This window comes from Orussus abietinus, unplaced genomic scaffold (genome assembly GCF_000612105.2).
Source record: "Orussus abietinus isolate OABI.00-Male unplaced genomic scaffold, Oabi_2.0 scaffold400, whole genome shotgun sequence".
NCBI lineage: Eukaryota > Metazoa > Arthropoda > Insecta > Hymenoptera > Orussidae > Orussus > Orussus abietinus.
In genome coordinates this window covers 2909-73911 of record NW_019394546.1, presented here as the reverse complement: position 1 = coordinate 73911, position 71003 = coordinate 2909, and the positions used below count along the sequence as shown (strand labels likewise).

Below are 71003 nucleotides of genomic sequence, written 5' to 3'. Positions count from 1 at the left end.
AACTAAGTATACAATGAACCTGCAAGCAGAAGGGTTTATTTTGGTCAAACTCAATAAGTAGCATAGGTTTGTGATAATGGCGATTCATAGCCATAACCTGAGTATATAATCTTCCAGATTGCAGGGAGCCAATCAAATCACTAATACTTTTACGCTCGATACATATATCCGGTGATAATATGTAATCGCCAATCTAGTAAATGAAAGAATGAGTACATGTATTATTTACGATATCTAAGTATTTAGCTAACTGATTGTAACGGTATTATTATAAATTCATATTAATAGTGCATTGTGTACCTGTATAACTACTAACCAAACATTGGAAATGGAACGCAACGACCTAACGCGGACAACATTCGATAATCATGCATCGACAGTTTTTTAATTATTCCCAAACTTACTAGAAGAGTAACTGGATCGATTTCTATACCACGATTGTGCAAGATGGTTGGCAATTCACATCCAAATTCTCTCATGTCCACAACCACTTTTTCTATAACTTTTCCATCAGTTTGTAATCCCCCTTGGCGGGTATTTTCTTCGTTAAATGGATTATTAACTTTTGTCGACAAGGCCGCACAATCTTCTGTTTTGCCATCTTGATCGGCTGGTACAACCATAGACTGCAAGTGAACAATTTTTCAAAACATTAATATGATTTCCTTAATCGTGAAGGACATTAATGATTCCGGCTTCATACCCGCTACAAATAATTAAAATATTTGAAGTTATATTATATAAAACATTATTTGGAATTGATCAATATAACGTTGAACTTACTGATTTATCTCGAATTAACCGTTCGAAGGCGTCTTTTTCTCTGCGTAGTGAAGACAGATATGCTTGTTCTTCAACGGAACCACCATAAATCAAGAAATAAACGCAAAGGTTTATAGCTGGATTATAATTTTGATAGACCTGTTGAATTTAACAAGTAAAAATGTCATTTTTACCTCTTTGGATAGACAGAACATAACAAAACAAACGGAAATGAAAAAGATTGTTTCAAGCCTAAAACCTTCCTAGATATTTTGTCTAAATGTTCTCGAAAACTACTGAAAAATAGGTTAAGTATTTTTCGAGATTATCGCGTACAGACGGACTGACATTACACCTTTTATATACATTAGAAATAGAATAGTGATTTGCTCATATTCACTTCCACTTGTCGTACTGCGGATATATCAGCTGCATACATAATTACATAACTCGGCATCATTTCTAATAAGGTACGTTGCAAAGCCATGGGATCAGAGGCTTTCTTGAGAGATTGTATAACGATGAGCGGTACTGAAGTTGAGAATGTTGTCAAATCCAATTCTGCTATCTAGATTCAAATATAAATTATAATGAGTTGTATTAGTAGCATTTCATAATCTGCAATCATCGTTATCACTATTACTCTGTTTACATCAACGAGATAGATATTTACCTGAGAGTATTCCTCAAAGAATTGTTCCGAGTCTCCTGGAGATTTTAATTCAATGTGTGTAGATGGTTTTTGCGATAAAGTCAAAACATAACTGTCTTGCTCTGTATCTTCTTCCACATTTTCATTTTTCTCAGTATTGCTGCTCGTTTCAGGATCACATTCGAAACTGTAATAGAAAACATTAAAATGAATACTATCGTAGGATGATGATCATATTGAGTTAGCGAAACTTGACTTTCAATATTTTCATATTAACATAATGTATAATAGGTTGCACTAATAAATCTAAAAAATTACAGGCTTTAAAAAATGAAAACACTTTAATTACACCATAATCGAATTTATGATGTTCTTTTAACTAAGACATAAATATTTATCTAATTGACGAAAAAACTTGGTTAGTGGTGGTGAAAGTGTGCAGTTGGTATGAAAGAGAGTAGCGATAACTGAGCGAGAAAATGACGAACATAGAGCGAGAATAAGCGAAATTCAGGTTTTAAATGAAAATGGAGGTGTTAAATGGCAAAATAGGACAATAGGATAAGAAGGGAAGTGAAAAGGTTTAAAGGAGGAAATAAAGGAATTAAGGAGTTTCCTTGAAGAAATAAAGAGTGCAACGGAGCAAAAGGAGATGGAGTGGAAAGAAGACAAGAAATTATTAGAAAAGAGAGTAGCGGGGGAGTAGCGAGATAAGCGGGGAAGGCAACATATGAGAGCAAATAGAGGAAGATTTCGAGAGGCCGAAGAGAAGTCTAGAACTCCACGAGAGAAGAGAAAGAAAAAATAACCTGGTGATTAAAGGCATGGAGAAAGGCGAAGTAAAAACGAAAGAACAAGTGAACCAACTGTTCAACGGAAAATTACGAGGTTTGTCCGGAAAGTAATGCAATTTTTTTTTAACCAATAGATTTATTGTAAATGTTGCAAAAGTTTAATATTCTTCGAAGTAGTTCCCTTGGGCATCTAAACACTTTTTCCAGTGGCTCTGCCACGCACGGTATGTGCTCTGGAAGGCTTCAACTGGGACCTCGGCAATGGCCCTCGTCACGGCGCCTTGGACGGCTTCAATCGACCTAAAATGGATTCCTTTCATGGCGGTCTTGATCCTCGGGAAGAGAAAGAAGTCGGCCAGAGCCATGTCCGGACTGTAGGGGGGTTGCGGCAGCGTTGCCAAGTTCTGCTTCGCCAGGTACTCACGAACGCGCAGAGCGGTATGGCTTGGAGCGTTGCCATGGTGGAGCTTCCAGGTAGTGGCGATCTTCTTTATGACTCGGACGACCCTTTTTCGCAGTTTTTCCAGCACATCAACGTAGTAGGCAGCGTTCACGGTTTGACCTTGAAGAATGAACTCTTTGTGGACCACACATTTGGCGTCGAAAGACAATCAACATCGCTTTCACTTTCGACTTACTCATTCTTGCTTTTCTTGATTTTGGGGATCCCGAGGTGTGCCACTCGCAGCTTTGACGTTATGTTTCTGGGTCGTACTCGAAACACCATGTTTCATCCCCGGTAATGATATTGTCCAAGAAAGAAGGTTCAATTTCCACGCGTTCGAGAACATCAGTCGCGACAGTCACCCGGTGATTCTTCTGATCGTCCGTTAAAAGCTTGGGAACCAGCTTGGCACACACCTTCCTCATGTGCAATTTATCGGTCACCAGTTCGTGTACAATTATTTGGGGAATGTTGAGAATTTCTGCAATCATCCGGACTCTCAACCAACGATCAGAATTTAACAGATCGCGCACACGAGTCAAGTTGTCGTCGATTGTGCTGGTTGACGACCGTCCAGCGCAGGGTTCGTCGACCACCTCTTCCCGGCCTTCCTTAAACGCTTTCAACCACCGCGAAACTTGCGAATACGATAGAGCACTATCCCCGAAAGCTTGAACGATCAATTGGTGGGTCTCTGCAAGAGATTTGTTCAATTTTGAACAAAACTTGATCGCGTAATGTTGCTCGAGTGACGATTCCATCGCGTTTCGTGACACAGGCACTAAACAGGGGTGCGCGGAGATAGCGATCTTCACGCCCCAACTGCTCGGAGCAGATTGGCGAAGGCATCGCTTTGAAGCTGAGAGTCCCCTCTCACCTAATCCAACCGGTTGGAACTCTCTGTGGCTACTTTAAGTACCAGCACAAAAGAAATTGCATTACTTTCCGGACACGCCTCGTAGATACAGGCATGTTAGAACGGTAGGAAGGCCGGAGTTTTTAGAGAAGCTAGGGAAAAGAGGAAGTCAGAAGTTACAGGCGAGAACTAGATGAGGATGTGTAGAAGAATGGAATATGTATTGGATGAATGAAGAAAGCAGGGAATGCATGTTGTGTGAGGATATGTATGGTACTTTAAAACATTGGCTAAAAGAATACCAAACAATAGAAAGAGCTGACTGTAGGTTAAAAGAGATATTAGAAGGAAGCATAAATGAAAAAGCAATAGAATGGTTAAGAGAAATAGAAAAAAAAAAAAAAGAAGCGACAAGCGAAGAATGAAGGTATGAATGTGGAGTGAGTGATGGCGGTATATATGTATATATGTGTGTTAAGGAAAGATTGTAAACCAAGTCCATTTCATGGCCGAGAAGGCCGAAATTAATAAATCTATCTATCTATCTAATTGACGAAGTTTAGAGTTAAGTACTCGGTGCCATTCACGCATGCTAATTATATATATTTGATGCGAAACCGAGTATTATAATTTAACTAGATAGAAATCTGAGCACGTAAATTGTCGTGCACAGCTTAATCTTTCGGACTTAACATGTCCGGTTAAGGATAAGTGTAGGAGAATTTGATAAAAGTAACAGCTTGAAAACTATTTAAGTAACATATAAACATACAAATCCCGGAAAGGGTAGGTCAGTTTAGAATGTAAAGTATCTTTCGTACTATACCTTTGCTTGTTCGTTTCCTTGAACTGAATCTTCTTCGTTGCTTGATATAGTAAGTATTCACTGGGACCCTTGATTAATACGTTTTTCAGCTGATAACACGTAACCGTGTCCTGCACTAAAATTAATACTTTCTGTGTTTGTCCAGACAAGTCACTACGTTTCTTATTGTGGTTTTGAATTTCCAGAATGATTTCCGATAAGATTGTCCACTTTGGATTTGCTTCCGGCTTCAGTTCTACGCGAACATAAAACATAGAAACAGCATGTATACATGTACATGAATACAGGTAAAATATGGAAATTGTTTACGCAATTAAAATACAGCGACACGCATCAGATTCAATAGCTTCTTAACGTTATAAAAGTGAGTCGCATTTTTAAGTGGAGCTTCTAGGGTACCCAAACAAGAAACTACAACCCCTCGTATTAATTAAAAGCAATATGAACATTTGTAGAAATCTCAGAAGTACTTACCATTTTTGTCAGTATATACTCTTTCCTTTGTACATTTAAATAACTCTTCAACGATGTCTAATAATAACCACCCGCTACTATTTATTACGTATTCCTTCGATCGTAAGCGATTCAGCAATTCATAGAAGGATACCGAATCATCATATGCTAATGACCTGTGTGGTAAATAACATAAGAAATTACTGTACCGATTGTAAACAATTCTTAGCAGCATATTGTAGATCGAATTGTCATATTACATTCGCAGAGCTAAGCATGAAATAGGGATGAATTTATACATTTCTAATCGTTACATCGAAAAGTACAAAAATAACAATATTAAGAAGCATTATATCACGTTTCATACAAATCTTTGTTTCAATAGCTTCAAAAACTTGGTTTCATTTTTGGTAACGAAATCACGTATTTCTTATGGCTTTATTCGCCTTGGTATTTCAACTTTTATTTAATTTTTGTGGTTTGAAGTAGGATGTATTATGTAACCAATGCACTAGGTGCGCTACTATGACTAAACAAACATTTCTGAATCTTCAAGTCAAAGTATGGCAAACCCATCTTTCAGAACTCGGTGATGAAAACCCTGAGTCCGTATTCTGCAATTCAGCAACTTTATAGAATTAAGGTGAAGTGAAACCTTCCTCAAATCTGTCGATTCGAATACCCCCCCCTAAGGGTATTGGATAGAACTGTCTGAAACGTTGACAGATGACTCGTGAGCACCTGAGAATTATCCCGAGACTTTCAAAATTTGGATTTTTAAAACGTAACAACGCCCTGCATATTTTTAATTCAAGTGATTCAATAAAATGATATATTTGAAAAACTTACATCAGTAAGGACCGTAAGGTTTTGATTTCAGAAATCAGTTGTTTTGTTTTTTTACTGAGTTGATGCCACATTGGATCCAATTGTTGTTGCAGCTGCTTATGAAATTTTTTTGCTATTGCATTTTCAACGGTTAATTCATCCAAATCTATCTGAAAGTAATTATATATGAGTGTTACTTGCAATAAGTTGATTTTTCCACATAATACTTGTCAATTATTTTATTTTTAACATAATATAATTTTGTCTGAAATATGAATAGGAAACGTTTAACTTACAAATAATACATACATATTTGTTAATCCTTTTTAATTCCTTTATGAGATAATTCATTACATCAAGCAAGAGTGACTGGATTTTCAACATTTTCGGCGTTAATTTAACATGAAGTTCTATAACTTGTGGCTGTAAAAAACATTAAATGAACTTTATAGCGAGGGACTGACATTTATTACCGTTTTTGCACCCGAGTCCAAATAACGTAATATTTTTAATTACCTTGTAAGTTGATAAACTGTTGGTCACTACTGAATGAAAACGTGGCCAGAGGTATAACTGTTTTATAAATAATGTTCTCATTACCCGCTCAACTTGAGCAAACCCAGCATTGAATGCCAAAGCAGAATTAGAAAACGCTTTAATGAATCCAGTCTGAAAATGAATATTGTAAAATATAATTACATTTCTATAAATACAATCTACAAGAAGAATTTTCAGATTTTGTATGAAACTACAATTTAGGCACTCCAACTATTGTTCCATTATAAAATATTACAAACCTTATTCGTTTGTCGATAAAGACGAATTGCGAATACCTCTTGGTGGGAGTTTAATATTTTATGTGCTCTATAGACGAGTATTCCGCTAACTAAATGTAAGGGTACACGGCTCTTTAGCAGATCCACAACTAAAATTCGCCCAGACATAAACAATACTCCTCCATCCAAATAAGTAATTTCCCTATGACGGTATATCATATATAATTAAACATACACACACAGAGGGTATTCTAATCGATCATATGATCATAGAGAAAGTCAGAGGTGATGAAATTTAAGATTGATAATTCCTCTTTATTGTTTTGTGCATTATTTAACGAAATGTGAAGGTGATATGAAAGGCGCCCAGAAATTTAATCGACGTCAAATAAAATTCTTCTATCTCCGGTCACCACCTTTTCCGACAGTAATGTCATTTCGTATACTTGAATGGTAACAAACTGGCGCATTGAAAATTATACAAAATGACATACTTAGTACGTCATTTTAGTAGAATGTTTACAAAGAGATCGAGATAAAACCCAACATATCCTTTGGATCTTTAATTTTTGATATTCGGTATAGACTACGCACAATCCTATTATGATGAGCTAATCGATGGCACAGCCATCCATTGCCTACTGTAGGAACTAAATTTTTGCTTTAAGAGCATTTACAGTGCACGTGTTTACCGCACCATGCATCTCAAACGATACCCTTTGTTTCCCTTTTCGAGACTGAAAGTATGTTTTAAGTGAAACTTCTTTAACGACCGCAAAGTAAATCCAAGTTGTGGGAACGACTCGTAAGATGAAAAAATGTAACGTTTGGGAAGAGGAGCATGTGGTTTGAATAGAGATGGGGCAACTTTGTCTTCCTGAGCGACTGAACGAGGCGCACTACCGCCGACAAAAGGGAAGGTAGAACGGAAAAATGTTTTATTTTACTATTTTAATGTAATATTGAAGAGAATTGAAGCGAGCCGTCATACCTTTCACTGGATGTAACCTCTGCTGTTATAACACGAGGAAGATGTTTTTCATTTTGACTACGAAGCTTTTCAATAAAATACTGTTCATCTTTATTTGTTGTACCTAAAACTATGACTAAGTGTCCTGGGTCTGAATAAGCTTTCAATAAATTTATAAATACCGTGTCCAAACCAAGACCTCTGAAAACATGGCAGTAAATTAGTATAATTACATAAACTATGGCGATAAAACTGGGATTTTGAGGACCCAACTCTGATAATCTTGACCTTGACATATGCTGTCAAGGTCCCCCCTTGAGTCACCTTCCTAAGTGACTTCCACAAGGTTCTAGCCGTTGCTCGTTGTTTATTTGTTTCTCGTTGTTGGATATACATCTAACGACTCGTATATTGCTGTTGCTAACTGCTGACCGGCCGCCTCACGACGGCCGGATTCGAACTGTTGACCTTGCAACCGGTGACAGATCCCAAGGACCAAAGTCAAAAGGATTAAAAGGAAAGATTAGTTGGGAAATTGCTCACGGGCAGGTTCATGCGATCCTCGGTGGAGGATGCGGACGGTTAACGTACTTGCCACCTGATACCACTCAGCGGCAGCGCAATTCATTTCTAGTGGGGGTTGCAGCAACTACGATGGCGGTGCCATATAACAGTCGCCGTTAGCGTCTCACGGACTCGCGATGGTCATACCATGTGGCAGTTGATGCAGGAAGACGCAGGAAGGGGTAGACAGACATCTAAAACCTTCCAAAATCGTTTAAAATCAACTAAAACCGTCAAAAACTGCTTAAAACCATTTAAAGTCGCCCAAAAACGCCTTAAAACGCCTTAAAACGCCTAGAAACGCCTAGAAACGCCTAGAAACGCCTAGAAACGCCTAAAAATGTCTAGAAACGTCTAGAAACGTCTAAAAAAAAACCTCAAGACGCCTCGAAATGCCAAAAACGCCTTAAAACGCGTATCTCTCATGGAAAGAATCGCAGCCCCTAACTAGAGAGATCAATTTAAAGAGACCAACCTTCCCCGTCGAGCTACCGTGGTCGCAGGTGCGAAAAAAAAAATTCACCTGGGGCTAGGCAGTCCGAAAACTGGCTAAAAAAGGCATGGACCCCTCACAATAACTTCAAACCCTGTATCTTGCATCGCGATTGCGCGAGCCCCCACCAAGAATATGTTGTGCCACCACTGAGAGATAACACGTGGCAAGCGCGTTAGCCGTCCGCATTCTCTACCGGGGGGGCAGCACAGGACGCGATCACGCGGTCCTGTCCGTGAGCAATCTAGTAACTCATCTCTGGTTATAAATCTAGCTAGTAACTGGCAAATTTGACTGGTCAGCACCTAGGGAGAATTGGGGAAAACTAGCTAGTAACTGTTTAAAAACTTAACAAACTTTCTATCTGGCTATGGATACTCAATTTTTACGAATTGGTAAATCTCCATTGTTAGATATGCAGCGTGATTTCAATATGTGTAGTAAATTTAAAAAATTATAACAAAACTGTATGTTACTCCTCTATTTTGTGAACAAGGAACTGAAAAAAAAACTGTTCAAGCAAACAATACTAACTTGCCATTCAAAATCATTTATAGTTATATATCCATAAGATAACTGCTAAACCTATTTTATCTGCGTTGGGCTTAATGTTTCTTTATTAAAAATAAGTATTTTGCTAAATGCTTTATTTTATCTCAATATAAAAAAACAAGAGAAAGAATTGTATTCTAACATACAATATATGCTTGCACCTAAAACCATTCTATAGTAAAACATGATTAGCATTAAACCTCAAATTCCTTAAAATCAATTTTGACAATAATTTGAAGGTTTTCAAAGTAATATTTCATGAGGCTCGACAAGCGAAGGCAGAAGGTTATAAAGCATCTACTTATTATGAGCGGCGGCTGGACCTTCATATACTTTAATGTACTTTTATTATATAATTGTCTAGATCTTATAAAACCGCTTTAACTAATTTGATAACTTAACAATACATGTGAAAATGATAAACATACTTTGCAGTTATGATTAATCCATCTTCATGAAGTATTTCCAAGAACATCTGGTTCTCGTATTCCAGCATGTCTGAATTTTTGTACAGTTCCTTTGAATCCTGTTTCACTTGTTTTCATTGCACAAGTTTTAAAATAGTTTCAAAAAACTTTTTAATTACTGCTGACAATAAAGTTAGTATGATGTTTTCTCACTCTGTAATAATGACAAATCATTATTATTAAAATGTTTCATTATTGATTGACACATTATACCAAAAAGTAAAATTATTATTTTTAGACTCGAACAAATAGTATTAGAAGCTACATGGATAAAATGGTTCTGGTATGTTAAAGAGACAATTAATTAAAACGATGTAAATCTGTTATATTGATCCATCGATTCAAATCGGTTTTGTGCATCTGTGTCAAGTATTCATGCTTTCATTTGGTTGTTATAACTTATTGTTAAGTCTTTGCTTTCCTCTTCTGCATTTCGTTAGTTACATTAAAGTATAGTAACATGTGGATTTTCGATTACTCAGTAATTTTATAAAACATGTTAAATGAAATATTCATGTTAAAGTCAATTCTGATATACCTGGTCGTTACAAAAGTGACTCCATGCGATTGAACTTTACCAAGACCGCACCTGCTCTTTGAACTAAATGACTAAATACAAAATTCGTCACAATCTTTTACTTAATATTCTCCAAGCAGGTGGGCCTCAGGTATTCCTGGCTGCAAACAAACTTTAGGAAACAATAAGAACAGAGCCGACTAACTCAGTTATTCAGGTGACAATGGAGGGTAAGGCTGTATAAAAAAACTTACGCTAAATAAAAAAAATGTATTGCCTCTAGGTATGAGATTAACTAATAAAAGTGTGAAATAGGCTGAGAGGCTTTGAACATAAATACAGTGGGCGATATTTCTAATAACTTACTATGCAAGACTTATACTAATTGTCTTATGAATCTCTCTTTCCGTGGCAGCTCCTCTTATCCCTACCTGTACTCTCCAGCACTTTCACAATATTACAGACATATATCCACAGCTTTCACCTTCACCAACAAAAAAAGGGAAGAAAAAAAACATGCCGTTATCCTTTAGATATTATGTTTACCAGAAAGTTCTGTCCGTTTGTGTTGACACTTGAGACAGCATTATTGAACAGAACTTTCCAGTAGACCTAATATTATACAGATGTAGGGAAGCAAATCTTATAATGAATTAAATTACTAATTAATAACTTACATTTTAATCGTACTTTTTCCTCATTTCGGACAGTGAAAAATAGCCTAAGGAAGAGGTTGCAAGGAGCTCGAAGACAAAGTATCCCTTTATGCTTTCAATTTGTATCCCACATGGTTTTCTTATTTATATATAAAGTACCAGACTAATGTATTGATGTAAAAATAATTTCGTACTAAGAAAAAATTAACAATTATCAACATAACCTAATAATCATAAAACCAAAGTATCAGTTTGAAAGGATCAATACTAGTAAAGGAGCAAAGTAAAAAATGTTGATCAACGTTAGAACTATAAAAGTACGATACCAGTACATTACTAAACTATAAGGGTCAATGTTATAACTATAAAAGAGTGATACCGAAACTATAAAAACGCAATACTAATAAATTACAAAACAACTGATCAATGTTAACCCTTTTAGTGCCAAACAACGATATATCGTCGTTTTACAAGTGCTAACAACTTCGGCCGGCACTAAAAGGGTTAAATCTATTTAAGATCGGAAGAAACCTATGATCATAGTTTTATCAAATATTGGTAATGTCCTTAATCGGAACGCATTTGATAGTGATAATTGACTTGGAAATGCCAACAATAAATGAAAATGTTTGAATACTTAATCTAAAAGTGTCATGAATATTCCACTTGAACATGTGATTCACTTGTCGCAATACAGAGAAACAATTCTTATGTGGGCCCAGAAATATCAACGTTACTAACCTGAGAAACATCTATGTGTCGTTCTGATCACTGAAATATATAGACTACGTCTCCGTCATACTCCACAATCCTCGTTTTATCGGGACCGACATGGACGTATGAATGCGTATGAATCAGTATGAATAGATGGTGATGGAGCCCAAAGTCCCATCATGGACCAGGGGGGAAGCCAACGCGTAGGAAAGGGAGGGGTATGTTAGTCCTGATTTTTCAGTCTCCTGATTGGCTCAGCTGGCTCATTGGCTCGTAAGAATACTGACATCCATGGATTGGTCTAAAAAGCGGCGCGTAATTTCAGAACCACTCTACTACCATACTGTATGTACTATTGCGTTTGCTGTTTATCGGTGTAACCAAATTTCAGCCAATCAGGAGACTAAGATTTCGGACCCACTCACAATACCTTACGCAATACGCCACCCCGCCGGAATGTGTTGCGCCGCCACAGAGTAACATAGAGATGAGTTGGGAGATTGCTCACGGGCAGGGTCGCGCAATCGCATCGTGTGCTGCCCTCTGGTTTCGTACGTTAGCTTTCACCGTTTTTTGCCCCAAGGACGGCGCAACGAATTTCTGGTAGGGGCCAACTCATCTCTGCCAAATCAGAGATGAGTCGAGAGATTCACGGAAAGGATCGAGCGACCACGTCCTGTGCGACCTCCGGTGGAGGATGCAGACGGCTAATGCACTTGCCACCTGTTACAACTCTGGGCAGCCGGAAAACCGGCTGAAAAAGTGAAGAACTCCTCACAAAAACTCCGAAACCCTGTATCTCCTCCGAAAAAAATTGCAGCCACTAGCTCGAGAGATCAATTTAAACCGAACAACCTTCCCCATCAAGCTACCGTGGACGCAATTCGCATCGCGAAAAAAATTCACAAACATCCTTTAACATATTTTAACATCTTCTACCAACAAGTGCTGCAAGCTCGATTTCGATTAACTGCCCATGATGATTTTACCAAAAATGGCTGCTTCCAAGTGATCCACCTAAACCTGCAAAGGGGCACAAAAGTACAGGTAAAACGGAACATTGAAGAAACACCTGGAAGTCGCCAGATTCTCTGAAGTGGCCAACCTAAAGCTGAAAGGGAACACAAAGGCACAAACGAAACCATTGGGAAAGCGAGAAAGAGATGGTGATACAAGAGCTAATAACTTACTAAAGTTACCATTAAAGTCAAGAATATTTCGCAGGGCATCGATCTCGTATAATTGACCCAGTAAAAATGTATTCAATAATACATTACTTGGCGTGACAATAATCTAATATATTTATCTTACTTAAATGCAGACTCGAGAAAATTTCGTGAAAAAGATAGTTCACCGTCTCTCCCCGTCAATCCAGATAAAATACGTATAAAAATATAGGAGGGACAACGTGGCCAAATAAATGATGATTGTCCGTTCTTTCGAACGGAAGACCATCGTAGTTGCCCTCTTCTTAAGGGGTCGCTTCGGCATATAGCCTCTTCAACTCTTGAAGCCTCTTCGGGCAGAGCCCCCTACGTCTCGAACGCTTGGCAATCTGCTGATTTGTTGGATTAATAAAAAAAAAAAAAATGACTCCGCGAGATGATCTAAAAGCTAGCAAAACGACGACCTGCGATCCGAGGATGCGCAGTCCGAGCGTATTGCACATTTATTCGATTCCCAAGCGCGGTCTAATTAATTTTATTGCTGAAAGAAAATTGATACAATCGCGGATATATCACAGGATGGTATTGTATTATTGAATACATTTTTACTGGGTCAATTATACGAGATCGATGCCCTGCGAAATATTCTTGACTTTAATGGTAACTTTAGTAAGTTATTAGCTCTTGTATCACCATCTCTTTCTCGCTTTCCCAATGGTTTCGTTTGTGCCTTTGTGTTCCCTTTCAGCTTTAGGTTGGCCACTTCAGAGAATCTGGCGACTTCCTGGTGTTTCTTCAATGTTCCGTTTTACCTGTACTTTTGTTCCCCTTTGCAGGTTTAGGTGGATCACCTGGAAGCAGCCATTTTTGGTAAAATCATCATGGGCAGTGCGATTGCGCGACCCTGCCCGTGAGCAATCTCCCAACTCATCTCTGGGTAACAAGTAGCAAGTGCATTAGCCGTCCGTATCCTCCACCGGGGGCAGCACAGGACGATTGCGCGACCCTGGCCGTGAGCAATCTCCCAACCTCATCTCTGTTATACACCGGCACCGGGCGCACTGAATTGTCCAATCGAACGTGTAAGCGGTGCTATTCTACGCCAGTGCAGCTGAGTGCAGCTTAGTGTAGCCCTGAGAACGCTGTCAGCAGCTGTTAGTGCGCTCCGTCCATGTCGGTCGACCCGTGTTTTGTGTTGGTCGAGTATGGTAGGATATATTCGGAAAATGTTAATTGCAGTTCCAATGCGAACCCTAACGGCATATTCTTTCTGGCATTATTTTAGTATTTAGGCGCTTCCGGTTTGGTTTATCGGAAATATTTGAATCAGACGAGTTAGAGATGTCAGGAAAACCGTAGTGGAGCATAATTTGTGAGAATCGTAAATATGAGCAATGGTATACGCTGTCAGTGGGCCGAATGTTTCTCTAAGTAAAAAGTATCGGCTGGTTTGTTTACTGTCTTGTTATTCACTCCAGTTAAGTAATAATTCTTACTATACTTCATTGCGTGAAGCGATTCAACGTTTCGAAGAAGTAATCCTCCCACCGATCCCTTTCTGAGTTTCTGATCTGTGTGTCAGGATTGCTACAGAGATCCACCTCGGATGTAATGCAACAAATGGTACATATTACTTTAAGCTTCCATGTCTCGCCATTGAGGAATGTATTTCAAGAATGAACTCGACCTGTTTCTTGTTATCATTAACAAGAGCACAGAATTGCAGTTTTTCATTTGTGTTATGGAAAAATAAAGTAAGATATACAATTATTAGGGATTTTAATCTCTTGAAATATTTTTATGTATTTGTTAACATGATATTTAAATAATTTTAATCACCTAAGCAAAACACAATATTAATCATAAACATATTAATAATTCTTTTCTTTGGTGATTAATACATTAATTATGTGTGTGCACGTGTTTAAATTTCTAATGCGTTATACCGTTCTATTCTGCCTTTCTTCTTATTTATTATATAATCTTAATGTTTATTTTTATTAATAAAGTTAGAATTAGTTTACATATTGCTTCTTTATTAATCCTAATGTGGAGTAATTACCTTATTTACTCTGCAGCTCGCACACAATGTTATATTACATTGGGTTAAAAACCAATATTTTGAAATATAATCTTAGGTTAATTTATATACATCGTTTAAACAATAGTTATTTTTATAATGATAATGAAAACTATTAGTATTGATTTTAAATAAGTCATACAACCAAATATAATCTTTAATTGCATTGAAACTAAAAACTTCGAGTAATTGATTACTAATAATCTCTTTTTTCATGAATAATTGAATTATTTGTTGATTAGTGTTTGCAGTGTTAACTGTATGTCATTTACCATTGTTGAATTGACATAACTTTATATAATTTCTTTACAAAATCCTTATGAAACAAAAATGTGAGTTTTTTACATGAATATAAATAAACTAGCAAAAGATGTTTGTAGTGTTTTTGATAGTGAAATGATTTTCTGTACATTCAGGATCACACCGGAATGGAGGTTGGTGCCGTCAAAATTGCAGAAGATAAAGATTTCGAAAAGTTAAAGCAGCTGTACGATAATAACAATGACTGGAGGTTGGATTACAACAAGCCTGATATGTCGGTGTGGACTAAATCTGTCCCTGGAATTAGTTTCAGAATGGTGAAAGTCAGTTCAGCTCGTTACTCTTATCCTTCCACATCTCCAATTATTTATTACTATACAACTTTCTATGGATTAATAGGAAAAATTGATTATCCTTAATTAATCCTGTAATGTTTTAGATTGCCAAGAGCAATTGTTTCTTTTTCTAATGAGACGTTTGTCAATTTAAACAAAATAACAAAGATTAAAAAAATATGCAAATTAAGACAATATTCATATGACTCAATAGAATTTCAGTAGAAATTCAAGTCTTAAGGGGGTTTGAAGTTGATTCGTTGCCATACAAGTTTATCAATAAAATTTGTTATTACCTAATTTATAAAATCAGTCCAAGCAATTTGTGAAATTTTGATTGATGTATGTCTGGACCAGAAGCATCATTTTTTTTACTAAAGGGATAATTAATCGACAGTGGGCTTTTTTATAAGTACCTAGACATACTTCATGCAACCAGTCTCATTCTACATTCTTTTCGGATGTAAAGTAAGTGAAAGTAAGAAAGATTATTTACTTGCCAAATTTTGTTAGACCGAATGCAGTCTTGCCATTCTTTGACTGGTCTATCAGATGTAGAAAGTTCAGCATCAAAGGTACATCTGCGAAGGACACATATGGCATGCTATCTTAATTGAGCAATATTTATTGAATTAGCCTTAGAAATGAGTGAAAAAGTGCAACATATCGATAAACTCGTTCACAAAAAAGTGAATTTTGAACCCCCTTGATTCTGAAAATATTCGATCAATAATTCTTACTTAGAAAAGACTTCGACTTTAGTTGGGATCTTCGCATTAGGTAAAGCCACTAACATTTGTTAAACTAATTAAATAATATGTAAACATCTTAGATAAGAACGAGGTTTCCGGATGTATCGCCCGAGACTTTGTACGACGTTCTGCACGACCCTGAGTATAGAAGGGTTTGGGATACGCACATGATCGAATCAAAGGATATAGGTTTTTTCAACCCCAATAACGACATCGGCTACTACTCGGGTAAGTACGAGATTATGTGAAAAATAAAAATCATCTAGTCTCCTATATTCCTAGAAACCCTCTTTGTTCGATAAACTCCAGATTTGATACCTCCAGCTTAAAATAAAATAAAATCAATTTAATGAAATGACTTTCCGTGAGCTGCACGAGTACACTTATGATTTGGATTCATTCATATTTTGGAGTAGATGATCATTAACGATATTAGTAAATTATGAACACTACTACTTTCGTGGTTGCTTCGTTAAGCCCGTTTCTAATTTTGGTAACAGTTAAACCAGCCTTCGAAAACTATCTTTCAGTGGGTACGGAAGTAATAAGTGTACTAAAATAATCCTTTGCCATCTGTGACAAGTTGGAATAAATATATAAACGTTTCTGCCACTCATTTTTCTATAAGATAATCAGCAATCTCTCTTCTCCAAACAGCAGGCCCATTTCATTTGTGAAATAGCCCACTAAAATCTAGATCATATTCATCTACATCCGATGTGTTTAAAATGTCTATAACATCCAAACTGTTAGTTTTCGGGAAACTTAAAATACTTTGTTTCAAATATTTTTTCAAACTGTGCAACTGCTGCTTTTTTTTAAGTTTTCTCCTTGTGAAGTTGCGCTGAAAGTTTTGACTTTATGCCTGAGATCTAAAATCATAATGACCCAATATATCCAATTTGTCTTATTATAATCCCCTCAAAATAAACCCTCGGTATACAAAAACTTAATCAAATACATTTATTTTTATTCAATTAATTGCAAAAATAGCTCCAGTTGCTCCCTTCCCATAAAAAGCTTAAATCATTAAATATTTTTGCCAAATATAGTAGAACATTCACTCCATTAAAATCCCAGCTAAAATCTGTTTGCCAAATGGCACAGTACATTTGGTTTCACATATGTTGCATATACAAGATTTTCTGCTTCCTCAAACCGAAGACAAATATTAAAAACTATATCGAAACCGATACAAAAATTAGAGACTAAATTTGAAAATAATATTTTATTTGACGAGCACCAAAACAATCATATGCTAGGAGTATACCTCGGGTATACCCATAACCTAATATGTAAGGTATTAGGTTATGTCAGGGAAAAGTCGATGGATTTTTGGATAATGAATTTTTTCCGACTCAATATTTTGTTTTAATTTTCTGTGTTTTATGATATAGCAATACTAAATTAAAAATAAGTAGGGGAAATAAAAGATTAGTCATATACAACAGGAAAGAATTAAATTTAAAATTATTGAAACAATTATTTGTGCTTTAAACTGAAATGTCATTGAATTTTATTTCATCCAGAGACTTGAACGCTTGTCGCTTCGAGCACACATCGAACATGTGCCAAATATGTTTAAATCTTGCGTTCATTGCACGATAAGAAGCGGTAAAACAGGTTGGCAAAATTGGGCAAAAACAACGTCACTAGTATCGCCATCTATAGGAATCGTAAAAATCTATTAAGCTTCACATATTTCACGTAGCGTGACGATCATTCACGACTTTCTGGCTACGGTTACTAGGGCCAGGGTTGGGTAATTTCACGATTTTTGAGATTTTTGACGTATATTACGTAAATCGAGTAGTTTACCGTAGAAAACGTAGAGAACCAGGAGAAAACATATCAAATATGGCGGACAAGACAGACGTAGGGCATGCGGTATTCGCTGGGTTATAAACATTTATGTTGTCGATTTGTTTCATCCCATAATTTACTTTTTCATCTTCCACCTTCATACATTTTGATATAAATATTGGTTACGAATCTTACGACTTCAAATAGCCGTTATCAGCCGTTATAAACAAACGTTAAATGCACGTATATGCATATATTTGAAATTTCTAAGGCTGATTTCGAATGTGCGCGGATTTGTGGAAGCGAAAAGCGCAATCCTCTTAATAGCCAATGAGAATATCACTTAGAGGTAAATAGGTGGACTCTCATTGGCTATTGCCGATATCGCGCATGCGCTTTGCACGTTTAGTTTGGGGTAATATACTTTGTGCCTGCGTAGAAAACTAGGGACGTATTATACGTTGTAATATACGTGTAGAAAACCACGTATGTTACTTGACGTATTATACTTACCCAACCCTGACTTAGGGCCATAAATAAACCGCTGAAACTCGTAATGATAAATCTATATAATTAAATGTAAACTATTCCAGTGGCTTGTCCGTCGCCGTTGAAGAACAGAGACTTCGTCCTGCAGCGATCCTGGCTAGACACGGGACTGGAGCAACTCATTATTAATCATTCCATTTACCACAAAAATTATCCCCCGCGAAAGCATTTCGTCAGAGCTACTTCGTATCTTACAGGTAAATCATCGATTGAGAAAATCGCCGATTTTCTTTGCTAGTCCTTCTGAAACATCTATGTCTTCTCTATACAACGTTGAGACAAAATATTCCATTGCAATTAGTCGGTTATCTCGGTGGAACTTCGAAATTATCCTTTGCCAGAACGTTATTTTTTCATTTTCGTACAAAAGTTCATATCTCGGATCGCGTAATTGGAAGACAATGTAAATACACTCGAATCTACCGTTTTAATTGAATTATTGAAACGCACCTTGTAGAGTGTAGTTAAAAGTGACATAACTACGATTTGCGAGTAACTTACTTACGAGAAATTATTTTTCCTTGTTTTGGAATGTAAATCAATTTTTAAGTGCTATGTACACGATGGAATTTGTATATGATGATTTGTACGGCCATGAGAAATGATATCTCAAAAAGAACCATCGATAGTGCATTTCCTAAATCTTTCTTTCCTCTTTTTCTTGCTTTCTGATATAGAATTCGTGGTTTAATTGACTGTTTCTCCGAAACCCGAAAAATATTGTAGTAACGGTCGCAAATCGCATTACTACCAATATGACGGTGATGCAACAATATATGAAAACATATATAATGACGATATGCATCTATTAAACGCAGATAGTAGAGGACATGTCTAGATATCTGATAAAACTGGGGTTTTTAGGGGATCCACCTCCAATGACCTTGACTTTGACCTGGCATGGACAGAGTCTCAGGTGTTTACCTGGGTGATATGAAAGAGTTAGCCTACATAAATCGGAGAGGTCAAATGGTTGATTAAAGTATTCTCCGAATTGGGTGTTCCGATTTGTTTCAAATTTCACCACGTGAATACGGTGGCCCTCTGGTAGATCCTGAAACTCATGAAATTTCATTTTTCATCCAAAATTTGTTTATTTATCATGGACTGGAATCAAAACGGCGTGGCCCGTGCAGGTTTTCGATGTTTTACGCTTTTTGAAGGTTTAGATTCGAAAATGAAGAGTTTTAGGACATAGCTCGAACAATTTAGAATACCATGGAAATGAAATATTATAGAGTCAGATAGGAAAATGTAGAAACAACGTCAACATATGCTAATGTACTACATGCTAAGTCTTTAAATGTATATCCGGTGGTGAAAAGGTACGTTCCACTTATAAAAGTTATTTTGTTACTAACTTGTTAACAAGTGACGGCTAAAACTTTGTAGAGGTCAGTTAGGAAAGTGACCTTAACAAGAATATTTCAAGTTCAAGATCATCGGACGTGGGTTCCCTAAATACCATATTTACCTGTAAATAAATCGAAATATAATAATAAGTTGTTGATCGAATGCAAGGATACATCGTAAGGCCATCTAGAAATGGCGACGGCTCGGAACTCGGTTATGTTTCCCACACGGATCCCCATGGAAAATTGCCCGTATGGTTGGTCAACAAAGTCACGCAAATCTACGCACCAAAGGTACGATCGTCGGATGATTATTTGTTATCTCCCTTGTAAGTAGGCGGTAAGTTGCCCGCCGTTTTTACCAATCCAGCTTACTCATATCTTGCTACTTATTGTTAGTACACTGATGGACATAAACGTCTTCCCATCACGCACTTGCGACACCATATCTGCGGGAAGACATTCATGTCCACTGCTAACACCTTCAAGTAACTAATTCAGTTTTTAGTCGGCAAGCCTATGAAGTTAATTAAAACAATTCTAGCGTACTATGTTATTTAATAGTAATTCGCGATATATTGCAACGTCTCTGTGATAAACAATTTCTATTGCAGGGTACGCGTTGGAAATAAATGAAAAAAGTGTAACGCATTTCGTGCTATCGTCATTCTTCGGATAAGACATTGTACTACTATCTACATGTATAAGAATAAGAACAATTCATTCATCATAAATATAAACCGAATGAAGTAGAAACAAAGGCAATCAATGACGCGTCTCATATAATCGTCATCTTCCGTGAAGCAACCTACATTATTATGCATTCTAAACATAATTTACATTCGTTTATAAGAATGAATTGCTTCATATCTGATCAACAATGTTAAATATGTGACAGGGTAATTAGCTATTTACGCATGCAGCGTATACCTCAGGAGGTATTTAACACTAGAACTACCGGCGGAATTTTTTTTCTATAGGATAGACCATTTGAAACTAGTCATTTTGACTGGTCTTGGTAGTTCTAGTGTTACCCCATTCTTCGTATGTTGAACATTGGACTATTTCAGAGGTTGTTTAGGCTACACGGAAAAAAATTATTTGGATACAAATTATTATAGCAACATGCCTAAATTATTGTTGTATTACGAGCCACACAATGATGAGACTGATTATATCGAATAGTAAATGAAACATTTTCAATAGTTGCTGTATTCGCGACGCTGCTCTAAAAAGTTGCAGTAGTGATTACCATTTTTGTAATTGGAACGGTAATATTAGCTATTACGAATATTAGTTGTTACGATAAGCATAATATTGCAATAACTAGTACTTTGGAGTTACCTCGACTAAACGGTGAAGTAAACCGTTACTCTGTTCTTTTACCGTGTTGCTATGATTGTCACAATCTCCTGGCAAGGCTATCCCATATATTGCCTTGCAACATGGTTACGGTTATCCCAATTGTGGTTTTCCTGGCCATTCTTTCTTTCCGTGTACATGAGGTAAACATTTTCGACTTGGACCATTTCTGCAGATCGTAGCAGCTCGATTAAATGAAATTTGACGAGAAAAGAATTTCTAAAATGAAACTTTTTATCGCGGCAATGCATGTATAAGTTCGAATGTCAAAAGGAAAATATAATGGAAAGTGAAACGCTTTTGTTTTCTTTCTGTAAATGACTAATTTCCAACCAATCCTAATGTGTTAGCATTGGCCCAATTTGCGTAAACGTTTCCGTTATGAATGTTAGACTTCCGTGGTCTGAGTTGTTCCTTAAATTTGTGGTTGCTTTCGGGAACGATGGCATTTCATGAAGCGAACTACAACGTTTGCGAAACATCGGCCCACTGATGACAACGGACGCGGGTCATTCCCGTTAGCCACCAGAAATTTAATCTTTCCGTTATTTTTCGTAGTTAATTAATATTTATATTTACTTTCGGATGTTAGCAGTGTTATGCTTAAAACAACTATTACCGAACGCGTAAGAGCATTTCGAGAAATAATGATTAAGAACAATTAATAAGAATTCCCATTAACTTATAAGTCTCACTTCCAACGCGCGTGGCGGCCACGCATCCGTTTCTTGTTCCTATCTACATACGAATCGACGCGTAAATACGTTCGAATCATCTTTAAGCACCTATTACGTCTTTCTCCCTTCCTTTGTCCGACCTGAGAAAATGGAATATCGGAAATTCACGAATGAAAGATTCCTCGAAAAGTAGTAGGACCTAAAGACTCCGGTAACTCTGGGGCAAAAACATGACATAGCACGGATCTCTTTCTAAATACCTTTTCAGATGGTGAAGAAGTTGCACAAAGCCTCCGTGGGCTACCTGAGCTGGAAGTCGCGCAATAATCCGAATTTGAAGCCGTGGCATTTTCCGGAGCAAATCGCGGCGCCGCGAATGAAGGTCGAGGAGGTAAGAAAAATAATCTTCGTGACCGATTTTTCACCGATTACCTTGAATTACCTTGGACACGCAATTTGAAGGTTTTTTCACGACAATTACGTCGGCCAGACATAATTAATTTATAATTATTAGAACGTTGCTAGGTAATTGGAAATTCGTAAAATTCGATTGATACGAAATGCGGGGTTTGCAGTGTGTCAAGTCGCAGGAGGAAAAAAATTTGAAGAACTTCGTCGACGAGTCGAGCTTGAAGGACGCGTCCGAGAAAGACAGTATTTTCATGGACAGCGACTAGTCGCGAAAAGATTATCACTGTGGTGAGCACCGGTAATATTTTTCGCTTCTTCTAACGATTATTTCTTTTTTTATCTCTCTTCTTCTTATCCGTTGTAGTCATCGTTCTGACATCAAATTGCGGTACTCCTCGTATGGGTGAATCTGGGAGAGGTGGCCACCTATTGATAACTTTGGATCCTTCTCCATCTGACCATCTGACGTGATATTCGTCGATACATTTCATTGTTAGTCAAGGAACAACGCTTATATTTTGGTTAATACAATGACAATGTCATCGAACGCGACATTGAACAGTGTTAATTAGATCTAATAAGTTTTACGCGTTATATTTAAACACTGCGAGTTCATTGATATGCAATAAATGTTTGTTGTTTTAATATAATATTTATAATACCATTCTAACTTGTAGATACATACTTTAACCCTTTTAGTGCTGGCCGAAGTCGTTAGCACTTGTAAAACGACGATATATCGTTGTTCGGCACTAAAAGGGTTAACGCTACCTAAATTTATCATGGTCGGTCAAATGACCACTTTTAAGTTGTATTCAAAATAGAGGTATAAGTTCTCGATAGGTTTAGTGTTAAGATCACGGGAAGTAAAATAAGAATTCTTCTTTTCAAACTTGTTATTTAATATGAAATTTGGAAGTATTTTCAATCATTTTGATATGTATTTTTTCGAACTAGGAGAGAGACATTTTCGAATGTATTAGAAATAAGAGAAGAAAATTTAGAGGGATCCAAAGTTCCTATACACTCCATGTACCCCCGTGCTCCATATCCTCAGGAGGTTAAGAATAATCGTGGTATTAAATCTCTACTTATTTTTTAATTGCAGATACAATTACCTTACCATAGATTCACAGAAAGAAAAGTAACGTAACTAGAGATTCACTGTTAATAATATCTGTTCGAAATATAGTATGACTATGGTCGATATTTTTTCAAGACATTTCATTTCCAAATTACGGAATAGCCTTTCAGGTGAAGTGAAATCCCCCTCAAATCAGTCGATTTGAATAAGACACTTTTTTTTTTTTAAAGATATCAGATCGAATTGACCGAAACTTTGGCACATGACGTGTGATCACCTACGAATTGTCCTGGCACTTGGAAAATTTGGATTTTCGATATTTTCGAACAAAAATGTTTTAACTTAGCCTAGACCAGACCAAAATGGCGTCGTGCACTCATATTTCGATCGGTATACGAGTATTGAAGGCTCTAATATGAGAGACAAAGATGTCAGGGTAGTTTTCAACTGTATCTCGAACAAAAATTTTCAACAAATAGAAGACTTGGAAGAACGAGACGCCTATCAAATTTAATTTAAAAGAAAAAATGTAAAGTAATTTCAATGTCTGGATGATCTCGAAGGATCTTGGGATCGTTTTTAAAGAATTCAAAGATCTAGTAGAAGTTCGTTATCGATGACATGGAATTTCGTAAATTTCAGTGTGATCTCGGAAGCCTTCCCAGGTCAAGACCTTGGATTTCTCGGGTCTCGCTCCTTCCTAAACAACAGGCCTGACGAAAACATCACTGACAATTCGCTTGAGAGGATACAACGAAATTTCACGTTTTTCCCGTCAAAGAATGAAAATGGATGTCCAGTGACGAAGAGTTACGGGAAGGGTTTCAAAGATAAGGACGCTCGATCGGCGAGGGTGGAAGGCATCTATCACCAAGTCTGCTAATTATGCCAAATGTATCGAAATGAACGCGACGATTGTTTAATCCATTTAATAAAAATGATTCCATTCATGCTGCACCCGAGAAGACATTTTTTAGACTCTATGCGACGATTTTCTTTACGCAAGATCGAAAATATTATAATTGCGATTCTACTCCTTCGAGAATCCTAATCCTCCTTATTAAGATGATGTGAATCTGGCCTCTGAAGCGTCAAAGTATTTATGAAACTTTTCTCTAGCACATGATTATTGAGACCTTAACCCTTTGAACACGGAGCCATTTCAACGTAAGGGCGAAATTCGTCTGACGAGCAGGCAATATTGGACCAAACGTCGGGCGCCTTTAGGCGCTCTTAGTAGTCAAAGGGTTAAGGTGAAGTGAAACCCTTCTCCAATCAGTCGACTCGAATAAGACACTATTTTTGAGGGGTATTGGATTGAATTGCCTGAAACATTGACACATGACTCGTGATCACATAAGAATTGTCCTGAAGCTTTCAAAATATGGATTTTCGACAAAAAATTGTTTGACTTAGCCTAGACCAGAACCAAAATGGCGTTGAGCTCTCATATTTCGATCGATATACAAGTGTCGAAGGCTGCGATATGAGAAACGAAGGTGTCAGGACAATTGTGCAACAATTTAGAACACTCTAGTAATCGAGAAACTCGCACTTGAACGGGATGAAGGCAAAAAAAATGGCATGCGCTTCTGTGGTAAAACGGAGGTAACGCGAGATCTTTGGGAGAAAATTTAGTTGACACTAAAATCACAGATGGCGCAGGGTGGCACTCTGCAGTCAATCGGGGCATCAAAAACCATGAATTTAGGAGATTTCTGAAATTTTGCTTCGATTTCTTTATAATTATTATACGGAAACGACATATAGATGTAGGGCTGCATTCGGCTGTCCGCAATGTAGCAGCCTTCCCGACGTCCTCTCCGCTATGCCTTCTGTTCGGGAACACGATTTTGCGGCTGTGCTTCACTCAATTATTATTGGAAATTTATGCACTGTCGGAAAAAATAGTACAGGAACTTGCGACTACTTTTTCAACAAGGATAGCGCAATATAAACCATCGCTACGAGTTCTGTTACACCCTCTATATTACTTGCAGATACTTATACATATATGAGGAAACCGTCGCGGCCAAAATGATGTCTCGTGATATCATTTTGATTTTGTATAAGCTTTAATCTCAGTCTTCAGTAGTCAGGTTGCACGTCAAATGCGCATATTAGAAACACGCAGCAAAAGAAAAATAAAGTTTAGAAGAAAATGCGAAATGAGTGTCTAATATTTGATTCAGAATGAGAACTTGTGCACTTCCGCTGTCGTAATCGTCGCCACCAATGCTGCTGCTGCTGCTGTGGACGGTGAGTACCTGTATTTATGTATGTACGTGGGCGAATGAGGGTGCGCGCGCGGGAGAAGCGGGCGGGAGTGGATGGTGCTACGTGGCTGGCGAGGCCGGGGAATCTTGCAGATTTCTCCGAGCGGTTTAGTGATTATACCCTGAAAAAAAAAAAGAAAAACTATGAAAATTTACATACATTTTTACACATCACATAACTGAAGTTTTACATTAAAAAAAAAACAAAATGGAAGAATTACATATCAGGAAATGTACGAGTGTCCGTGACATTGTACATTTACAGCATCAGTGTACTTTTACTTGAATTAAACGTAATATTACATTGTAATTTTTCTCATGGCATGTAAGGCTTTTACCATGTATGTAAATTTACATATTGATACATATAAATACACGCGGTTGGGTAAATATATATTAGTACGTAAACTTAGCCAATCAAATCGTCTATATTAAACCACGTGATCCTCAAATATACTTCCTTTTCGCGTCAGAACAAAGCCAAACGCGTCGAAACGTGTTCAGCATAGGCAGCGCGGCGTGGTGCATTACTATTTGTTGCGGGTGTTTGGTCCTTGAAGTTGCAGGCAATCTACGGAGTTGACTTATCCTTTGACTATATAGGTATGGACTGCTAACCGATCGTATTTTATCATGCATTGACAGCTCGAAAAGCGAGACCAGCATGAATCGTAAGGCAGGCTCGAGTCATAGACCAAACGGAAAGAAAATTCAAATATAATTATTTCGATCGAGATAACGTAATCCACGGGGCCGGCTCTTTAAGTCAAGGAGATACTAAAAAATAAGCTAGATTTGGAGTCACTTTACCTCTAGCATTTCTACTCGAGTTCAGAGCGGGAAGATGTTCCGATATTCATATCGAAAATCATTTTATTCAGTACCTATGGAATTTTATTTCCAAATGCCGTTCCACGTATATCTAAATCTCGATATGTTTGGAAATTCACTTCAAAGCTTTGCATTGCTCGGAGAAAGAAAGTTAGTTGTTTATAAATAAGGTATCACTTAATCTGATACCTTGAAATGGGATGTTTGCGCCTTTCTTTTTATTTTTCCTCTGATGTTTTGTGCTTTGACAGCTTTTAACCAAACAGTAGCGGTCCATTTCCCTTAATTAAACGCGAATCTACATCGTTGAGAATTTAAGTTACAACTCCGGGGTATACGAAATCATTAGTTTTTGGTCCACGATGGCGTTGGTATCCTGGCAACCTGCCTGGGTCAAGTTAGCAACTAGCAGTCCGTACTTTTATAGTCAAAGGACTTGTCACGATCTAGTGCTATCGAGCTGACGTGAAAGGAGTAAGTACCTACACGGGCTAGTATCTCATAATTATGGTTATGTTTTGGGTTAACATATGAGGCCCATCGATATTATCACCGATTGGGAGATTACACCTCAAATTTACACTTATAATGTAGACCAATTATATATAATATAATGTCGCAATAGTTGGCATTAGACTTAATCTATTTAGTTATTGGAACAATATTTTAGCATGTGAAAATAACAATAAGTTTATGTTGGGGTTGTTTCTTCCCCATATTTTGAGGAACGATAACTATAAATCTCTCTCAGTGAATAAATAAGTCTGTGCCGTATTGCAGGTAATTAATTATATTTTACATTTTAATGTCATCAAATTTACAGAAACTGTATAATAGTATATTATTCATCCATACTCAAGTCGAAAACTTTTACTTCATATAAACCTCATGCAGGGAAAACCGAGGTCGAATGTAACACGGGACAATTGTAACAAATGTTACATATATATTTTTAACTTGAAAAAAACGTGCCGAGACAATGGGAGCTTTACGTTAACGTTATGAATGTCTCATAATAATTTCATGTTTGTTAGACCTTGCGTTCCGATGTTATTGACATTTATCTTAAAATGGCGTAGGTGAGTAATATTTTTGGTTAGTACTCAATTGGGGGCAAAGGAAAAAGGTAATTTACTCGTGTCACTGCATTGCGATTAAGTAGTTCGTAATATGTTTAATGCATTTACATTAAAATAACTCCAAGTGGTTATAATTGTATGAATCATTTGACAAAATACATCGGGGACGGTTGTAACAAGTCAAGTTGACTCCAATCATTTACATTGTCATAAAAATATTCGGTAAACTTTACTTGCGGCAGACCTTTTGAACATGAGAACATGCCCTGGACACATAAGGAATTCATAAACAGAATGGATAATAAAACAGATCGGTTTAACATTTATCGTTTAACTTGCATGTTGGTTACGAGTCTGTCAGATGTTATATTTATTTCCATACGAATCCCAAATAAATATAGTCCGTTGTGTTTTAACGTAGTTGTCAAATTATACTTTTCATTTGCAAAAATTGATTTAATTTTTCAAATTAATAAGTATCGTTACATTTGTCCCGACAAGTGTTACAATTGCACTCTATATACCAGCAGGACCGCGCTGAGGCAGGTGGTCACCGTTGTGCCCTTTACTTTCCATTCAAAATACAAGAATTCTAAGTAAATTTACGTAATAATAATTTATTTGCGCTGCGCGGGCGCCGAAATTTGTGAATTTGAAACGTAATATTTTTCCGCCCCTTAGCTCGGCCGCCCTTGTGCCTTGTACACCTTGCGCACCTGCTTAGCGCGGTCTTGTATACCGGCAGCAATTGTAATAAAGGCGTTTAGTACGGAAAATAATGTTAACAATTTTTCTTCAACTTTCAAAGCGGTAAAACCTAAACGTTCGTTTAGTGGAAGTTTCGGTTAGCATGTGTATGCAGTTTCAATCGTGAAAACTCATTACAGTCAATAATAAAATGAGAAACGTCAAAGTTGTTAGAATTAACCCCGGCTTCCCCTATTCACGCGACGATTTGGAATTTTATACAAGAATTGAAGACCGTTATGAAGAATGTTATGAAGAATTGAAGATTTCTTATGCTTCGGTTCAATTGAAACGTTCCGAGAACTTGCATATAGGTTCTAATGAGGAAAACGAATAGCGAGATTCTTGGTGAACTAAATGAGATTGAAATTTCTGCCGGTAAAGTTAATAAGCAAAAGGAATAGAAGATTTAATTTCGACTCGAGTAAGAAGTCCAATTGGTTGACTCCGACTCTAAGTTTCCGAAAGCTGATGTCAGTTGGTCAATGACCACATATTTAAAAGCCGATTGGCTCGGGCAGGCTTGCGTGGTTCCTTAGCGACGGCAGGTGGCTTTTTCGAGCAGTTAGGTCGTGTCCTCGGGAAGATATAAATTCGTGATTGGACGGGACTCTCCCTCTGGAGAGTCGCGTCCCGCTATGATCCCGCTCCGGGTCGTTAGGGGCGGCGGTGGGCGGCTCCCGGGGAGCTTCGCGGAAACCCCGCGGAACCCGCAGGGGGCGCGCTTCCGTTCTTACCACCTTCTCTTTTTCTTTTCCCTCCTTTTCCCTCCTTTTCCCTCCTTTTCCCTCCTTTTCCCTCCTTTTCCCTCCTTTTCCCTCCGTATGATTACCCGTTGTTTATTAAAAAATTACTAACAAAATAATTTTGATGAGTTGCACGTATGTTTTTGATATTAAGTATTCATTTAAAGACATACAACATTAGACAGTAAACCATGTACGTAATTTTGTGGATCCTGAAAGTGGAGTTCATACGGAAAATGTACAAAGATTGTGGGGAGATGTGCGAGGAAATATTCATCGTAATAGTATCCGTGATTATCATTTTACGCATTATCTTGTTGAATACTTATTTAAACGACGGTACCATTCTATTTTGAACATTATGAGTTCAATATATCCATTATAATATATTATTTGATGTATTGTTGTAGCTAATGGATAGCCGGTTGCTTCACGGCTGCCGAATTCCAACTATTAACCTACCCTAACCCAGATTAACTCAAATCGTTCTAAAACAGTTGACAATATTAACATATGCTTAACTTTATATATCGTATTTCTAATGTTTGGAACGATTTAATTTAAGTTAATTAGGGTTAGGTCAAATTAAGGCGATATGAAAAATGCTGAGAAATTTAATCGACGTTGATAAAATAAAATTCATCTATACTCTTTTTGATGGTAACGCCGCTTTGGATACTAAAGTGGCGTTGCCAATTGTAGTACAGACAACATCACACCAAAAATTGGGTGAAATACGTCAAGAAAAACGAAATCTGACATCCGAAAGCAGATCGAGAATTGGTACTGTAGCCTTTGCCAAGTAAATAGGGTGACCGATTTGCGACAATGTACCCTATACAAGAAATGACTTTACGTGCCTGGGGATAACCAAAGAGGATATGGGTGACATAACATGCCCTAACCGTGCAAACTAATGTGCAAAGTCAGTTGGATCATAGTATTGGCGTCCATGGACTCTATTAACCACACGTGCGAGAAACAAGGCCCAGTTGCGTCATACTACAATTTTTTAATTACGTTTTTACTTACAATTGTATTTCATTTCTATGGATTGTGATTGAAATGAACATTGTTCACGCATATATTGCTCATTTTTCCTTCTCAAAATACTTAATATTTCAGCATTTTACAAGCCTTTAAGGGTTATGGTGGTCTACTTTACCCTGAAGTACGTTACATGCTTTGACTGTACAGGGTGTAACAAATCGTAGTCATGGTTTATACAGCGCTATCTGTTGAAAAAGGAGTCGAAAAGGCCTGTACTATTTTTTTTTTTCGGCAATGCATAAATTGCTTGCAATAACTAATTGAAGCACAGCCGCACAATCGCGATCCTCAACGGAAGGCATAGCGGAGAGAACGTCGGTACGGCTGCTACGCCGCAGTTAAGAAAGGTGATATGAAATCGCAGATACATCTATTTGGAATAACCTAGGTTACGTATTAGAATTTGCTTATATTTAAAAATACTTGTAAATTCATACACATTTAGTACACAATTCTGCAATGAAATTGTAAATTTGATGTTTTAAAAGTGAATTAAGATACGTACATTATAAATTTTTAAATAAATTTATAATTTTATAACATGTGGTAATTTTGTAAAATTGTGTCGGAAAATTAAAATACATTTAATCATATGTCATAAAGATAGTACATAAATGTATCAATCATTCTTTTTTAATTGAAAATTTGGCCATGCTACAAATGTATAACACATATTTCTAGAAAATGTGATTAAAGCGTTACATCGTTTAACGGTGTAGTCAATGTTCGTAACGGGACGTGAATCCAAAAAAGAACCATTTTCGTCTATATTTGGCTACTCGATCCCTTGTGGGACGTGGAGTAGCAGGAGCAGAGACCGCCGATCCCGCCACGTGAGACGCGCCCCGCGAGGGTCGCGTCGTTTTTCGCGAAACGGCACGAGTGGGCCGGGCGGGGAGGAGGCGGAAATAGTCCATCGGGGGAGAAGCGCTGGCCCCTCCGAAACGGGGTGGGCGTCCAGCAGCCCCTGCGTACGCCCCTGCGTCCCGAACACTGGCCGAGCGGCCGCGCTAACGGGTGTCGACCAATCGGGGACCGGCCGTTTCCCTTCGCCCCTTGCGAGCCGGGCCAGGAGAAACGAGCTCGCCGCCTCGCTCACCGCCCCGCATCCCTGCCCCCTCGCGACGCGACGGTGGGCGCTCGCTCGACGGCGCGTCAGTCTGCGTCAGTCTGCGTCAGTCCGTCCCAGTCCGTCCCAGTCTGTCCCGCGTCGGTCGGCTGCAAGGTTCGCGATCGCCTTCGCGAGTGCTTCCGACAGCCGCGGCTAGGCGCAGCCGTCGCCGCTCCGAAACATTCCGAACTGTTCCGGACGCGAGTCCGACGAGGCGGGCGCGCGCCGCGCAGTGCGGCTCGACCGGCCACAGTGGCCTCGAGCGGGTTCAGCTGACGCCGGACCAATAGGTGGCGTCCGGTGGCCGGAACGCGCCGGTATCAGCGATGCAATCGGTGGGTATCGATCGCGTCGGCTGCGCTTTCGGAGTCACCTTGGCGCGCTCCGGGCTCTGCCGGAGGTGAGAACCTCGGGGAAGAGCACGTGACGACCTCGTGCGTTGCACCCGTTAGGTGGAGTCCTCCGGCCAAGTGGGTGGAGGCGAGCTCGGGTCGGGCCACGGCAGAGGGCGCTGCGCGCGCCAGACGCCCAAGAGCTCGGCCGCGGGGGGAAGGATGGGCGGGTGCGACGGCACCTGGAACGCGGAACCGACCCGACGCGACCGAGGAGAGAGAGAGAGCTCCCCCTCTGGGTCGCCTCGTGCCCTTTGTTCCCTGGCAACGCGGCGGTCGAGTGCCGCTCTCCACGGTGTTGCCGAATCGCCGACTCCAATCGAATCGTCGCTTGGCGCCGAAATTGAATCGTCCGTAGACGTTTGTGACGCTCTGGGTTTCGCTCTGGGAGCCGCAAACGTGATTTTTCAAGTGAAAGCTCTCGTGTCACGGTAGCGCGTGTTTACGCGTTCAAAAATTAGGAGGGTATTGCAAAGCGAAACCCTTATTTATTTTTCTCAAGTGAAAGTTATGGGCCGAAAGCCGGGTAAAACTGTGGCTACATTCGGTCGATCGGATCGAACCAGGCCGTCCCAGGGCAGTTCCAACGGAAACAAACGTATTACTTTTTATGCCCTACTACCACCCTACCCTAGATCAGTTGAATCAAATCGGGTCAAATTTGGGTGCAAGATAGATACGTTCACAAGAAGTAATACGGTTGTTTCTGTCGGAACTGATCCGATCGGTTGTAGCGTTGCCACTGCCACATTCGCATGATGGAAATGGGCCCGTTTTAGAATACTTTTCTTTTTCTTTCTACATTTCATTACCATTTATGTTTGTTTTTTAGTATTTACACAATTTGTGTACATTTTATTTTTGCAGTAAATTAGTATTTATATTCAATATTGTGTGTTAATATTGAGATAATTTGCGTAAATGTTTTCATTGGTGGTTAGCGCGTTATTTTCTGTTAATTATTGACATTTAAAGTGAAAAAAAAGTTTCACTTTCAGCGCAAGTGATAGCTAGGCAATCCTTTGTTATCAAGTTCTCAACGTTTTAATTTTGTGCTGGTTGTCCAAATTAAGTGAGAGATTTCGCGTTGTAATGTCGGGTCCGGGTCTCAACGCATGTAAATATGCTATCCTGTTCTTGTTTTCAATAATGTGTAAGATGCACTTCGGCATAAAGCTAATTCGAAGAAAGACTTGGGTTATTGTAAAAAATAACAGTAATTGTTGTGCTAGTTACTAATTAATAACATACATTTTCTACCTACCATTAGCCCTAAAGTTCTAAACTCCGTTCCTGGAAGTTCAATATTTACCCTATCCGAACATTAATTTAAAGAATTGTTTAAATGTTTAAAACCTCTGTTGGAAACAGACGATCAAGAACAAATTGATAAGTAAAATTCCATTTAAACGAGCGATATCTGGTTAAAAAATGTCTGTTTAATTCTCCATTACCTTCCTAAAGCTAATAAGATATTAAAATTCGTTTCAAGGCATGCAGCGATGGAATACCAGATTTTTATCTAAATCTAGAATTTTGTTAACTAATAATTTAAAATTGAACGCTAATGATTCGAGCACTTTCTCATGCCGAATACCAATAATCTTTAATTTCTTCTTTTGAAATTTTAACGGGTATTTCATATAGATTTAATGTTCATTTTCTAATATTAGGAGCAAATTAATTTCGAACTTATCAGAAAAAAAAAAAGATTTTGGGGGTCCAAAGTTCCTCGCTTCGTCCTCCAAAGTATAAAGTGGAAGTGAAAATTAGCGCGCACACGTAACATTTGAAACTCGTAAAAGAAATTGAATTTAACATAAAAAGACTTGTCTGATTTTCAGTCATTCATAAGAAACATAATACCCGGTTATAATAGCCTGGAATCTCACCACCCCCCTTAATTTCTTCAAGATACGCGCCTACGATCCTTGCACTTGAGAGATCGGCGAATGAAAATGTAAAATTCAGGCCGGCACTGGTCTCGCGGATCGGTAGCGAGAGGCGGCAAGAGGCGGCAAGAGGCGGCAAGAGGCGGCAAGAGGCGGCAAGAGGCGGCAAGAGGCGGCAAGAGGCGGCAAGAGGCGGCAAGAGGCGGCAAGAGGCGGCAAGAGGCGGCAAGAGGCGGCAAGAGGCGGCAAGAGGCGGCAAGAGGCGGCAAGAGGCGCCAGAGCGACGCAGGAAGAACGGCGCGTCAGGGGAAGCGTCCGGCACGCGATCCGGCAACGCCGCTCTCCCCCAGGCAAGCGCTCGGCCCCTCTGGCCTCGTCGCCTTTCGTTGCGCCGCTCTCTCGCGACGGGTGGAGCGCAGGGGCGTAGAGAGGCGGTCCTGAAACGGGACCCCGAGGAGGACCCTAAGGCCTTCTTTGTCTTCAGAGTGGTCGTGTTGCACGTGCCGATATCGAACAAGCCGTGCCCGTTTCCCACCCATTCGCGCCTGTTCGCGCCCCGGCTTCGTCTCGTCGGTCCCTCGTCTTTGACGGGCGCCAGCCGAGAAACATAACCTCTCGGGAAAGGTAGGGCGGAGCGGCAGTGCTACTTTTCGCGTCCCGAGACCGATGGCTCTCGCGTGCCGACGAGTGCGCAAATAAGTACGGGAACGCGTAATAACGGCTCGGCTTAGTGGAAGAAGGCGGCAAGAGGAAAGGTGAGAAGAACGGCGAGGCATCTTCGGAAAGTGAGGGAAATGTGGGAAACTGGGCGGTTTCTGGGACGCGAGACATCCGCCCTTCCGTGGGCTCTCCTCGCGCGCGCAGTCTTGTTGATTCCTCTCGACCCAACTTCCGCCGTAGAACATAACCTATGCTCGCGAGTCTTTTTTCCGGGGGGCAATGGGGGGGACGGGGGTAGGCGGCGAATTTCCACGGACTCGGATTTCTTTGCCTCCGAGGTGGGAATTCCCAGGTCGAAGCAGAAGCAGGAGAGCGACCGTGCCAGGGCCAGATTCGCTCCGCCCTCTCGCCGTCTCTCTCGCCGTCTCTCTCGCGACCGTGTGCCCGGCAGTCGAGCCAACTCGCTCGCTCGCGTGGGTCGTGACTGATATTCTCGATTGTACGGTGAAGGACAGATGGAACTGCACGGTTTTCGGAGCCTCGATTTGTCTTCGAGTTCTCCCCAGCGAGAACGTCGCTAGTTTTGGTCGATGTTAACCTAAAAGCAAAAATAAAGCTAGGTTAAGGGTTTTTTTTTCAGTGAAAACGTTGGTGTTAACCTGATTAACTTGAAACTTAACTTGAAAAAACAATATGTAAATTCTATGAGTTTCTCTGTTTCAAATATTCGGCCGAAAACAATGTCGATGATTCAATAATAATTAACCTAAAATAAAAAAATTTGTGATCGTTCGATTTTTTGGAGCTTTTAATTGTTGGGATTAACTATGTTAATGGTATCCAGAAAAGGAAAGAAGAGGTTTTGGTTTCTGCTTTCTCTTAATTTTATGGGAACACATAGAGTTAACGGTGACTGAAAATACATTGAAAGAAACGGAGGGATTTTAATGCGTACCTGCGAACTAAAAGTGTAGCTATTGGTTATATTTAGCGGACAATACTTCATTTTAAGAGAAGCATCTCGCAAGGTTTACTATAAAGTCATTCGATGCAGTATTTGCAAACTGCCCTTATTAATCATATAGAATAGAAATGTTTCTGACGGAAACTTTGGCCCCTTTTGGCACTGAATTCAATACACCCGTTAAAGTTCCACGGTATGTGACAGAAAAATAATTCAAATTATTTAATAAAATCCTGTTATTCGTAAACTGTAAAAACCGATTAATAAGAATTATAAACCTACATATTATTTTTATTTTCTGCTATAGAATGTGGTTATTATATATATAGCATTATGTAGCATATATAGCACTAGGTATATATGTTTCGTTAAGAGGCATGCAATTAATTTTTTTTTTATACGCTAAGTATCCATTTGTTATATATTCATTACAGCGTAGAGAAAACTGATTCCAATAAGAAATAATTAATCGTCGTGTATCTTTTACAAATTTTTGTACAACTTTTCTCAGTAGTAACTGATATGAATCAAATATGAGATAATAAGTAAAACAAGAGACTATTTTTATTGGAAAAACGATGCTAGAATGCTTTGAGTCAAATTATAAATATAAGTAAAAGAAATATATGAGGTGTTGTCCAGACTATTTTGTCACAAACTACAAAGTGTAATTTGATTTTATGAATTACCAAGTATTGCTTTTCCTTTTCAATTTACTTATATCGGATTAACTTTTTATCTGCTTTTATTTTTCAGGGTTTCAATATGTGGCTATGTTTCCAAGATGAGAATCTCAAAACCGAGATGCAGTAGTGAAATTTGACCTCTGATGGACCACTGGGACTTAGTTACTATGTTACTTGGCAACGAAAGTGGAGAAAAGTCCAAAGAACCGAACTACGGAGATTTTTTCCCGTAGAAACTTATTGAATGTTTATCGTACCGATATAGGCACAGCTTCCTTTAAGAAATGCACTTAACAACAAATATTTGATCAAATAAAATTAAATCACATTAATACAAGGCCGCAGTATTTGGCAAAATGAACGAAGTATGTTAATTGTTTATTAACAGTAGTACATTAAAGTACACTCTATCGATTTATGCATAATGAAACGAAGCGTAGACGGCAGAAACGAGATGAAGGTAACTTTACATTTATACTTACTTTTAGATGCAAAAATATAACATAGTTTATGTTCTAGTAATATAACAGTCATGTTTGTCTGAGAAATATGTCATACATTTTTAAATATCTTTACCTTAATTAACTATTAACAAAATAAAAGTGTTATAATTAATGCATAGGAAGAGATTGACGAGCAGCAGGATCTGTTGCAACCCCAACAACCGCAACAAGAAACAGCAGACCAACAACTAGATCAGCAACAGCAGGCAAACCAGTCTCAAATGCGTTTCTTAAATGCTAATGTCGTACAGCAATTACAACAGCAGCATCAGGTGGTCCAACAGCAGCAGCAGCAGCAGCAAGATATTCAGCAGCAGCAGCAGCAGCAGCAGCAACATCAGCAACAGCAGCAGCAGCAGCAGCAGCAGCAGCATATTCAGCAGCAGCAGCAGCAGCAGCAGCAACATCAGCAACAGCAGCAGCAGCAGCAGCAGCAGCAGCAGCAGCAGCAAGCTCAACAACAGCAGCCACAAGTCATTACTTTGCAACAGTTGCAAAATTTTGTGCCTTTACAAACCCAACAACAACATGACCAACAGAGAGCACAGACTATTTCGGTGCAAGCTTTGCCCCAACAATTTTTACAAGTGAGTTTTTAACAAATTTGCAAAGCGTTTTCAATCGAGTAACAGTTTTCATACGGTACGAAATAAGGGACAAATTTCAACTGTGCTCGTGTTGTGTACATTTACTTTATGTCTTTATGGCTTTTCAGTATTCAAGAAACATTTTTATCATACGATGTGATACTTAATAAGTATCGTTGAACATTGTTTTTTGTCGCCCAGAGTGCACAGCTGGTTGGTGCAAGCCAAGCGCAAGCAGCGCTTCAGCAACATCAACAGCAACAATCGCAGCAGCAACAGACTCAGCACCAGCAGCAGCCACAGCAACAACACGTGGGCTACAGCATAATTCCGCAGATGCAAACGGTGAACATCGACGGCCAGGAGGCCCTTTTTATACCTTCTTCGGCGATGTCCAGTGGCCATCACCAGGGTCAACCGACAATGCAATTTGCTACTGCGGGCGGTCAACAAGTGCAACTCGCAAGCCAGCAAGTGCAACTGCCTAATGGTCAGACCGTTCTCACCCCACAGCCCGTTAGTCTGATTCGTGCACCGAGTGTCTTCCCAACGTCGATTATTCAGAATCTTGGAGGACAGACCGTTCAGCTTCCATCAGGTATGTTAATGCACCTTAATTAAAGAGATATTGTTTTGCAAAATTATCTGCATTATAATGTGGACACATGGTTCATTATATAATTATATGGAATCATTATCGTATGAACGGTATGAAATTATACCTTACTTTTATTATAATAATCGTTAAGTACCTTTGGTAAAATGTTACGTGGGTTTTAATTGAAAGGACGTTTCAGGGCAGAGTGTTCAAGTTCGACCACTTCAGTTCCCGGTGCAACACGTACAGCAAACTGTCCCTGTACAAGTTCCAGTAACTGCTGGAAATGGACAGACGGTGTACCAGACGGTGCATTTTCCTGTCCAAGCACTCTCCGGTGTCTTCAACATGTCTACTACTCAAATGATACCTCAGATTACGCAGGTACGTTGTTTGTGAAGGGGTTACTCGCACTTGTGAGTAGGAAAAATGCTGATATTTTCAACATTTTCAATTCAAAAGTATGTGTATTCTTTTGTTTAACCTCTTCTGTATTTAATAATGTACGCATCCATAGATTTTGACAAAAACGTTCGCACATTTTTCCAATAAAACGTTACCGCTCAAATCTTCATATATAGGCCTAATTGCTGCTAAAACTTCTTGTCGGCAAGAACTTACGTTCATGTGTGAATTCCTGCAGATCTTCGTTTGTTACATCGTTTATATAGTTTACACAATCGCATGGATTATACTTCTGTATCTTCATTGGTTGATCACATTGTGAATGGGGCGCCCAAGAAGTCATTTTCAAGATAATATACTCAAAGAGAATGTAATTTTGCAAAATTTATTTTTTCACTCATTATAAGTGCGGGTAACCGCTTAATCTGAAGTTATATCGATCCAATATTGTTTCGCTGAAGGTGAAAGAAAAAAGTGGTAATATATTGATTATATACTTTAATATCTTTATTTCAGCAAATACCACAAATGGCGCAGATCATCACCCCCAACGGTCAGATTCAACAGGTACAAATTGCCAATCTTCCACAACTTCAGGGTTTACAGGTAAACAATGAGCAATATGTTTATTAAGTAGATGTTTATCATACTTCTAGCATACTTCAATATGTACATTTCCATATTTAGGTTTCTCATAATAATCTTTAACCTTTATTCACAATTAATTTAGCTCAGCTCGGTTCGGCTCAGACTAAGATTCCCCCCTATTTATGTCAAAATTATAATGGTCCTTGAAATTGTTTTAATTAGTAGTTTTGTAATTAAGAACATTTCACTGCATATAAATTCCAACTAGATCATCACTCTTTAAGGTGACATGAAATGGTTAGCCTATTTATCTCTGAGAGGTCACATCGTTTATGAATAATATTCTCCGAATTGGGTGTACCGATTCATTTCAAATTTTACCACGTAAATATGGACGCCCTAAGATAAGTCTTGAAATTCATGAAATTTCATTTTTTATAAACAAAATTTATTCGTCATGGACTAAAACCAACATGATATCGTCCGTGTACGTATTTTATATTTTACGATTTTTGAAGGCTTAAACTCGAAAATGAAGAGTTCTAGGACCTTGCTCGAATAATTTAGAATACAAGAAAAATAGAATATTACAGATCAGAAGGGAAAAAATGGGAATTACTTCCACAAACGATTGTAAGAGAATGCTGGCTTGTCCCATGGATAGCACGTGTTTTTGGAGGACAAATTGAATTGCAGGTAACGTCACGGATAGCGCCATTGTTCCATTAGAGTATCAAAGATCACGAATCCACGGGATTTTAAATTTCACTTCAATTTCTGTATAATTATTCTACTAAAATGACATATGAAACACCTGGTCTCCTATAATTTTCAACGTAGAGTGTAACAAGCGTCAACATAAATACAAATGTTGGTAACGTGGCGCGCCGCCAGTTTATGTGCCACTTGAGAATTCCAAATGGCTTTATCACCAAAAAGGGTATAGATGAATGTTAATTTATCCACGTTGATGAAATTTTTCAGCGCTTTTCATACCGCCTTAAATCGTCGAAATTCTCGAGACACGACCTAATTGCAGGGTCAACAAGTGGCGCAACAACAGGCGCACCAGCAAGTAGTGCAACAAGTTGCTCAACAGCAGCCGCAGCAGCAGGTCCTGCAATCGGTGCAGCAGCAACAACAGCAAGTGGTGCAGACTCAAACGCAGCAGCAGCAGCAGCAGCAGCAGCAGCAGCAGCAGCAGCAGCAGCAGCAGCAACAGCAACAGCAACAGCAGCAACAGCAGCAGCAGCAGCAGGCTGTGCAACAAGTGATGCAACAACAGCAGCAACAAGTTCCACAAGTTCAACAGAGTCAACAGCCCTCGTCCTCCACTCCGGCACCAACCGTGTCAACTTGGAGTACAACAGTTTCAGCTCCGAGCAACGTTCAGGTAAAACCGAGAGTAGTATGCTCAAAATCGAGATATCGAAGGACCTGTACAAAGTATTCGGTCATTTAAAATCGTGGGACGAGAAATTCACCAGAAATATCCGAAGGATTTTTTTATAAGATAAAAGATATTTGCCGATGAAATTGTGATACGTCTAACAATTCACAAATTAGATCAACTAATTAACACTTAAATGATCGCATATTATTTCCCGTATACTTACTCTAAGATCGGTGACAAGAGATAAAAACGAGAAATCTCGTTGCCAGTCTTTTACGTCTCAGCATTGAAACATGAGAAATCACGTGAGCGGTCGTTTAAATGTTAATTTATAAACGAAATCAAACGCAGTGTGTACGCGCGATGTGTACGCGGCTTTAATCGTAATCGATTCGTACTTGTAGCGCAGTATTCGCGATTTGAGTATTCGCACAGCTAAATCAACCTGGTGGAAGGCACAGACATATCGAAAGGGTTAATTGTGAGAGTCTAGTAATGAATAGAACGAATCCAAAAACGTAGGGTTTTATAGAGTTAAGAAATGTTATAAATGAAATATGAAAGCAACTACGTAAAAGTAGTTTTAAGAATTTCTTAACAAATCATTAATCCGATGATTATGTTCAACAGGTTGTCGGAATCGGATCTCTGAGTAGATCGGTAGGAGGGAGCGCGAGTGTGTTAACAACGAAGGATGGCCAAAAAATAGATGTACAAACGTTATCGGCTTTAACGAGGCCGCCCGAAGCAGTGGAAGGTGATATTAAACTGACCAGCATAGACGCCAGTCAATTGACTAGCGGTCAAGTTATTCATATTGCTCCCCAACCGACCCAGTCCGCTATGCAGCCTATCACGATTACCGGTATGTTTTCTTCTTTACCAATATCTTAACTTCTCTACACTTTCTCAAGTATGTACAAAAAAACTGTCTCAAACTTTGACACACTCGGATCTGGACCAGGGACCACATGTCGAGTGAGGAAATAATCATTTAACAGAGAAGAAAGACGACAATTTACAGTAAACGTACCCATCAATTTCCTTTCTTACGAGAAATAATATGGAAAACAAAATTTAATTGTATATTTCATAATTTGTTAAAAAAAAAAGTGTTCAGAGATCAATTTTGCATACATGAAAATTGACAATATCACTGTTGGCCTAACAATTTGTAAAGTGGGCAAACACAGTAATTAAAACTTCAAAAAACATCTCCGTATAAAATAACATGTTAATGCTAAGTGATTCCTTATCGAAGACTGCTTGGCGGGTCGACAAAAAGATGTGAAATCACCACAAAAACGCCGTCGGTGTAAAAGAAAAACTTGCGTCAAATACATCCAATTGGAAAAGTATATTTTGCAAAGTCATATCCATATAGTGGCGATTAATCGCATAAAAACACTGAAATCAGTTACTTTTGCCAGATACGCGTATTGGGTGTTACGTGCAAACTAAAATTTTCACGATAACACACCCATAAAGTAATAATTGAGCTTATAAGAGGAGTTAAGTTCGTATGCCTAAAATGTTTTGCGGATAGAGTGCCAGACCAGTACTGGAAGGACGCGAGTTCAGTCCATCTACCGACTTGGAATTTTTTCCGACAAAAAGATCGATGTATTGTCACCAATAATGAGTATCAAATAGTAATTGTAAAAAAAGAAGTAAAAAGTGATTTTAAATTGGATGAATGAAAAATTGTTGCTTGGGCAACGGTATGACTAGTTCCAATTTAAAATACCCAGTACAGGCTCAAGCTTGACATCCTCTATCGGACCAATCTAGACTATCCTAGCTGGATCCTCTGGAACAAAGGGTGACATTCCGATATAGACCCTGTACTGGTGTCCTGACTAGCGCCTAGCTATCGTGGAGGCATTTTCTGGACGGGTTAGTCCGATCATTTCCATTTGAAAAAATGATATTTGCACTTTTACGATGTCATCGTCTCCCAGAAATGATGGCCGCTTATCACCGCGCTGCCGTCTCTCTGTTCCCCAGGAGCTCAGGGCCAGCAGCTCACCCTGATCCCCGCCTCGGCTTTGCCGAACCTGGCCACCCAGCAGGGTGGCATGGTGCGGGGAGTGAACGTCGGGGGCGGAGGTGGGATCGTGCAGTTCCAACCGGGAATGGGCACGGCCAACGGTTTCCTGCACTCGATTCCGGTGCAGAACATCCCGGGTCTGGGTAACGTCCAAGTGATCCCGGCGAGCGCGCTGCAGCCCGCCACCGTCCAGACGCTGCCCACCGGGGCGGGTGCGTCCATCGTGGCCGGTCCGGCCGTCCACCTGGACTCGGCCGACCCGACCAAGTGGCAGATCCTCCAGACCGTGCAGTCGAACGGGCCGATGCCGGCCGCGGCGGCGACGGCGCCCTCCACCATGCAGCACCAGGCCAACGCCCAGGCCAACTCGACCGAGATGGACTCCAGCAAGCAGCATCGCAGGCGAGTCGCCTGCACCTGCCCGAACTGCGGGGACGGAGACAGGTTAGTTGGCCCCGGACTCCTGCGTTGTTCTCGGAGATCGTTGCCGGGATTTGCCGCGAGGCGAGACGAGTGATTTTAACGAGAGGAATGATCACTGGCGATCGTCGATGAGAATCGAGACCGGCCGAGACCGGCCGAGACCGGCCGAGAGCGAAGGGTGGGTCTGGAATGTACATTGATCGTTGAAATTGCGGACTTTGAGAAAAGAGGAGGGTCCTGCGTGATAGAAACGCGCCGTTGGTGGGTGCTTTCGATTTACTGATGCATCTCTGCGCACGGTCGTACATCCGGACGGTGTCGCATACGAGCATACGCGTTTCCCACGTGGCGTTACGTCATCGTGGCGCATCTCGACGCGAAAGTAGCACATTTGCTTCCGAGAGAAACAATTTGACGCGTGAACGGGGTGGGTCGGTGCCTGATTTTATAATCCACTTGGATATTTTTCGGGTGAATCCTGAAAATCCTGGAAAATGATAAACAAATTACAGCAAACATAGTCTTAACCCTTCAACTCTACGCCTCGGTTACGTACCTTTCAAATCCACAAGAAGGTTTTAAGTGAATTTGAAAATATATGAAGAATTAGGTATAACATTTGGAAATAAGATTCCACAGTTACTACATAAAATTATTTTCAATCAAAATCAAAATCAAAATTATACATTTTTAGACATCTTCTTACTCTGAACTCGAGTGAATATGCTAGAGGTAAAGTTATTCCAATTGTCGTTAATCTCGTAGTATCTCGATGGACATAATTATATTTGAATTTCCCTCCTTTTTGGCCCACGACTCGGGCCTGCATTATGGTTCATGTTGGACTCGCTTTTCGAGCTGTCAATGCATGATAAAATACGAGCTGCTAACAGTCCATACATATACAGGGTATAACAGCACTGGTAGTCACGGTTTATGTAGCGCTATCCTGGCTGCAAAAGGAGTCGATAAGTCTGTTCCGTTTTACCTAGAGTGCATAAATTTCCTGCAATAGCTAATTGAAGCACAGCCGACGGAAGGCATAGCGGAGAGGACGCCGGAAGGGCTGCGTTCGATTGTCCGTGGCATAGACAGTCGAATTAGGCACTTGACTTACAGTCAAAAGGGCATTACCCCCCAAAAAGGGTGTACATGAATTTTATTTTATCGACGTCGATTCAATTTCTTAGCGTCTTTCATATCATCTTAACCGATATTAAATTCTGTCTGGGTACCGTACAGCGGTTTGTCTCGGTGGTTCCATTCTCTTTTTTTATCCTTTCTACTTGGTTGTATGGGTTTTTTCATTCTCCGGTCAGGTTAGCAATGTAGGAATATTACGCGTGAAGACACTCTTAAGAGTTTAGCATCAAATGCTCATCGTCCCACGACTCCAATCGAGGTCGTACTCTTATTCAAGTATAGCAGTCGACGGTCGTACCGGAAGAATTAATACTCAAACATTTTCTCATTATAAGAGTATAATAAACCATATATTGCAGAATTGTCATCTTTCATTTATCGTTTCATCCATTTCAGTGGATTTCTCGGTTTCCTTCTCTTAAATACATAATTTCCGTGAAAAAAAAAAGTCTAGTGGGTTAGTCAAGTCAGGTGAAATTACGGCCACCCTGTAGTACAATTAAACAAATGACGATATATTCCCGGGAGTCGTAATAGCGGGTCCACACAGCCCTGACTTTGGTCTGCGCAGCGGCGCTGCATCTGTTCTGCATCTGTCCGATTGGTACGTGTAGACGTTAAGTATGAGGTTAGTGCAAATGTTTGTACATTTGTCGGAACTATCCGTGATTGTCTGTCCACCGCTCAAGTTTGCGCAGCATATTTTTTGGCGTGGACCATCAAGTAGTATAAGAAGACATAACACCTGTGGTCGTTTCCACAAAAAGTGGCCCCAGAATCGGAATCCAGGATCTCGGATTTTCGCTGATCTAACGATGCGGGCGCTACTTGCGGAAAATGAGGGAACTCCAGTCCTACGTGTCCAAAACGTTTCCTATCGACATAAATGACCTAAAATGCTTTTAAGTCTGCAAAGTAAAACGATAATCCGCGTACGATATACAGAATGTGATGTTTTTAATGCTATAAAAACTAGCAGACCTGCTAGCGGATGATAATTTGGAATTGCAAAATTTCATCTCGGAGGCGCTGGATCGGAAAAAATCTGGAGATCTTGGACCCCCAAAGGGGGGACGATTCGATACATGGCGTTGCCATCTCCTTATACTACCTCGTGGTGTGGACATGTTCTCAGCTCAAGGTTGACCTTGAAACGTAGTTTTTGTTTTTTTTTGTTTTTCTTTTAATGTAAATAGTAATGGAAATAACGTGGCGCTGTGCAGATCAAAGCTGTAAGATAAAGAAAATAAAAGTGCACGCTATAACGCGTAAAACGCTTACGTTACCGTTGTGTGGAAATAGTTGATGAAATGATCAGGTTCAACGGGTCGAGGTACGTCAGATGGTACATGTAATACGTTTAGATCCTCCAGTATGTAACGTTTCTCTTGTTGTCTCTCTCAAGTAGGGCTAGGGAGCATGGTCTGAAAGGAGGAAGCAGATGAGCCGTAAGAAAGTTGAAAGATGGCTCCTTCCGTTTGTACCGACGTCGATCTCTCTTAGTTTTGCACCAGGGATGGGCGGACTCCGGGACACCTCCCTTACGTCATTTAATTACAAGTACGTTATGTAGTTCTAGAAGAGCCCACATAAGAAATAATTAATTACATTTAATTAACTGTTTGTAACGTTTTGCACCGCTCACCGTTGATTTTTTAGTCATTGTACAAGCTTCAAATGTACTCGTTGTTTGTCCTCAGGATTAACGATAAACTATACGAATATTAGAATAATAGACCAGATAATTCCAAACTCATTTTTTTGCTGACTGAGTAGTTTGTCCATCCCTGCTGTACAACTAAGAAGTAAGTAAGATATCTTAAAAGAGTTCTCGGTGAATTTTTACCAAGTGAGCTTACCGACGTAATTAATTTCGTCGTATTTGTCGGACTAGGGCACCGAATGGTGTAACGAACGGTGTAACGAACGGTGTAAATAAGAAACAAGCATTGATACACAAATATATTTGGACTAGAACAGATCATTTTCAATGGAGAACATTACACCCAACTGGATGAAATTTGAGAAAAGAATAATTTGTTTTTATTCCAACTTAACGAGTGAAAAGATGACGTATGTTAAATCGTTGAGGTACCTCTTCATTTGCTGCATCACTGCTATGCTAGATGAACGGATACATTTATGGAAATGATTGGTGCAATTTCGTGTCAATAACATTTTAAATTCAGAATCTAAGATTTTATACTTAAACGTAAGATTGGAAAAATTATCCAGAAGAATATTTAACATCTTTATCGAATGGATTATCTCTTTTGGCAGGAAGAACCTTCTCCAAAAAACACAAAGTAGTGGAATTCACGTTTTGTGGAAAATGGGGGGGTGTACAAATTAAATACTTATTCACCCAGGATTTTTTCTCTGCGTTATATATACATTTATAAGAAACGTTGATTGTACGCCTGATCCCTAGTTGAAAAGAAGCGTGTACTTTAACGTGATATGTGCTAACGATATTTGAACGTATAGTAAACGATGAACGATTATTTTCATGGACGTGTAAGAATATGTGGACGGCGCCCAAGTCAGAAGGGAGAGTGCTCGGGTAAGGGGGGAAGGTAGCAAACCAATATTGGTCAGCCAAAATCCCGTTTAACTAAGATTTAGTTGTCGGTTTAGGAGTAACGAGTAAAGAACGTTGTGAACTGTGAACACATAAATAGTAAACGAAGTACAATATGCTATTTCTAGCGTATATAACTGTAAAAATTATGTTTTACATAGAGGAGTAGCAGAGAGAATTAAGTTAGAGCAAGTAGGAAATATGAAGAAGGGAACATACCAATCAGGAGGCAAAAAAATTAGTTGACCATTGTCGCCGTCACGCCCCTCCCTTTCCGACACACAAGCTTCCCCCTCACCCCACCCCACCCCCTTGATCTAAGGTGGGACTTTGGGCTGCGTCCGTATATATTCTTACATCCATGATTAATTTACGTAAATTACGTAATTTATGTTTAACCGACGTGCACGGTAAACGTCTAATACGATAGTTTAACAAACACATAATACAAGTTATATCAACGTTGAATTTGTCGTGGAAAGGATGGACATTGGAACGGGTAAAACACGTTTTTTGTAACACACTTTATACGATTACTGTCACCATTTCTCAACATGTATTCCACCACATTGTGTTTATTGGGTCCTCATTTAAATTTGTAGGCTCTGAAGTATCGGACAATTCTTTACCCCAACTTTGTTAAAAAGCGACAAGGTTTCGGTAAATTAATGTAGGCAAACTCGATTTCAAAGTCCCGTAAAATATGGGCGACATGATTTTTTTTTACCGAACAAACGTGTTATTGTAATTTTCCACTCTTTCGTCAAGTTGATGTAAGAAGCCGTCAGCCTGATACGCACGCGCTCAAACTACAAGGGTCATTGATTGACTGGAAAAACCATGCTCGTTTGAACGAGACAACTTATTTTAATCCTAGCTACTTCTCGGGAAAAAAAAACAATATGGCGTTGTGACATATCTTACATTGAACGAGTCGAATCGAAGATATAAAAGAGAAAAAAAGAAAAAATGAACACGTCGGTAGCTCATGGGGTAAAATTCGCGGTTCCGAGATCCCTTAGTCTCCGTGGTGTTCCGATATCGCCACTCGAGGGAGTTGCTGCGCCATCTTGCGAAGGGAACGCTTAATCTCGCGGGGAGGTCCAGTAAACGGAAAGCACCTAAAGCGTCGCCTTTGAAGTCGGGCACTGAACTCGGTCTCTGATTGGTACTTATATCACAGGAACAGAGATATGACTCGCAAGCGACAGCACGTGTGTCATATAGCAGGTTGCAACAAAGTGTACGGGAAGACGAGTCACTTGCGCGCTCACCTACGATGGCATACCGGTGAACGTCCCTTTGTGTGCAGCTGGATATTCTGCGGGAAGAAGTTCACGAGATCGGACGAGCTGCAACGTCACCGCAGGACCCATACCGGCGAGAAGAGATTTCAGTGTCCTGAGTGCACCAAGAAATTCATGCGCTCCGATCACTTGACCAAGCACATAAAAACACACACCAAGATACGCAGCACGGTAAGATAACAGGAATCGGACTATGTGCTTAAACGGCACACTTCTTTTCAGCCGATATGTCACATCATTTTCTTTTAACACTCAAGGTGAAGTGAAACCCCCCTAAAATCTGTCGATTTGAGGACACTTTTTAAGGGTATTGGACCGAACTGTCCGAAACTTTGACACATGACTCGTGAGCACTAAGAATTATCCCGACACTTTCAAAATTTGGATTTTCGACAAAAAATCGATGACAGCCTAGACCCGGACAAAAGTGGCGTTCAACTTTTATATTTCGATCATTATATAATTATTAAAGGCTCTGATATGAGGAACTAAAGAGTCAGAATAATTGTACAACAATTTAGAACACTCTAGTAATCGTAAAGACTCGCATTTGAACGGGATAAAGGAAAAAGAAAGTGTCGCATGCGTTTCTATGCTAAAACGAAGGTCACACGAAATCTAGGAGAAAAAATTTAGTTGGCATTGAAATTACAGGTGACTATACTGTTATTGTACGGAAACAGCATATGGAGTATATCATTCAATACAAAACTCAATATAATTCGACATGGTCAATGTAAATATGAACATCGGTAATGTAGGTATTTAGAAAAATCTGTTTTGCCGCCGTCGATCAACTTTCTCGACATGTTTCACTTCACCCTAAGGGTCCAGGAAAGCTAGTTAGAAAGTCGTGAGTGGCTTTTATGCCACTTGCATGAAATATCCGACGCTTAATTGAATCTAACGATTCCTGTAGATAGCAATGCTAGTAATGTAGTTTTGCCAACAAGCCATCTAATGCTTCACATGCGAGCAGAACACGGTCGGTACCCAATGAGAATTGGCAAATGAATGAATGAAATCATTTGACATATTAACCCTTTGCGGTCGTATGTCTACTCTCAGCCACCAAAATTCTCTTGATCTTGGGAAAATGCGACCGCAAAGGGTTAAAATGAAATGTTTCTGGAAGAACGTAAGGCATGAGCGAGGGGTCCCGCAATGTGCAACAACCCTGCGTACTCCAGTCACTCGTCATCTCGTTGGTCAACTTTAATTGTTAATTACTCGATGAAAAATGTTCTGAGGTAAAAGTGGAAGAGGAACTTCTAGTTAAAAATTCCACACTCTTTTGTCTCTTGAAACATTAATTATCTATTATAGGATACCCCGAATGACCGAAACAATTAAATGCTCCATAACCAAAACAACCACACCCCACAACCGAAACGATTAAAATAACTGTCATTTTGGATTTCTGATTAAAAACAAACTGACACATTTTGTGAATATCTTGTTTCTTCAAATTCTCGTCTCTGCTGGTAAATATAATTCATTTCGACGAGTGCCGATCCGGAATTTCACACGAATTTCTTCAACTCTGCCGTTTTCAATTTAAAATAGCCGACTCATCTTTACTGGACCCTTAAAAATTGTTCAATGATTAAACGTTCAATAAGGGAATATGTCTTCATTCTCTCTGCGTAAACGTAATATTAAAGGTTTTCTGTTTGTATAAAAATATTTTAACAATAAGGACATATCTTTTATTTCAGGAGGCAGCTACGTCTACACAAGAAGGCTCTTCTGACAGTCAATCATCTAACGAAGAAAAGATCATGATTACTATTCACAAGGAAGTAGAGCAAACAGAACTTATAATTGCCGATCAGATAGAGGGATTAGAAACTCAAACGGTGAATCATGTGGCAAACGAATGAAATAAGATTATACCTGCCATTTAAACATTTAATTGCAACCAAAATGATTGGACTGAGAAGTGGGTATTTGCTTATGAAATGGATAGAGCCATAGGTACATGTTACAATTAATGCGTGAATCACCAAGGGCAAGAGATATGTGAGAGATTGAAAAAACTATTTCCAGAGATATCATTGTCATAAAGTAAGGTGTATGATATATATATTTTTCTAGGATGCCTGTAAAAATGTACATATATACATATATACATATATACATATACATATACATATACATATACATATACATATACATATACATATACATATATATATATATATATTGTATATCGATCTAAAGAGTTTTACACTAAAAGAGACTTTTTAACAATCATCAACCTTGCACTTAGGGATGTTTCTTAGTTTTTTCATCTCTGGACGGTGAGGGATTCGCTTTTGTTAACGTATCAAATAATATCCACACCATGTGAACCGAAAGAGACATAGAAGATAATAACAAACATGAGATGGTCAAGCTGTTAACTGCAGGAATAAGTTACAATTGGTTAAGAAATGTGATATAAGAAATGTTAAGTTTGAGGAGAGAGTAAGTGAGTGGGTGAGAGGGTGTACGAATGAGAGAGAAATACCTTTCCGTTTTGGACTGCTGTTTTGGACTGCTGAAAAGTGAACCCCATTTTAAGTAGGAAGAAATATTAAGAGTTCATGATCGTAGCAGTCATGTTCCTTCATAAGGCCCTAATAACTGTAGCCAGAAAGTAGTGAATGATCTTTGCGCCACTTGCGTAAAGTATCCGAAGCTTAATAGAGACGATTAATACAGATAGCGAGACCAATTGTTTTTGCCCAATTTTGGCAAAATGCGTTTTATCGCTTCTTACCATGCAATGGGCGCGTGATCTAAACACATTTGGTACGTGTCATGCTCGATGTGTGTCCGACAATTTAGAAAAGTAGAAACAAGCGTTTAAGTCTGGATCAAGTGAAATTTGATGAAATTGCAGTTCTCAACACAGATAATTCATGGTTTAAATCATTTACAATTTAATTTTCCTGTCGTATACGACTAATTTTTCATTATCCCGATTTATTTTGAGTTTATTATTGATATATCATAAAACATACAAGATACAAAAAAAATATATTGAGACGAAAAAACATGCATTATCCAAAAGGCGATCGACTTTTTCTCGAAACTTAACGTCTTACAAATTAGGTAATGTCATTCACGGTAGAAGAAATATTTAATAATTTTATACAGGGTACGCTACGTTTTTAAAACTAATTACTCGGAAACCTATTACAGAAGGTCCATATTATTTGAATAAATATCTGCCAGTCTGCACTGGGCATTACAACCTCATCAAAGTTTATCGAACCGAAGACTCGAACGTCTGACCCTATTCTCTTTATTAAACGACTCACGGACTTGCTCGAACGGGAAATGAGAAAAGGGTTTGAGAAAATGAAATACTAGCGATTATCGCTTTACGCCAAAGTGACAACTACGGATCGCATTGGCAATGTTGTTAAGTATCGATTTGGGATTTGTCCCTGGATATTTGCTTGCGTACTTAATTGCGCTCTGTCCTCTTTCTTTGTTTCGTTTTCTCATTGTCATCCAACTTCCGAGCAGGATTTTGAGCTACCAGAGAAATCCAGATCCCAGAGATTGATATCGTTCTACGCAATAGTAACAACTATGGATTACGTAGCGCCGGCAACATCGTCTTGTATCGATTTGAGCTTTGACAAACTAAAGTTAAACTTGTAATTATAAATGCATTATTTTTTAAATTTCTAAATGATATCAAGACAGAGCTCAATTAACGCGTTCGCTACCAGCGCTTGAGAAGAAAATCTTGTACCACAGCGCATGAAATTTTCCAGCCCATGATACACGGAACATATTTGCGGCGTTGGTAGCGAACGTGTTAAGAACGTCTTTTCATTCATGTATGGATTTATATTTCTTTTTCATTTTCATTTATATCACATTGATTGGTAGCCATGTCGTAGCGCCTAGTCTGCCATCTGGGATTAGTGCCCGAAGCTTAAGACGTGAAAAATGACAACTGGAGCATTGAAAAGTTCCCCTCCTATATTTTTCCAGGCTACTTATTTTTTCGTCAAGTTATTGGAGCCAAAGTAATCAGCAGATATTTGAAATGTGTAAGAGATGTGTAAATGTGTTTGATATTGTGTCTATCCTGTAATTATTGGCCCGGAATAGTAAGGCTGTCCCTGGCCTTGACAGGCCGATTTTCAGAAAATGATATCTCGTATTCTAGCAATAATGAGTTGGGAGGGCAGATACGAGCGATCGCGGTCTCGCGCCACATGGCAGTGCCCGATGGCGGCTTACCCTCGTTCAACAATAGTGGTATGTACGTACACGCATACATTACTGCTCTGAAGTGCCGAACGCGGATCGTGTGCCCACGTATGGAACACATGCAGCGACCCGTGAGAGCCAATCCCACCCGGGAACAGTCTTGCCAACCTCAGTTCCGTTTACTCTGGTAATCAAAAAAAGGATAGGTCGACACGCACACGTAAGCAAATTACTTCCCTGTGCATCCCTGTTGCACCGGCAAGCGTATACCCGATCGCGTTCCGAGAAGTACGTAGCCTCAATTTCTTCGTTTACGGAAGGAACGCTTAATATTAATTAGAAATTCGAAGACAACTAAGTAGGACTGAAAACGATACGTTATTATCTATGATTCGGAGCAGTCACGGCTGCCCAAGAAGAGGAGGGTTTCTTGCCGCTTCGATGCTTTACTCGGAGCCGTAGCTTGCTACCGCGGCTAGTCGGGGGAAGCACAATGGTCGCTGACATGAGTCGTTGCATTTCTTTCGTACGTGAGGACCATACACGTATTTAACGCTCTGCGTTCGGCATTTGGAAGCAACAACGTACGCGTGTACGTATCCACACACCACCCAACTATCCTACGTTATGGCTCGTATTCACGTGCGAGAGCTGTTCTCGAACGGTTCTTGCCATAGCGTGCACGGTTTTAGAAGTGAACTTGCGCAAGAATTTCCCCTCTCCCGCAAGCTCGCAAGCTCGTGTATCTGTTCGTGCTTGCAGAAGTAGCAGTTGCGCGAGTCGATTTCGATTCAGTCCCGGCACTCTTGCTGCAAGTCGCGAACAGATTCGTATGTGTTTCAGAATAAGGGGATGACACCCCCTTCCATTAGTATTGTACACATATACTACCGTTAACTACGTTAAAATACTAAAGTGGCCGAAGTCAAATTCAATATAATGGAAATGACGGGACAATTCAAATCTTTATATGCCCCGGTTCTGACCATATTAACACTTTCACGTCCGGTAACACCACTAACACGCACGGTTCCAGTTTCACGTTAGTGTCACTGAACGTGAAAGAGTTAAAGTGCATCTTATCGTCCTGTCATTCTGAAAAAAGTCTTAGTTACTACGAGATTTTAGAATTTTATTTATTTTATCAAATGAATGCCGTAAACATATGTTTATTTCTCCCTGCAGCGACTGCAGCAGCTACCGTTTCGTTGTTCGACATCTTCAATACCGAATATCTCCCGCTCGTGTAAAATTGCAACAAGCTCGGGACTACGGTATAAACGCCAAAGCAAGTTACTTTAGCAAGTCATGCTGCAAACACTTCCTAGAGTGACTTACGGAAAGAAATTTGCTGCAAATTTATTGATAGTGTACCCGCAAATGCGAGTTGCTCTTGCCGCAAAAAGTGTCGCAAGTTACTTGCCCGTGGACACGAGCCATTACAGAAGATCGCTCGATCAGCATATTCTTTCTCCACGAGGATGGCGGGAGGGGGAATGACGTCACCGCGGATCCATCCGAGTACGTTTAGCATTACGGAGCTGCATTTGATTCAATTTTCGCCGATCCAAACAACTAACATGAAATAACTAAGTATTGGTTAAAAATGTGATAGGAAATTAATTTCAAAACAATAAAGTATTCAATTAACTGTTTTCTTTACATTTTTTTAGCTAATTGTTGCTTTACGTCTGGATTTTGTGTGCTGGTACATGTGCGATTTTCTCATGTTGGATTCTATTATATTATCTTTTTCCATGACAAATTCGGTCACTGAACAGTAATTGACGAAAAAAATATATAAAAAAATAACAGTCAATTAATTGCTTACCACATTCTTTAGTTAATAATAAATAAATTATTTGAATGTAATAAAGTGTACATAGAAGACTTTTGCATTATGATTCAGCAGTAAGCAGAATCTCTGCATAATCTGTTCATCTTACAATTAATTGTTCTTAATGCATCAAACTTCCAAATTATTCTTCTATTTTGATAGAGTACATTTCTACTTTTGTCCAATAAACATCACTACAAATGTATCCTTCCGTTTGTGATTTCAAGCAAAAATGCCGTAATTTTGTTGCATATTGAACCGAGTGATATACAGTTTAATCAATATAACTACTGTTTATTTAATATTCTCATAATCGTAAAATAGATTACGAAATTGATGTTTTCCCGGAAATTACTTAAAAAAATGTCCAAAAGATCGACGAAAATTGAGTGAAATGTAGCTCCGCAATGTTAAGCGTATTGAGGCAATGGAGGTAGCATATATGGACCTCGAATACTCGAATTTGCCCATTCGACTGAAACGGTAAAAAGATAACGGGACACTTTCTTTCTCTCTTTTTCCCTCTGATTTTCCAAAATAGCTGCGTTGCGCAATTTGGCGATAGGCTATCCGATAGCAAGAGAGAAAAAGAGAAAGGATCGTCCCTTGTTCGCCCTCTCTTAATCTTATTGCATTCACAAGAATATCAACCATATTCTTCATTAAGTTCATGTATCCTACGTCCATGAGCAATCTCCCAACTCATCTCTGTTCCTAGTCCATGATCCGTCAAAGGCTGACCATTCGTCACATTTCGTGAATATCTAGTTTCTTCCTGTGCTGAAAAATGTCATCCATTTCGACAAATAATGGCTAGGAATTTTTATGCGATTTCATCACTTCTGACGCGACCGATTCAAAATGGCCAACTTATAGTTACTGGGGCTTTAACAAACCATATTTCCATTTCAATCAGGATATGACTTTATTTTGGATTATTCCGAATCGAGCTAAATTAAAAATGCACATGTGTTCATTTCAGTAACTTTTTACGATGGAAATATTTTGAGGTCGACTTAAGTTTTACTTGTACATATTATATTAGCGTATTTTTTCAATCACTGTAGTGCTTAAATCTTGATCTATTAATTTTTATCTGTATTTATTTTTTATTGAGTCAATTACGAAAAAAAAGAGAATCAGTAGGATGTGCACAGGAGAACGTAGGAAAATAGAGCAGTCTACGCGTGATACAAGGTTTGTATATTTTTCAATTCATGTATAACAAGAGATTACCTTAATTTTCGTTAAGTATACACAGGCATGTACATAACACAAGCTAAATACACAAGAAGTTTATTTATCAAGTAGTACGCCTCAATATATAGAGTTTTTACACACATCTCTTGCAGTTCCTCGATGTGTTAATCGATCTTATCATTGTACTCATAAGATCAAATTCAGGACTTTGTAGACGCAAGATGGAAAATGCAATGAAAATGTGTTAAGGTTTCAAATTTTATGGTTAAATTCAGGCAGCATTATATAAATTTTATGAAACGATTTTACTATCTCTTAAGCCCGATTCCACAACTCGAGTTAATCGAAGTTTAACTAATTTATATTCAGTTTCAATCTACTGTTAACCAGTTAACCCCACAACTCGAGTTAACCTTGGTTGTGGAACTGACCTTAGGATTCTAAGGATCGGTTTGTTTTCTGTCGATGCAAATTTTTTATATTTGGCCTCAAGAATCGAGTGTCCAACCATGAGTGACTTAGGCTAGGACAAATTGCATAGAATCATGAGCGTACAATATATGGACCGCTCGCTCCCTATATTTGAATATGGCTCTGAATGGGTCTAACAGAACGGTGGCTTTCGGGTCGACGCTTGTCTGTGCAACAGGGGTGCGCATTGAAGTAATTTGCGTATGTGAATGTGTACATTGCTGTAAACCAACTCAAGAACTTACTGCGTATGCGACCAGCACAGAGAAGCGTAGACTCGATTACCGTAGTTCTCTTTCTCTCACCATTCTGGGAGCGTCACTCAATGAGCGGTCCATATATTATACGTCCATGCATAGAATTTCATAGACATTAGGGCTCTGTAACCGCAAGTCGGCCATCTTGAATTATGCCGTCAGAGACAAGGAAATCGCATGAAATTCGTCTCCGGGTATTCTTGCCAATTATCTTTTTTTTTTTCGCCAAGTTGTCGGTGACCAAATAATAAGTGAATGTGTAAAATGTGTCAGTCGGTCCGTGTTTGTGATGATATCGTGTCTACCTTGTTATTATTGTCCTGCATTGTCATTGGCCTTGACAGGTCGATTTTCAGAAAGTATTATCTCATTTCTTAGTGCATGATCCGTCAAAAACTGACCCACTGATACATTTTATAAATATCTAGTTTCTTCGAATGCTAGTTTTTGCCCGGAAATGTCAATTGTTTCGAAAAAATACTGGCTGGGAATTTCATGCGATTTCCTTGATTGACGTCATTATTCAAGGTGGCGGATTCAGGGTTACTAAAGGACTAAGGTGAAGTGGAACCCCCCTAAAGACAGTAGAATAAGACACTTTCCTTTAAGGGTATTGGACCGAACTATCTGAAACTTTGACACATGACTCATGAGCAACCATGAATTATCCTGGCACTTCAAAAATTTGGATTTTCGAAATGCAATTTCTTTACTTTGCCCAGATCAGTACTAAAATGGCGTCGAGCTCTCATATTTCGATCGATATACAATTATTGAATGCTCTGGTACGAGAAACGAAAGTGTCAGGACAATTGTACAATTCAGAACACTGGTAATTGAGAAACTCGCGTTTGAACGGGATAAAGGCAAAAAAGTGTCTTATACGCCTGCATGTTAAAACGATGGTAACATGAGGTCTCGGAAAGAAAATTTAGTTAGCACACATGGAAATCAGAGATGGTGCAGGGTGGTCTCTGTAGTCCATTAGAACCTCAAAAACCACAAATCCAGGGGATTTCTGGAACTTTACTTTGATTTTGTAATTATTATACAGAAACATCTTATGAAGTATATTATTTAGTGCATTACCCAATATAATTCGACAAAGCTGTCAATATAAATATGAACAACGGTAATGTAGGTATTTAGAAGAATCTTTTTTACCGTCGTCAGTGAATTTATCAACGTGTTTCACTTCACCTTAATTGCAGTATCAACTTCTTTAAAGAACATTTAGTATTAAAGGAAAAAATTATGTTGTTTGCTGTTTAATTGAGACAAAATGCAATAATGTGTATCACTGTACAAAATGTCATCACAGACCCTCTAAGATAGTAAATAACCTAATTATTTTCATCCTTATACATCTATCTGGAATATAATACAAGTTAAATAATAAACTATTTCCGAGAATGAAAATTGTTTCTTGGTTTTCCATGCAAATTGGTTGTGTCTAACCACAGCTGTTGAGTCGCATACAATTTTCCAATGATGTATTTAAAACGCCGATCCAACTTTACGAACGAGTGTATTTACCCCAAATATGAAGCATAAATACAGAAGCGATGAATAGGAGGGACATTACTAAAACTGGTACTGGACCACTGTAAGAATAACATATGTATCAGAATGGTAGCTCTTTCAAATGAAGCACTCCGAAATCTTAAAATTTAATTACATCCATAGTACAAATGAATGAATACGTACACCTTAATGCCAGGAGAGTCGTCCGTGTAAAACCTCCACATTCCACCAGAACCAGTACCGGTAGTTCGGTTTCTAGCAGACGTTGCTAACGTCGTCTTTCTTTGCCTGACACTCCCAGTGCCACTGGTACGAGGTGCAATTACTTTACTCGGTGAGCGACCACCTGTGCCTACTGATGTCGAGCTGGGTGGAGCTGGCTAAAGACCATTAAAATTTTTTTAGATACATTTTTTAAATAGAGTGAATACTCTATAATTTAATTACATGGTAGAAACATTCACTATTAACAGGTTCCTGTTTGTAATTATTAAACAAAATAATGCCGGGACTAACTTTGGTTCTATTTTACAAATTACATTGGTTCAATGTATTTTTTAATCCAGGAGCAGCTAAATAAACATATGTAAACAATAAAAGAAACTTTGATATCCTTCTCTTGAATGCAATAATATAAAAATATCAAAATGTACAAAAATCCAATTTACATTAACAATTACTTATTATATGGATATTACCAAAAATGTATGGAGCTACTTCAATAAGATGAACATTTTGTAAAAGAGGTTAGAATACTTAACAATGAAACTTCACCCATGGATTCTCAAAATTATATGTATTAACTTTGAAGAGGCCTTGAAGATTTCCGGAAACGAAATAACTAAACATCATAATTAACATTTTTTACGCCATTCATGAGATTTCTTACCATTCTGTTTGAAAGTTATTCGGCAAGTGATGTAGCGAAGGAAGGATTCACCGTGGGCATTCGATGTGGGCTGATTTACGAAGAACGTTTTCTCGTCAAAGCGAATCGAGGTAAAGAATCAATTAATTAATCGTGGAACTTTTAAGAAAAATATTGGTTGAGTATCGAAGATCTCGTTTTTATATCACCTCATTCGCGCAACTTCTGACGAATCAATTCGAGGAGCCGAAACGACGCGACGCAACTAGACGTGTCCGGGGCGTCTCCACGTGGTGTACCGACGACACGTCAGCAGAAGCCACGTTTCGTTCATTGGCATCGACCCGACCGACTATATAGACCAAAGATGAGGTGGGAAATTGCTCACGGGCAGGGTCGCGCGATTGTGGCGGGCCCCAGACGAAGTCCGGCCATTGGCCACCAGGGGCTCGCGCGCGACGAGCGCGGTGCGTTCAGTCCGGTGCAACCCGCGTTACCCCTAGTGCGCATTACCGAACTCACGACCCCAACGGAGAGACTAGGCGCAAAAACTGAAACTCGCCCTTGGAGCTTGTGACCGGTCCCCGCGTGCGCGTGGAGCCTCGCTCCTTTTGTGATATTAGAAAGTATTAATTATCGATTAACTGTGTGGATCATTATTCCCCCAGCCATAATAGTAGGAGAATATATCCGACAACCCCACAAGTGCGCGAGTCCCTACCAGAAATTCGTTGCGCCGCCCTTGGGGGCAAAAAACGGTGAAATATAACGTACGAAACCAGAGGGCAGCACAGAATGCGATCGCGCGACCCTACCCGTGAACAATCTCCCAACTCATCTCTGTTGTTACAGTATTAAGCAGGGTTGGGTAAGTATAATACGTCAAGTAATATACGTGGCTTACTATACGTATATTACAACGTATTATACGTCCCTAGTTTTCTACGTAGACACGAAGTATATTACCCCAAACTAAATGTGCAAAGCGCATGCGCAATATCGTCAATAGCCAATGAGGGTCCACCTATTTACCTCTAAGATAGATATTCATTGACAATTAAGGGGATTGTGCTTTACGCAGCCTTGGAAATTTCAAATGTATGCATATACATGCATTTGACGTTTGTTTATAACGGCTGATAACGGCTATTTGAAGTCGTAAGATTCGTAACCAATATTTGTATCAAAATGTATACAGGCGGAAGACTAAAAGTAAATTATGGGATGAAACAAATGGACAAGATGGATGTTTATAACCTAACGGATACTGCATGCGCTATGTCTGCCTTGCCCGCCATATTTGAAACGTTTTCTCCTGGTTTTCTACGGTAAACTACTTGATTTACGCATGGAACGTTTTTTATGGTGAAAATGCAAGACCATTCATATGAACTGGCTCTGCACAAATGTTTAGGCGAAATGGTGAAGCATACAAGAAAAGATAGAAAAATAAGCACCGTGATCGCCATCTTCCACGGATTGTGACACCGAAATTCAAAATGGAGAACCTCCTGAGTGTCTTGATTTTTGGCAACCATCGTATTCGGGGACGTAATAATAACTTTATTAGAAGAAGAAGGGAATTACGTGATGCCTTAGACCCATTTTCGTTAGAAGAAAGAGAATTTGCTTGGATGTACAGGTTAGTTTTTGTTATTGCGAGGTTATATTACATTATTAAACATTGAAAAATGTTAAATAATTGATGCTTACATGACATGATAAGAAAATTATATTGTTGAACTTCTAATTATAGTACATGTAAATATGAATGTGATACATATTTAAAAAATATAGATAGACTTGAGTTTCCTTCTTTACTTTTAACGGCTTTCCGTCTTCCCGCCTTTCCTACCTATAATCCATTACCTCTCAACAATTTACGATTTACAACGTATGTACCTTTATTTGAAATATTACTAGACTGGAAGTGCTAGTGATCTCGTTCTTTCATATAGCGAATACGTAATTAGGCGAACAAACCCACGTGAGATGAAAGTGCGAAAAGTGAGCGCTCTCGTCAAAAATACGTAATAAACGTCTAGGCTTCTATGGAGACTTGTGTATTTTTTGGTTATGCTCTATAACCTCAGTGACGAACGATTTGTCGTTAAAGTTAATTAATTTTTCGTTTTATTAACATTGTCATAAGTATATCAGTATGGAGGATAAATTGAGACAAATGGAAGATGAAATGAACAGGTATTTAATAGATTTATATTTTTTTTGTTTCTATATCCATGTTTTTGATATTTTTATTTTCATATTCTATGTTAAATTATGTAGTATTACTTAAACAGAGACGAATATCTTGATGACTTTTATGATGTCTAATCTGTGTTGGATACCAAAAATCTTCAATAGCAATTTAACTGGTTGAGCGCTATGCAATGTGATCGAGCAGTCCAAATTTTTTTCAGAAAGTACTTCTGTATCAAGTCTTAATGTGTAATTTATGATGCATTTAGATTCTGTTGCTGCATGTCATTAGTCCTGAAGCTTCCTTTTCTAGTCTTTTCTTTTTAAATTGAATGAAAATCATATATATAAACAATTTTTACTTTATTTACTGCTATTTATAAACACTTTTATTTAGTGAAAAAGCACCAGGCGATAGTTTTGAGAATATAAAATGTAAAATATCATATATATTACATAAAAATGTTTAACTATTATTAACTATTATTGTTGAAAAATATATGTCAGAACGTAATAGATGAATCCTTTTTTTGCACGGTATATAAATTAAATTTAATCTTTTCATACTATTCGTTTTATTACAACAAACCATGCATTCTCTTAAATTCCATCCCGGTAATTTCATTGAGTTAAATATCCCTTTTTCAGAATTAATAGTTAACTTTTTCTACTCTTACAACCATTCATATTCTATTTCAAAAATAATATTTTATGTAAATTCTAATTGCTTTATTGCCGTTATTCTAATAGTTTCCTAAAATTCATTGGATATTTCAAGAAGCGTGATCATAGTGCTTAGCATTTTTTGAAATCACATTAAATGAATGCTATATTATATTGTGTGAAAATACATTCAGTACCATTTTTCCAACGATCTCTGGCATTCAGACAGTTAACCCTTTGCGGTCGTATGTCTACTCTCAGCCACCAAAATTCTCTTGATCTTAGGAAAATGCAACTGCAAAGGGTTAAAGGTTATTCTAATTAATAATTCTGTTTTCAGGTTTGAGGCGGAAATCGGAGGTCAATTAATTTCACCGATTGTTAGACCTGTCATCGGTTCTGACACATATAATCAAGTTGCTAGACAGTTAGAGCAACAGGAATTGCCAACGCCGGCTGTAGCCGCTGCTGCAGCAACACTTGCATTTTCACCGATGATGGGATTTCCTCCACCACCTCCACCACCGCCACCGCCACCACCGCCGCCTCCACCACCACCCATGTTAATTCCACCACAAGTAACCAGACAAGGCAAGTTGTTCAAGCATTTTTAAGCATTGTTCTATTCTGTTTCTATAAAAATTAATTTTGTTTTAATTTATTGTCATTGTAGGACCTGTTCCTATTACGACTTACTCTTCGCCAGCCCAAATAAGTAATCCATATATGCCATCGATGGCAGAACCTTGCCTAAGTGGAAACCCAAAATCATACGACTCTACTTCAGCTCCTATCATCCACCCTGAAATTATAGAACAAATCATTAATACTAAAATACCAGACGATGAAGGGAAAAGGAAACCAAAAATAAAAGGTGTAAGTACAGCTGCTGAATTAGCCATTAGTCAGGGAAAAGCTAGCTCAATTATGGCTAATGCTAGTGCTGAAGAGACGCATCCGAAAGGTAGAGGAAAGAAAAATAAAAAAATTATTAGAATGGCTGGTGGCCAAACATGGGAAGATCCTTCACTTCTTGAGTGGGATGAAGGTAATGTTTCAAATTAAATATTAATTTGTCAAAAGTTTTTGATTGTTTCTTCATAAAATAGTTGTCATTGAAATTATTTCGACATCTTTTTGGTTTTTTTTATAGACGACTTTAGAATATTCTGTGGAGATTTGGGAAATGATGTTACTGATGAGATGTTAATAAGGGTTTTCGGCAAGTATCCAAGCTTTCAGAAGGCAAAAGTTGTTAGAGATAAACGAACTAATAAAACTAAAGGTTTTGGTTTTGTTTCCTTCAAAGATCCCCAGGACTTTATTAAAGCAATGAAGGAGATGAACGGTAAGAAATATAATGTATTATTTAATTATTTTTAAGTAAAATACTAGTTATCCACTCTCTCCTCGGATCCCTGAACAAGAATGAAATATTTAATATTTTAGGAAAGTATGTTGGCTCTCGACCGATAAAATTGCGTAAAAGCTCTTGGAAGCAAAGAAACTTGGACACAGTACGGAAAAAAGAAAAAGAGAAACAAGCATTAATTGGATTGTTATCTAGTCGGTGACATTCCCGTATCATTGCGGTGTCAATTATACGCTTCTAATTTATTAACCTTGTGAGTCCAATATTTTGAGGCCATCTTTGTAAACAACATTGAATGTGATCAATCACGGAGGCGAGAGAACAACACGAAAAACCATCAAGACCACAAACGTAATTCTGAATGATCTACTTAAAGTGGTAGATTATTTGTGATATTTAAAATAATAATAATACGTATTTTCCATATCAGGATTCGAGGTAGTGAACTTTTTGTGAATGCATTTAAGTATCTCCTCTTGTTACAATTAGATTTAATAACATGACCTCTTAAAACTGATATTAAGAATTGTTTTTTTGGAATACTGTTACGATAAAGTATCATTGTAGCTTTTTTTTGGCAAAAATATGAATAAAACTAAGCATAGAGAAACGGGCAAGAACATCGCTACAGAATGATTCGTACGACCGCGGTGCAATGCCAAGACATAGGATAATAAGTGTAGATCATTCCATTTTATTTTGAAATAGGAGTAGAATAAATGTCTACTCTGACAGGTTTGAATATTTATTTGTAAAATAACAGTTATTGGACAATTCAATGTGCTTGAAATACATATGTATATTATTCCTACATCTCTAGTCTAGTGTCTAAGGTCATACAAAAAGATCAGCCTATAATATATATAATCAGTATGGAGGATAAATTGAGACAAATGGAAGATGAAATGAACAGGTATTTAATAGATTTATATTTTTTTTGTTTCTATATCCATGTTTTTGATATTTTTATTTTCATATTCTATGTTAAATTATGTAGTATTACTTAAACAGAGACGAATATCTTGATGACTTTTATGATGTCTAATCTGTGTTGGATACCAAAAATCTTCAATAGCAATTTAACTGGTTGAGCGCTATGCAATGTGATCGAGCAGTCCAAATTTTTTTCAGAAAGTACTTCTGTATCAAGTCTTAATGTGTAATTTATGATGCATTTAGATTCTGTTGCTGCATGTCATTAGTCCTGAAGCTTCCTTTTCTAGTCTTTTCTTTTTAAATTGAATGAAAATCATATATATAAACAATTTTTACTTTATTTACTGCTATTTATAAACACTTTTATTTAGTGAAAAAGCACCAGGCGATAGTTTTGAGAATATAAAATGTAAAATATCATATATATTACATAAAAATGTTTAACTATTATTAACTATTATTGTTGAAAAATATATGTCAGAACGTAATAGATGAATCCTTTTTTTGCACGGTATATAAATTAAATTTAATCTTTTCATACTATTCGTTTTATTACAACAAACCATGCATTCTCTTAAATTCCATCCCGGTAATTTCATTGAGTTAAATATCCCTTTTTCAGAATTAATAGTTAACTTTTTCTACTCTTACAACCATTCATATTCTATTTCAAAAATAATATTTTATGTAAATTCTAATTGCTTTATTGCCGTTATTCTAATAGTTTCCTAAAATTCATTGGATATTTCAAGAAGCGTGATCATAGTGCTTAGCATTTTTTGAAATCACATTAAATGAATGCTATATTATATTGTGTGAAAATACATTCAGTACCATTTTTCCAACGATCTCTGGCATTCAGACAGTTAACCCTTTGCGGTCGTATGTCTACTCTCAGCCACCAAAATTCTCTTGATCTTAGGAAAATGCAACTGCAAAGGGTTAAAGGTTATTCTAATTAATAATTCTGTTTTCAGGTTTGAGGCGGAAATCGGAGGTCAATTAATTTCACCGATTGTTAGACCTGTCATCGGTTCTGACACATATAATCAAGTTGCTAGACAGTTAGAGCAACAGGAATTGCCAACGCCGGCTGTAGCCGCTGCTGCAGCAACACTTGCATTTTCACCGATGATGGGATTTCCTCCACCACCTCCACCACCGCCACCGCCACCACCGCCGCCTCCACCACCACCCATGTTAATTCCACCACAAGTAACCAGACAAGGCAAGTTGTTCAAGCATTTTTAAGCATTGTTCTATTCTGTTTCTATAAAAATTAATTTTGTTTTAATTTATTGTCATTGTAGGACCTGTTCCTATTACGACTTACTCTTCGCCAGCCCAAATAAGTAATCCATATATGCCATCGATGGCAGAACCTTGCCTAAGTGGAAACCCAAAATCATACGACTCTACTTCAGCTCCTATCATCCACCCTGAAATTATAGAACAAATCATTAATACTAAAATACCAGACGATGAAGGGAAAAGGAAACCAAAAATAAAAGGTGTAAGTACAGCTGCTGAATTAGCCATTAGTCAGGGAAAAGCTAGCTCAATTATGGCTAATGCTAGTGCTGAAGAGACGCATCCGAAAGGTAGAGGAAAGAAAAATAAAAAAATTATTAGAATGGCTGGTGGCCAAACATGGGAAGATCCTTCACTTCTTGAGTGGGATGAAGGTAATGTTTCAAATTAAATATTAATTTGTCAAAAGTTTTTGATTGTTTCTTCATAAAATAGTTGTCATTGAAATTATTTCGACATCTTTTTGGTTTTTTTTATAGACGACTTTAGAATATTCTGTGGAGATTTGGGAAATGATGTTACTGATGAGATGTTAATAAGGGTTTTCGGCAAGTATCCAAGCTTTCAGAAGGCAAAAGTTGTTAGAGATAAACGAACTAATAAAACTAAAGGTTTTGGTTTTGTTTCCTTCAAAGATCCCCAGGACTTTATTAAAGCAATGAAGGAGATGAACGGTAAGAAATATAATGTATTATTTAATTATTTTTAAGTAAAATACTAGTTATCCACTCTCTCCTCGGATCCCTGAACAAGAATGAAATATTTAATATTTTAGGAAAGTATGTTGGCTCTCGACCGATAAAATTGCGTAAAAGCTCTTGGAAGCAAAGAAACTTGGACACAGTACGGAAAAAAGAAAAAGAGAAACAAGCATTAATTGGATTGTTATCTAGTCGGTGACATTCCCGTATCATTGCGGTGTCAATTATACGCTTCTAATTTATTAACCTTGTGAGTCCAATATTTTGAGGCCATCTTTGTAAACAACATTGAATGTGATCAATCACGGAGGCGAGAGAACAACACGAAAAACCATCAAGACCACAAACGTAATTCTGAATGATCTACTTAAAGTGGTAGATTATTTGTGATATTTAAAATAATAATAATACGTATTTTCCATATCAGGATTCGAGGTAGTGAACTTTTTGTGAATGCATTTAAGTATCTCCTCTTGTTACAATTAGATTTAATAACATGACCTCTTAAAACTGATATTAAGAATTGTTTTTTTGGAATACTGTTACGATAAAGTATCATTGTAGCTTTTTTTTGGCAAAAATATGAATAAAACTAAGCATAGAGAAACGGGCAAGAACATCGCTACAGAATGATTCGTACGACCGCGGTGCAATGCCAAGACATAGGATAATAAGTGTAGATCATTCCATTTTATTTTGAAATAGGAGTAGAATAAATGTCTACTCTGACAGGTTTGAATATTTATTTGTAAAATAACAGTTATTGGACAATTCAATGTGCTTGAAATACATATGTATATTATTCCTACATCTCTAGTCTAGTGTCTAAGGTCATACAAAAAGATCAGCCTATAATATATATATATATATGAGAGGTCAAATCGTTCGTGAAAGTATTCTCCGAACTGGATATACCGATACGATTAGAATTTTACCACGTGAATAGGAAGATCTTAAGGTAGGTCCTAAAACTCACGAAATTTCATTTTTTATTTCAATGTTATTTATTATGAACTAGAATCAGCATGGCGTCGTTCGTGCACGTTTCTGATGTTTTACGCTTTTTGAAGACAGACTCAAAAATGAAGAGTTTCAGGATCTAGCTTGAACAATGTAGAATACTATAAAAATGGGATATTACAAATCGAGATGGGGGAATATGGAAAATATTTTTACGAACGATTGCAAGACAATGCTGGCTTGTTCCATAGCTAACATGCGATTTAGAGCAAAAGAGTTGCGTTTCAAGTAAACATTACACGAGTTCACGGGATTCGTTATTTCGTTGAGAATTTAAATTAGAGCTCTGGGATATACAAAGGTATACGAAATCATTAATTCTTGGTCCACGACAAAGAATTTAGAAGTCCTATAGAATCCCAGATCCTATGTTAGCGCTTGATGCTCTAAAAGTTGGCTAACAAACCAGAAGTGGGGGTAAAAGAGAGATCGCACGTGTTAGCCAACGATATCTCACGTACGGGAGGAAGAGAGACGCATATAGAAAGGCGAGTATTGGGTGTAAGATAAAGAAAGAATGCAATCGCTATATATCGCCATAAGATTAAGAGAGATGGAGAGATGATTACAGCGCCGGCATCCGTTGGCTAACATACTATTTATCGAGCATCGAACGTCCGTGTCCTTCTGGGCTTCTATGGAGACTTCTGAATTCTTTGTCCACGATGGCTCTGATATCCTGGTAACCTGTGTGAAGTTGACAACTAGCATTCCATACTATTATAGTCAAAGATTGTGTGCATTCAGCGGAGACAACTGTTGAGTGATCGGTGAGCGCTCATCTGCTGAATGGGTACGTTCACTCAACATGTTTACTGATCAGATGCCATTTTATGTATCACAAATTTTCAACGCTACCTACGCTCAATGTGTTGGGTAGATCAAATTCAAATTCAAACCGTGTAGATTCAAGTTTAAGAAGCAAGGATGGCAAATGAAATCAATTATTACAATGAAATGTATGAAGTAAACGATCTTCCGTACGATGTAGTAGAGAGTGCAGAGGTGCATAAAATGTTATAAAATGGTACGTTATTTCGAAATGTATACTTAACCTTAATCTAATGTATTCTACCTTCCTAATATAGACCAAAAAACTAATAATAAATAAATAATTAAGTTAGTATGAACATGTGAGTGTTTTNAACACTGGATGCCGCCATATTATGATCACTGAATAGTCCATTCGGCAGAAAATCGCAACATGTTCCCAACTCATCGGTAACCGCTTTTCTCTTCCGAATGCACCCATTGAGACTGGCTTCCTTGCGGATATGCTGCCATCACCGGCCGCACAGAATACCAACGGTGAAAGCAGCGCAAAATGTGAATTGCCGAGTGCGATAAAATTTTTTTTACAAAGAAACTCAACATTTAAAAGCAAATAAAATTAAACCAAAGTAATAAAATGTTACTCTGAAATATTTGTCAATTTCTTAACAGTTCAACTGTTCGTCTATTAAATCAAAGTATACATATTACATTAATTTAACAACATTAGTGTATTACTTGTTAATGAATAAAATGTCTCGAGACATTTTTTATTGTATCTACTTTCGAACGTAGAACCTAAATCATATACTTTTACAATTTATATATTTATGTCTTACATGCACTTTTTTATTGCAGTGCACCAGAATTAAATGTTCGGCATTTTTGAGTGAGGACTATATTTCTTTGATTTTGTGCTACAGTTTCTTTAACTCCATTTAGAGAAATAATTTCTACGAAAAGATTTTTTTCCTCGATGTATTAACTACATTATTCCCCGTTCATTGCAAACCCGTAATCATCGTTCCGTTACGAAAGAGGAAAACCACAGCAGGTTGGAGAGCAATCGAGTGGAAGTGAGAACGCCGTTCAGAGTCTGAAATCCGCGAGAACAAGGAAGATCGGCCATCCGACCGGGCGGGGGGCTCGTATGTACATACCTGTAGTAAACTAAAGAGCCTCCCTCGCCGGCGTGATGTTTATGGCACCTAAACTGTCGCCAGAGGCCCTGAGTGCCACGGGTCGATAATGAATTCCAAATTTCACCAAAATTTGTACTTTACGCCTAGATTCCACCCTCGCGTGCCGTGGTAGAATACTGCCACGTCACAGTATGTACAATAAACACATAAACGATAATTGGTTTTTCAATAATCCTATGTAATAACATCTCATCTTATTAACCGGACAAACCCTATATTATGGCATTTCAGTAAATTTTGTCAATTACCATAACACGATTACTTTGGAAAATGCAGAAAATTTCGTAGAAAACAGATTTGAATGTCATATCTACTCATCGAAGAGATGTCGAAATCGTTGATTTTATTTTTTAGAACTCCATGCAGTCATCTTCTACTGATGTTCGTAATATTTCTTGGGATGGGGGGGGGGGGGAGGAAGATGGACTCAAATAAAGAACATTGGTGCACATGGATTACACGAAGTGCAATGAAACATTATGAACGTTCGATTGATTCCAAATTCACTTCTTGCTGAATAATCGCCAAAACTCCGGTTTTCATTTCTTGCAATGCTTCGAACTCTGTGAGACCGAGACGTCGTTTGTTACTAATGTCATAAATACCACCTGTACCTTCAGTGTGTTCACCCCGAGTACCTCTTACCTGCAACCGAAATTCCGTTTCATCCTTACTTGACGTATTTCGTTTTTCAATTTATGTAACAAACCCACTATACATATGATTTATATCATAACAGTCTACGATTAGGAATCCTCAGTATTTGAGCAATTGTTTAACTACTTTAGTTACTTATTGAAGGATTTTGCAGTTAGTTAATTCAGTGTTTAATAACCCAGGCACCGCTCGAAGAATAATATACGCATATTACTCGTCTGAGTTAGGTCAATAGGTATAGCAAATGTATATCGTCTATCATTCATCTAAAATAAATGTCTTTTGTAAATATATATAGATCTATTTTATGTACATAGCTACACAATATATATCATAGATATCTAAACGACATATATAAATATGTATATCTCTTGTAGATGAAACTTATATATTGACTTTTAATCTATATATATCTACTCATTTCTTGACGTATAAAAAATATATAGTAGCTCTGGTAGGCATCTACCAATGGTCGATCAACAGCGTCGATAATACATTTAGAAAAGTAAAGACATCTCATGCAACCTAACATATTGAATACATACTTAATGTTTATATCTAAATTCCAACTTAATAAAACTGTTAATTACGTCCATACGATGATTTTTTTTTACTTCCTCCTTGGCACATCCATGATTGTTAACCACAATGTAAATTATGATGCATTATCAGACACCGTATGAGGTATAATATACTTATATGGTACATAGAAATTAAGATATAAGTATAGAAAACTTACATCTTATGATATGCATAATAAAAATGTTCCGTGAATATATATGTAAATCTTTTTCACACCTATATTTACAGTACATATATCATAGAAGTTTAAATAATCTATATAGATATCTAAATTATTGGAAAACGTTAAATTCATAGATCATATTTAGATTAATAGTTTGTATTCAGCTTTCACGGACTTATAAAAATGTAGTTGTTGTTACGATGAATAACCGAAATTGGAGAATGTCGACTTTCACCGGTGAATGTCAACAGATACAAAATACGTCGGTGAAAGATCGAACATTTCATTACATTGTTGTACATTCGGACCCTCTCCAGTGTGTGTCGACAATCACAGGTATTAGTGCATGGTGAATGTCAACATTTACCGGTGTAAGTCAGAAATAAGGGTATTTAGAAAATATTTCGGACATACACGAAGCGACTATGTGAATGTTGACATTCACCGGTGAAAGTCGACATTCTCCAGATTTCGGTCATTCACCGTAACAGTGACGTGGTAAATTTTTGCCGCGTCACGATGGCCCCAAACATTTTGCCGATGGTTGCTTTTTCGCAAATTACAGGATTCAAGGTCCGACGGTCACCGATCCGGGGGAAAGGGAAAGCACACCCATAGTTAATTAATTTTAGTTGCGTCTTTTGTTGCAAGTTAATTTAGCAATCAACGGGAACTCTCCCAATTTTCTGTAAGGGAATCATCCGTAATTGTCTGAGTTCCCGGGCGTGCTCTCGAGCACTCGCAGGAATATTTGGAATGAATATTTGGCGAAGTGTTCGAGAGCTCGCAAAATTTCTGTAATGCGAGCGAGGCTTCGGTCATCAGGCCGGAGTATCAACACCGTCGATCTCTCGGAGGTTGCGCGCATGCGCTACCGCTCGTCGCCCCGGCTGTAAGAAGAAACCATCGAAGAAGTCCACGAGGAGCAAGACCAGGACTGGCAATATCGACTGCGGTGCCACGGCCAGCCCGTCGGTTTCACCCGGAGGGTTGTGTCGGCTCCCTATACCCCCTGGTGGCCTTGCCTGCGGGGGCGGGCCGTAGACGGACCCTGACGGTTCCTTTGTAATTATCTGTTATTCGCCATCCAAATTGTTCGACAAGTGATTTTTCTAATTCTTTTAAATCGAATAAATCTGTTAATTTTCTTGATTTCCGTTTTTGATTTTTTGGGCTGACTTCTTCCAAATTTTCTTGCAATTCTTTGAGTATTCCGAATCCCGTAGTCTGGTCTTACCCCATCCTCTCCGAACCTGGCGCGTGCGCTCTGTGCTAGTCGGCCGCACCGCGACGATCGTCGAGGCGGAGGTCGTTCGAGCCTAGTATTTTGATTTTTCTTCGAGTTTTGCGTTTCTGAGATTGTTGAGAGTTGAGATTTTGTTTCTTTGGTCTCTGGGGAGGTCTGGCGCCCAACTTTGTGTCTCGTTCCCGAAATCGGGAAATTTTTGTGTGGTTCGAACGGATCCGTCCAGACGATCGGGCGAAGGTGATGAGCGATCGTCCAGGCGCTGCGGGCTCGTTAATGTCATTCGTCACAGTATATACAGACTGATATATTTACGAAAATATACGTGAAAGTCGACACAAAATACTACTCAGTACTCAGTACATACATAACATATACGAGTATTTTCGTTTACTATTCATTCAGCGGTGCCTGGGAACCCAGCTGTATTTTTTCCCAGTGAAATATAATTCAGTTTCCAGAAATTGAATAATTGCCAAAAAGACACATTTCTGAATAATCTTTACGCATTGATAATAATTTCTGTTTTGAACAGAAATATATATATCGCTTCCTTTACGATTAATTTCTTAATGAATGAATTATTCGCGCACCAACTAGTAGCTTGTTTTTCTATCTCTGAATAAGTTCTTTCTT

At 38.5% G+C, this 71003-nt stretch overlaps 7 protein-coding genes across 24 annotated transcripts in view; 4 read left to right on the top strand and 3 right to left on the bottom strand.

The window, feature by feature from the left end:
• Window positions 1-9467, bottom strand: part of LOC105702832 (DNA repair endonuclease XPF) — an 11474-nt gene extending 2007 nt beyond the window's left edge. The window contains exons 1-13 of the mRNA XM_012430712.1: window positions 9400-9467; window positions 7384-7563; window positions 6414-6594; window positions 6133-6285; window positions 5926-6039; window positions 5638-5786; window positions 4810-4964; window positions 4336-4570; window positions 1436-1601; window positions 1163-1330; window positions 784-921; window positions 405-626; window positions 20-193 (exon numbers count right to left, since the gene is read on the bottom strand). Of these exons, the coding sequence (XP_012286135.1) occupies window positions 20-193; window positions 405-626; window positions 784-921; window positions 1163-1330; window positions 1436-1601; window positions 4336-4570; window positions 4810-4964; window positions 5638-5786; window positions 5926-6039; window positions 6133-6285; window positions 6414-6594; window positions 7384-7563; window positions 9400-9467 (2103 nt within the window). The remainder of the gene's footprint in view (window positions 1-19; window positions 194-404; window positions 627-783; window positions 922-1162; window positions 1331-1435; window positions 1602-4335; window positions 4571-4809; window positions 4965-5637; window positions 5787-5925; window positions 6040-6132; window positions 6286-6413; window positions 6595-7383; window positions 7564-9399) is intronic.
• Window positions 9468-13576: 4109 nt separating this feature from the next.
• LOC105702833 (START domain-containing protein 10) lies at window positions 13577-24114 on the top strand. Of its 11 annotated transcripts, none has more exons than XM_012430715.2 (10): window positions 13577-13699; window positions 13777-13968; window positions 14074-14245; window positions 14988-15155; window positions 16000-16147; window positions 18316-18468; window positions 19793-19917; window positions 21931-22053; window positions 22238-22361; window positions 23800-24114. In XM_012430715.2, the coding sequence occupies exons 2-9, from the start codon at window positions 13886-13888 to the stop codon at window positions 22337-22339; spliced, it is 1074 nt and encodes a 357-aa protein (XP_012286138.1). In that variant the 5' UTR covers window positions 13577-13699; window positions 13777-13885; the 3' UTR covers window positions 22340-22361; window positions 23800-24114. The 11 variants fall into 11 exon arrangements, with proteins under 11 accessions (XP_012286138.1, XP_012286137.1, XP_012286139.1 ...); XM_012430714.2 differs by having other exon boundaries at window positions 22238-22371; XM_012430716.2 differs by lacking the exon at window positions 23800-24114 and adding an exon at window positions 22438-23356 and having other exon boundaries at window positions 14988-15149.
• A 6958-nt stretch (window positions 24115-31072) lies between these two features.
• Window positions 31073-50826, top strand: LOC105702830 (transcription factor SPT20 homolog). Of its 8 annotated transcripts, none has more exons than XM_012430704.2 (11): window positions 31073-31332; window positions 35662-36051; window positions 36214-36681; window positions 36883-37279; window positions 37479-37663; window positions 38201-38290; window positions 39312-39665; window positions 40296-40530; window positions 41673-42159; window positions 47046-47340; window positions 48888-50826. In XM_012430704.2, the coding sequence occupies exons 2-11, from the start codon at window positions 36016-36018 to the stop codon at window positions 49050-49052; spliced, it is 2712 nt and encodes a 903-aa protein (XP_012286127.1). In that variant the 5' UTR covers window positions 31073-31332; window positions 35662-36015; the 3' UTR covers window positions 49053-50826. The 8 variants fall into 8 exon arrangements, with proteins under 8 accessions (XP_012286127.1, XP_012286132.1, XP_023288439.1 ...); XM_012430706.2 differs by lacking the exon at window positions 31073-31332 and adding an exon at window positions 33702-33905; XM_012430708.2 differs by lacking the exon at window positions 31073-31332 and adding an exon at window positions 33702-34036 and having other exon boundaries at window positions 47175-47340.
• Window positions 50827-54406: 3580 nt separating this feature from the next.
• Window positions 54407-57853, bottom strand: LOC105702831 (protein transport protein Sec61 subunit beta). The gene is made up of 3 exons (XM_012430710.2): window positions 57566-57853; window positions 56860-57056; window positions 54407-56756 (listed from the first exon to the last, which is right to left on the bottom strand). Exons 1-3 carry the CDS (start codon window positions 57566-57568, stop codon window positions 56669-56671), a joined length of 288 nt encoding a protein of 95 aa, XP_012286133.1. The 5' UTR covers window positions 57569-57853; the 3' UTR covers window positions 54407-56668.
• Window positions 57854-59585: 1732 nt separating this feature from the next.
• Window positions 59586-62591, top strand: LOC105702829 (RNA-binding protein 42). Its single transcript, XM_012430701.1, has 5 exons — window positions 59586-59746; window positions 60747-60997; window positions 61080-61454; window positions 61560-61754; window positions 61856-62591. Exons 1-5 carry the CDS (start codon window positions 59706-59708, stop codon window positions 61978-61980), a joined length of 987 nt encoding a protein of 328 aa, XP_012286124.1. The 5' UTR covers window positions 59586-59705; the 3' UTR covers window positions 61981-62591.
• A 59-nt stretch (window positions 62592-62650) lies between these two features.
• On the top strand, window positions 62651-65536 carry LOC105702828 (RNA-binding protein 42-like). The gene is made up of 5 exons (XM_012430700.1): window positions 62651-62691; window positions 63692-63942; window positions 64025-64399; window positions 64505-64699; window positions 64801-65536. The coding sequence occupies exons 1-5, from the start codon at window positions 62651-62653 to the stop codon at window positions 64923-64925; spliced, it is 987 nt and encodes a 328-aa protein (XP_012286123.1). The 3' UTR covers window positions 64926-65536.
• Window positions 65537-68185: 2649 nt separating this feature from the next.
• Window positions 68186-71003, bottom strand: part of LOC105702827 (arginine kinase) — a 4291-nt gene continuing 1473 nt past the window's right edge. The window contains exon 4 of the mRNA XM_012430699.1: window positions 68186-68364. Coding sequence (XP_012286122.1) covers window positions 68197-68364 — 168 coding nt within the window. The 3' untranslated portion in view covers window positions 68186-68196. The remainder of the gene's footprint in view (window positions 68365-71003) is intronic.

Bases quoted from the DNA above. Each gene is read 5' to 3' on its own strand.
- LOC105702831 (XM_012430710.2), bottom strand. The intron at 56,757-56,859 runs GTACGTATTCAT...TTATTCTTACAG, and splicing joins GACTCTCCTGGCATTAAGGT to TGGTCCAGTACCAGTTTTAG.
- LOC105702830 (XM_012430704.2), top strand. From the start codon at position 36,016: ATGAAACGAAGCGTAGACGGCAGAAACGAGATGAAG. The intron at 42,160-47,045 runs GTTAGTTGGCCC...CTTATATCACAG, and splicing joins AACTGCGGGGACGGAGACAG to GAACAGAGATATGACTCGCA. The intron at 47,341-48,887 runs GTAAGATAACAG...CTTTTATTTCAG, and splicing joins ACACCAAGATACGCAGCACG to GAGGCAGCTACGTCTACACA.
- LOC105702833 (XM_012430715.2), top strand. From the start codon at position 13,886: ATGGTATACGCTGTCAGTGGGCCGAATGTTTCTCTAAGTAAAAAGTAT. The intron at 13,969-14,073 runs GTTAAGTAATAA...TCTGTGTGTCAG, and splicing joins CTGTCTTGTTATTCACTCCA to GATTGCTACAGAGATCCACC. The intron at 22,054-22,237 runs GTAAGAAAAATA...CGGGGTTTGCAG, and splicing joins CGCGAATGAAGGTCGAGGAG to TGTGTCAAGTCGCAGGAGGA.
- LOC105702829 (XM_012430701.1), top strand. From the start codon at position 59,706: ATGGAGGATAAATTGAGACAAATGGAAGATGAAATGAACAG. The intron at 60,998-61,079 runs GCAAGTTGTTCA...TTGTCATTGTAG, and splicing joins ACCACAAGTAACCAGACAAG to GACCTGTTCCTATTACGACT. The intron at 61,755-61,855 runs GTAAGAAATATA...TTAATATTTTAG, and splicing joins AGCAATGAAGGAGATGAACG to GAAAGTATGTTGGCTCTCGA.
- LOC105702828 (XM_012430700.1), top strand. From the start codon at position 62,651: ATGGAGGATAAATTGAGACAAATGGAAGATGAAATGAACAG. The intron at 64,400-64,504 runs GTAATGTTTCAA...TTTTTTTTATAG, and splicing joins ACTTCTTGAGTGGGATGAAG to ACGACTTTAGAATATTCTGT. The intron at 64,700-64,800 runs GTAAGAAATATA...TTAATATTTTAG, and splicing joins AGCAATGAAGGAGATGAACG to GAAAGTATGTTGGCTCTCGA.